This window comes from Schistocerca cancellata, chromosome 10 (genome assembly GCF_023864275.1).
Source record: "Schistocerca cancellata isolate TAMUIC-IGC-003103 chromosome 10, iqSchCanc2.1, whole genome shotgun sequence".
In the NCBI taxonomy this organism is placed as follows: domain Eukaryota; kingdom Metazoa; phylum Arthropoda; class Insecta; order Orthoptera; family Acrididae; genus Schistocerca; species Schistocerca cancellata.
In genome coordinates this window covers 46,394,302-46,466,390 of record NC_064635.1, presented here as the reverse complement: position 1 = coordinate 46,466,390, position 72,089 = coordinate 46,394,302, and the positions used below count along the sequence as shown (strand labels likewise).

General features: G+C 44.7%; 1 protein-coding gene and 2 pseudogenes across 1 annotated transcript; 1 reads left to right on the top strand and 2 right to left on the bottom strand.

Annotated features, from left to right (window-relative positions):
* Positions 1-19,305: 19,305 nt before the first annotated feature.
* On the bottom strand, positions 19,306-19,423 carry LOC126106953 (5S ribosomal RNA; annotated as a pseudogene).
* Positions 19,424-35,479: 16,056 nt separating this feature from the next.
* Positions 35,480-61,132, top strand: LOC126106865 (cuticle protein 16.5-like). Its single transcript, XM_049913267.1, has 3 exons — positions 35,480-35,585; positions 58,126-58,302; positions 60,454-61,132. Exons 1-3 carry the CDS (start codon positions 35,574-35,576, stop codon positions 60,958-60,960), a joined length of 696 nt encoding a protein of 231 aa, XP_049769224.1. The 5' UTR covers positions 35,480-35,573; the 3' UTR covers positions 60,961-61,132.
* On the bottom strand, positions 47,408-47,525 carry LOC126106973 (5S ribosomal RNA; annotated as a pseudogene).
* Positions 61,133-72,089: the final 10,957 nt, after the last annotated feature.

Genomic DNA, 72,089 nt, shown 5'->3' with positions numbered 1-72,089 from the left:
TCGTTTGCGTACGCATTCAGATGCCCCAACTCTTTATCTACGTCATTTTGTTTACTTCGTCCAAAACAGTGCTCACGCCATGCGAAAAAATCCTCTCTGAATATCAAAGTTTTACAGGTTAGGTTAGTGTTCTTCAACGTCCCGTTGACAACGAGGTCATTAGAGACGGAGCACAAGCTCGGGTTAGGGAAGGATGGGGAAGGAAATCGGCCGTGCCCTTTCAAAGGAACCATCCCGGCATTTGCCTGAAACGGTTTAGGGAAATGACGGAAAACCTAAATCAGGATGGCTGGAGACGGGATTGAACCGTCGTCCTCCCGAATGCGAGTCCAGTGTGCTAACCACTGAGCCACCTCTCTCGGTAAAGTTTTACATCGTGGCTCTTAATTATGTAGTGTTGTATCGTGTGTGCCGGTTATTACCGCCGAAGGCAATAGCCCAGCGTTCATAGGATAGGTTATTCCGTGTTCTTTTGCATTCCCTCTAGTGTTCACACCTGTTCGCAGACACAAAGGAGCAGTAGTGAACCCTGGGCAGCAGTCTTAGAATGCTCGTTCCCCTATTTTAGCTCCAGTGTAAGCCAGGCTTCAACCTGGTGGTCAGCTCTCATCGTATGACGGAGTTGTACAGACACCTGATTAGCCGAACGATTTTACCCAGCTGGTTAACAGCATGTTGTAGAAGGGGGCCAAGGGTGACTGCAGTGAAGAGGTTGAAACGAGAGCAGGCTGCAGTAGCAATTCAGAAATGAGGAGACTTGCAAAGGATTTGTGTGGCAAAGCTGCATAAAAACAGTGTTCGTCCTGACGACCACTTGAGTAATAACCACCCAGTAGGGATAGTTGATTTTCTGTCCTGATACCACGTTTCTCCTCCAGTCGGACTCCTGACTTTTTCTTACCCGCCGTGCGATATTCTCGTCATTTGTTTTTATGCAGTGCCATGGAGTACTGATGCCTCTGTTGTTACGAGATTCCAATATGTTTCGTTCCTCGAAGAAGTGTACCGTGATCTTCTCCGCCGAGCAAATTACTGTAATCCCTGTATACAGCAATTTTGTGGCAGTGGTCACCCCTGGTCTTAATATTTCAACAGTTGCTTCATCTATGCCTCGAGTTTCCTGTTTTTCATTATCTTTACGGAATTCTCCATATTGTAACGTGACCAATAGCAGTGTACAACAAGAAGAGCCTGTTTGATATCTATTAAACTTTTTGTGTCTGAGAATACCGTTGATCAAGCGACCATATTGTTCCATTATAGATCGTAGGATCCATTCATCACTTTTTTCCTTGAATCATCAGTCTTCTGGTCCGTGTTCCTTGATTTCAGTATGGCATTTGACACCGTCCAGCATTGCTGTTTAATGAAAAAAATACAAGCTTACGGAGTATATGAGCAGACGAGCGATTGGATTCAAAACTTTCTTGCGGATAGAACTGAAGACTGCGCTCTTAACGGAAGTAAATCGACAGATTTAAAGGGAATATCCGGAGTACCACACGGAAGTGGGATAGGACCGTTGCTGTATATATATATATATATATATATATATATATATATATATATATATATATATATACTGCTGGCCACCGTAAATGCAACACCAAGAAAGACAAGAGGTAGCACAACAAAATTTGTTTTGTAGATAACATGTTGACCAAGTATCAAATGATTACGTTTACAGACGTCTGTGACATGTGGTTCCTGCCAGAATCAGTAGCCAGAGTAGCCGCCATTGTTGGAGATCACCGCTGCCACACGTCTAGGCATTGAGTCAAAGAGACGTTGGATGTGCTCCTGGGGTACAGCAGCCCAAGTAGTTTCCACACGTTTCCAAAGATCATCTGGTGTGGCAGCTGGGGATGTAATCTGGGTCACTCGTTGAGCAACCATGGACCACATATTTTCTATCGGCGAAAGATCCGGAGAGCGAGCCGGCCAGGGAAGCAATTCAATCTGGTTATTGACGGAGAACCTTTGGACAATGCGTGCCACGTGTGGTCGCGCATTATCCTGTTGAAATATGGCTGTGGCCGAGTCCTGAAGGTAAGGAAGGACAACTGGCTCCAGCACCTCGGATATGTAGCGCCGGCTATTTAAAGTACCGGCAATGCGTACTAGAGGCGTGCGAGAGTAATATCCAATACCGCCCTATACCATAATACCCGGTGCAAGACCGGTGTGGCGGTGCATAATGCAGCTGTCCAGCATCCTGTCTCCACGGTGTTTCCACACTCGAATCCGACCATCGTGGTGCTGCAGACAGAAGCGTGCCTCGTCAGTAAAGACAACGTCATTCCATTCTGCCGTCCACATCCGTCTGTCATGACACCATTGGCGACGGAGACGTCTGTGGTTCTGCGTCAATGGTAGACGAAGCAATGGACGTCTTGCGGACAGACCACTCTGCTGTAAACGGCGTCGAATGGTACGCGCAGACACTGGATGATGCGTTACAGACGCAATGTGCTGTGCTATGGTTCGGGATGTCACTGAGCGATCCGTCACTGCCATGCGCACAATTTGCCTATCAGCACGTGCAGTGGTGCACCGAGGTGAATGCGATCGACCACGTCGGCCCGTCGTACCCTCCTGCATCCAACGGTCACATATCCGCATTACGGTTGTTTGGTTTCGTCCAACACGACTAGCGATTTCTCTGTATGATAACTCACAATCTCGGTAAGCCACTATCCTTCCTCTGTCGAACTCGGATACTTGATCAAAAGATGTTCGCTGTTTTCTACGAGGCATAACTGATCGTCTTGTGAAACAACCACAAGGTAAACACGCGTGCCGAACGTACACTCGTCCAAATCGCCAAGCCTTAAATGGCGCTATGAGGTGGCGCCACAGGCGCGCGTGATGTGCGTCTGCGCTGAAATTCTAATCAGTTGCATATCTCATCGCTGCAAACTCATGGTGTAAATTTCACTTGATTCGGATGCTTCCTTCAGGGTGTTGTATTTACGGTGGCCAGCATATATATATGATTTAGTAGAAAGCGTCTGATGCTCTTTAAGGCTATTCGCAGATGATGCAGTTGTTTATACCAAAGTAGCACCTCCAGAATGTAGTAAGAATTTTCAGAACGACCTGCAGAGAATTGATGAATGGTGCAGGCTCTGGCAGTTGACCTTGAACGTAAAAAAAATGTAACATATTGCGCATACATAGGAAAAAAAACTACTACTGTACAGTTACACTATAGATGACAAACAGCTGGAGACACTGTTTGCAGTAAAAATCTAGACGTAACCATCCAGAGCGACCTTAAGTGGAATGACCACATAAAAAAGACAGTAGGAAAAGCAGACACCAGACTCAGATTCATCCGAAGAACCTTAAGGAAATGTAACTTGTTATATCCTAGCCAGTAATGCCAACCGAACCCGCTGCCAAAAGGTTGGCAGCATCAAAGTCCGTACGCCGTCCGCATAAGCAGCGCCAGCGATACAGGAAATCGCCGCAAGTCTGCGCGCGCCACCGCTGGCTTCTGGCTTCTTAAGCGCCGGAGTCGCGAGCGCTAGGACAGTTCTGTATTCGCCGCTCAGTTGTATACTCGCCAGCGATTTGTGTACTTGCTAGTCAGTTGTGTGTTCATCGCAGCAGAGTTGTTGTTTGTCGTCAGCCGACGCTGACCCAGCCGCTCCGACTCGAACTAGACAGATTTCTGTAGACACGGAGTTCACTACTGTGTTTCTGTATCTTCGTTAATAAAGATAAGTACCGACTTTTATTTAATCAGAGTGTTTGGGTTTTCATCTTTCTGTTCACTGTTCCAGCGGACCGGTCGGCCCGCTATTAAAAGTGTGGCGGTGACTTCGTAAGCCGTTTCTACAGCGAAGTGTTTGTCGCTACGAACGCCGCCACAAAATAACTCATACACGAAAGAAGTGGCCTATAAGGCACTCGTTCGTCCGATTCTTGAGTACTGTTCATCTATCTGGGATCCCTATCAGGTAGGACTGATAGAGCAGATCCAAGGAAGAGCGGCGCGTTTCGTCACGGGATCGTTTAGCTGGCGAGAGAGCGTTACGCAGATGTTAAACAAACTCCGCTGGTAGACGTTGCAAGAGAGGCGTTGTGCATTCACGGAGAGACTTGCTATTGACATTTCGGGACAGCACTTTCCAGGAGGAGTCAGACAATATGTTACTTCTCCCACTCCACATACGTCTCGCGTAATGACCACGATGCGAAAGTTCGAGAAATTAGACCCAATACATAAGCTTACCCAAGCAATATTCGCGAGTGGAACAGGGTTGGAGGAATCAGATAGTGGTACGCAAAGTACCCTCCACCAAACACCATTAGGTGGCTTGCGGAGTATGATGTAGATGCAGATGTAGATGGTTTGATGATGCCCACCACACGAATTCCTCTCCTGTGGCAATCATTTCGTTTCAGAGTAACGCTTGCAATTAACGTCTTCAAAAATGGTTCAAATGGGTCTAAGCACTATGGGACTTAACATCTGAGGTCACCTGTCCCTTAGAACTTAGAACTACTTAAACCTAACCAACCTAAGGACATCCCACACATTCATGCCCGAGGCAGGATTCGAACCTGCGACCGTAGCACCTACGTCTTCAATTGTTTGCTGGATGTATTCCAATCTGTGTTTTCCTCTACAGTTTTTATCCTCTGCCGCTCCCTCCAGTAGGATGGAAGTCATTCATTGATGTTTCAACATGTGTCCAATCATCCTGTCCCTTCTTCACACTGTTTCCCGTATGTTCCTTCTTTCGTCGATTTTGCGGGGAACTCCCTCATCCCTTATCTTATAAGTCCATTTTCAACATTTTTCTGTAGTATGACATATCAAATTCTTCGATTCTCTTTGTTCTGGTTTTCCCATTCATTACCTTAAATTGATGTGCTCCAGACGTAAATTCTCATAAATTTGTTCCTCTAATTAAGCCTATGTTTGAGACCTGTGGACTTACTTTGGCCAGAAAGGCCTTCTTTTGCCTGTGCTACTCTGCTCCATTCGTGCTCTTTGCTTCGCCTGTCACGGATTATTTTGCTTCGAAGGTAGTAAAATTCCTTAACTACGACTGTTTCGTGATTCCCGGTTTGGATGTTAAGCTTATCGCTGTTCTCATTTCTCCTTCATCTTATTCCCTTTGTCTTTTTTCCGGTTTACTTGCAATCCATATTATGTATTACGTCCAGCCTCGTAGTCAAATAGGTGGTGTATACGAAGCCTGCATACTCGGTTCGCTAGGCAAAGATCCAAACAAACGGTATTAATGAGTTCTATTACAAACAGAACATTACAACACTTAACTTTTGCAGTATAGGCAGTTCGCAGTCTGCGCTGCGTAGAGAGTACAAGCGAAGTGACAAACGTTGACGCTGCTATACAAGTGCCTAATCTAGAAGCTGCTATTGAACTGGCCGTCACCATTCGGTCGCGGCTCTTACGCCCTTTTCACACAGGGCTCTCGCTGCTGTCGCGTTGTCGTCCTGGAGAGAGGTCCGGTCAGCGTGCGATTGCCTGACTTGTTCTCACAGCCATCTCTTATCTATCATTCCCGACTGGCGTGTCAGCGCTTGACTTGACGCCGTAACATTCTGTACTCCTTAGACTGCTAATTCCATCCAATAAATCACGTAATTTTTCTTCACATTCATTTAGGATAACAAAGTTATTGGCAAATCATATCACTGACATACCTTCACCCCGAGTTTGAACGCCACTGTTGAACTACACTCCTGGAAATTGAAATAAGAACACCATGAATTAATTGTCCCAGGAAGAGGAAACTTTATTGACACATTCCTGGGGTCAGATACATCACATGATCACACTGACAGAACCACAGGCACATAGACACAGGCAACAGAGCATGCACAATGTCGGCACTAGTACAGTGTATATCCACCTTTCGCAGCAATGCAGGCTGCTATTCTCCCATGGAGACGATCGTAGAGATGCTGGATGTAGTCCTGTGGAACGGCTTGCCATGCCATTTCCACCTGGCGCCTCAGTTGGACTAGCGTTCGTGCTGGACGTGCAGACCGCGTGAGACGACGCTTCATGCAGTCCCAAACATGCTCAATGGGGGACAGATCCGGAGATCTCGCTGGCCAGGGTAGTTGACTTACACCTTCTAGAGCACGTTGGGTGGCACGGGATACATGCGGACGTGCATTGTCCTGTTGGAACAGCAAGTTCCCTTGCCGGTCTAGGAATGGTAGAACGATGGGTTCGATGACGGTTTGGATGTACCGTGCACTATTCAGTGTCCCCTCGACGATCACCAGTGGTGTACGGCCAGTGTAGGAGATCGCTCCCCACACCATGATGCCGGGTGTTGGCCCTGTGTGCCTCGGTCGTATGCAGTCCTGATTGTGGCGCTCACCTGCACGGCGCCAAACACGCATACGACCATCATTGGCACCAAGGCAGAAGCGACTCTCATCGCTGAAGACGACACGTCTCCATTCGTCCCTCCATTCACGCCTGTCGCGACACCACTGGAGGCGGGCTGCACGATGTTGGGGCGTGAGCGGAAGACGGCCTAACGGTGTGCGGAACCGTAGCCCAGCTTCATGGAGACGGTTACGAATGGTCCTCGCCGATACCCCAGGAGCAACAGTGTCCCTAATTTGCTGGGAAGTGGCGGTGCGGTCCCCTACGGCATTGCGTAGGATCCTACGGTCTTGGCGTGCATCCGTGCGTCGCTGTGGTCCGGTCCCAGGTCGACGGGCACGTGCACCTTCCGCCGACCACTGGCGACAACATCGATGTACTGTGGAGACCTCACGTCCCACGTGTTGAGCAATTCGGCGGTACGTCCACCCGGCCTCCCGCATGCCCACTATACGCCCTCGCTCAAAGTCCGTCAACTGCACATACGGTTCACGTCCACGCTGTCGCGGCATGCTACCAGTGTTAAAGACTGCGATGGAGCTCCGTATGCCACGGCAAACTGGCTGACACTGACGGCGGCGGTGCACAAATGCTGCGCAGCTAGCGCCATTCGACGGCCAACACCGCGGTTCCTGGTGTGTCTGCTGTGCCGTGCGTGTGATCATTGCTTGTACAGCCCTCTCGCAGTGTCCGGAGCAAGTATGGTGGGTCTGACACACCGGTGTCAATGTGTTCTTTTTTCCATTTCCAGGAGTGTATTATTTCCATCAATGCTTCTTCGATTTAGAGCTTCAACAGTAGGGCGAGCATTTCGTTCTTGGTATTCCAATCTTATTGTTCCATCTTGGTTCTTGTACATTTCGTGTATTACAAGTCTTCCAATATTCCGAGAAAAATTGGCATAAACTGTAGGGAAAGGTATAGAGATTCATCACACAACGGATATTAAATTATTAAACTTTCACTCCAATCTAATGTATGTCCATCATCAACAATAGTATCAGGTGTGGAGCCCAAAGGCAGGAATAAACATTGGCATTCCTTGTGACGTGGGAGCAAACAATATCCGGATGTCATCTTGAGGAATGTTATGCTGCACCTGAAACACATGCTGCGTCAATTTGTTGAAAATTAGCGGCTGTGGGCTGGTACGAAAGTGTACGTTTTCCCGTCGTATCCCATGCATGCTCTAAAGGTGATGATTGAGTTGACTGCGTTACGGCAGTTCAAAAAATGTTCAAATGTGTGTGAATTCCTAAGGGACCAAACTGCTGAGGTCATCAGTCCCTAGACTTACACACAACTTAAACTAACTTATGCTAAGAGCAATACACACACCCGTGCCCGAGGGAGAACTCGAACCTCCGGAGGGAGGGGTCGCGCATTCCGCGACATGACTCCTCAAACCGCGCGGCCACTCCGCTCGGCGTTAGGCCAGTTAAGGTTCTTTGGTATGGCGTCTTGCTTTATCCTAATGGTATATGCCATGTGGCACGCTAGTCATGAAGCATACGGTAACAGCGTTTACCATTCTTGATACATACTATTGAGTATACATCCTCCCTTCAGTAATTACCAAATCAGTCCTGTTGCCACTTCGAATAGTTCAATGCACCATGATTACAGGAGCTGGGAGGTGTGGGTTTCGAGAACAGATGTAAGCCTATACTGGGTCGTGTACGTAAACCTGAAGGCCAGAAACAGAAGCGAGACTCATCGGTGAACACCGCAGAATGCCACACAGAGTCCCTGTAGACTCTGGCTCCACGCTCTACAAGTGACTGTTGTCTGTACCGTGGTGTCAGCGGTAAATGACGCTAGGCAACTCGAGGCCTCAACCCGGCTTCTAGTAATCCGTTCTCGACCGTCAGCGGCGGCAATATCTGTCGCATCTACCGGGATTTCGGATGTTGTAATTTGTCTATTCGTCAAGGCCAGTGGAACAGTCCTACGATCCCCTCGTGGTGTGGTCCTTCTACAGGGTGTTTCAAAAATGACCGGTATATTTGAAACGGCAATAAAAACTAAACGAGCAGCGATAGACATACACCGTTTGTTGCAATATGCTTGGGACAACAGTACATTTTCAGGTGGACAAACTTTCGAAATTACAGTAGTTACAATTTTCAACAACAGATGGCGCTGCAAGTGATGTGAAAGATATAGAAGACAACGCAGTCTGTGGGTGTGCCATTCTGTACGTCGTCTTTCTGCTGTAAGCGTGTGCTGTTCACAACTTGCAAGTGTGCTGTAGACAACATGGTTTATTCCTTAGAACAGAGGATTTTTCTGGTGTTGGAATTCCAACGCCTAGAACACAGTGTTGTTGCAACAAGACGAAGTATTCAACGGAGGTTTAATGTAACCAAAGGACCGAAAAGCGATACAATAAAGGAGCTGTTTGAAAAATTTCAACGGACTGGAAACGTGACGGATGAATGTGCTGGAAACGTAGGGCGACCGCGTACGGCAACCACAGAGGGCAACGCGCAGCTAGTGCAGCAGGTGATCCGACAGCGGCCTCGGGCTTCCGTTCGCCGTGTTGCAGCTGCGGACCAAATGACGCCAACGTCCACGTATCGTCCCGTGTGCCAGAGTTTACACCTCTATCCCTACAAAATTCAAACGCGGCAACCCCTCAGCGCCGCTACCATTGCTGCACGAGAGACATTCGCTAACGATATAGTGCACAGGATTGATGACGGCGATATGCATGTGGGCAGCATTTGGTTTACTGACGAAGCTTATTTTTACCTGGACGGCTTCGTCAATAAACAGAACAGGCGCATATGGGGAACCGAAAAGCCCCATGTTGCAGTCCCATCGTCCCTGCATCCTCAAAAAGTACTGGTCTGGGCCGCCATTTCTTCCAAAGGAATCATTGGCCCATTTTTCAGACCCGAAACGATTACTGCATCTCGCTATCCGGACATTCTTCGTGAATTTGTGGCGGTACAAACTGCCTTAGACGACACTGCGAACACCTCGTGGTTTATGCAAGATGGTGCCCGGCCACATCGCACGGCCGACGTCTTTAATTTCCTGAATGAATATATCAATGATTGTGTGATTTCTTTGGGCTATCCGAAACATACAGGAGGCGGCGTGGATTGGCCTCCTATTCGCCAGACCTGAACCCCTGTGACTTCTTTCTGTGGGGACACTTGAAAGACCAGGTGTACCGCCAGAATCCAGAAACAATTGAACAGCTGAAGCAGTACATCTCATCTGCATGTGAAGCCATTCCGCCAGACACGTTGTCAAAGGTTTCGGGTAATTTCATTCAGAGACTACGCCATATTATTGCTACGCATGGTGGATATGTGGAAAATATCGTACTATAGAGTTTCCCAGACCGCAGCTCCATCTGTTGTTGAAAATTGTAACTACTGTAATTTCGAAAGTTTGTCTGCCTGAAAATGTACTGTTGTCCCAAGCATATTGCAACAAACGGTGTATTTCTATCGCTGCTCGTTTAGTTTTTATTGCCGTTTCAAATATACCGGTCATTTTTGAAACACCCTGTAGAAGAATCCATGGCTATACTTCTTTCCACACTGTTATCCTAAGTCCATCTCGTGATCTAGTGTCGTTATAATATCGCCAACTGTCTCTGCGATCCACCGGTATTCGTCTTGTCAATGATTCGATCTTCCTCAAAGTGTAAGAGATAGCGGTGCGCTGCAAGTGGACGTCTTCTGGGCAAATAAATTTCAATGCCCTGGAAATTATACGAGGAGTTAAATATCTTCAACATTTCGCGGCCTTGTCAGCAACTGCATAAATATTAGTTTTAATTTTAATAATGAACATCCTCAGTTGCACCGTTTACCTAGATTTACCTAGGTTTCAGTCGGGATAACCCAGCCTCCTTCAGAATAAAAGTAGCTACCGTTCGTCCACAGTGGACATCGTCAAGCTAAAACTACGAATCCATAAATTATCGTCAGACTGTAAAACTTATCTGGAACTGCCTCGGCCCCACTTCGCGACCGCGGTGCGGCAGCCACGAGTGCTGTGCTGGAACTGACCGTAGCGACATGAGGCCCGCTTAGGCGGACACAATACCTTGGCGCCTGCGCATAAACTGTATGATAGTTACTTGTTGGGAAAGACGCGAACCTAACTCCTGACCTTGAATTTACTAGTGAAGTGAAATAAAAGGTACAGCTCAGGAAAAGGGAGCATATGTTAACCTGTGCGGAACGTACTTAGATCGACTGTCTTAACATTTATGAAGTATTCATTGGTCATAATATGAAGAATGGCCTATCTAGGAAAATCTTTGTGACTAAGCATGACGTTTAATCACCTAAAATGAACTTAGGAGTGGGAAGGATAATATAAAGCCAACATCGTCATTATTACGACTAGGTCTAGACGTAAGACGTAATTGTTAAGCACTTGCTTAGCTATGGTTACACCACATGAACATCCTATTGACTTAGCACACAAATGGTGATGATGGAACTTATGAACAAGTCTATGGTGATGCAGACTTGTTCATAAGTTCAATAATGACCATTTGTGTCCTAAGTCAATAGGATGTTCATGCGGTGTAACCATAGCTAAGCAAGTGCTCAACAATTACAGTATAGACAACAAGTCCAAGTGCAGCCGAGGCAGGTTCAGATAAGTTTTTACAGTCTGACGATAATTTATGGATTTGTAGTTTTAGCTGGACGATGTCCACTATGGAAAAACGGTAGTTACTGTTTATCTGGTTGGGTTATCCCGACGGAAACCTAGGTAAATTCTAGGTAAACGGTGCAAGTGAGGCTGTTGATTATTAAAATTAATATACGAGGAGTGTTTAGTAAGTAATGGATCATTCATCTTTCTCGGCCAGTTTCGGTCGAAAAAAATGTTGAACTTGTTGGGATATTTCCGCTTGAGACCCTATAGTTTTTTGAAGTTCCGACACGTGGCGGCGCTATACGTAGACTCAAAATGGCGTCTTTTACGGAGTTTCTACGGGGATCGGGGATCTGGCAGTGAATAATAGGATGGTGAGTCGTTGGGTGAAGCGTCTGTCGTCATGGCAACAAGGTCGCGCACATCTGTTCGACCTCCCGCGCTCTGGCCGGCCTCAGACAGCTGTGCCTTCTGCATTGTTGGAACGTGTAGACACTCTCATTCGAGGTGATCGATGATGATGATGATGATGTTTTGGTTTGTGGGGCGCTCAACTGCGCGGTTATCAGCGTCCATACAAATTCCCAACCTTTGCTCAGCCGAATCTCGCCACTTTCATGAACGATGATGAAGTGAAGAGGACAACACCCAGTCATCTCGAGGCAGGTGGAAATTGCTGTCACGGCGGGAATCGAACCCCTGGAACCCGCTCGGTGTTGCACGTATTGAGATTGGATCTTTCATTATTCCTATTTTGCTTCTTTTTTCATAGTTCGGTACACTTTCTTCCTGTTTTCGTGCTTGATCTGTGTTCAGTTTTTTACGGGCTATCTACAGGGCCATTTTACCATAAATCTGGAGGGCCTGCGATGGGGAGTTCCCTTTGTTAGTTTTAAGGTGATACTACTAATAATTGCAATTTTTTATTAAAAATGAAACTCCTCCAGCTGTCATTAAGATTTTATATTTATTTGGCTACTAGTTTCGACGTAGCCAACGTAGCCAAATAAATATAAAATCTTAATGACAGCTGGAGGAGTTTCATTTTTAATAAAAAAAAATTATACCAGCTGTGTCCCACCTTCATCCAATGTAAATATGAAGGTACGAAGGTTAATAATTTCAATGTATATGCAATAATTTCACAAAAAAATGCCTTATCCCATTCTGCCCGGTGGGTGCGGCAGAACGAGAAACATGCAAGCATTTCGTTTAAAAAATGTAAAAAATTACATAGCCGTAGTAAAATAGTCACGCAGGAGGAAAGCGACCATGGTAAACCATTTCTTTTGCTCTGAACATAGTAGTATCTTTCTATTATAAATCTGAAATATTGTACTGAATTGCTATTATTCTTAATAAAGTCTTCGCCAAGCTTGATGACGCTGTAACATCCCACAGCCATTCGCGTAACAACATCTAGTGTTTAAATTAATTAATTTTTTACACAGCTAATTAACCCTGTTCAGTCTGTTCATGATGGCAACGTTAATATCATGAAACCATTAGGTTTATTGGTTATTATCAGTGCCACGGTGTGTGTGTCTTATGTTTACACGCTAAGAAGAATTGTGCATATTTTTTTTTATTTCACGTATATGTGCCGTTGTTATTTTGACAGATTATGATTTTGGAACAATAAAATGATTCGTTATTCAGTTAATGACTCATTACCTTGCGACCTAGTCAGCTTTCTACACATATAAATGTAAAAGATATATAACATACAGTTTTGAGTGATTTTTCAAGTTATACAACAAGGTGATTTTTACACCTTTCCTACGTGTTTTCCTGTTTTCCTTTATTTTACAAAAATGTTGAACATTAAGTACCCCTTTGCGCCACGACGTCCACTACAACTAAGTCCCGAGACATATCAGATCGTGTGCTACAAATATGGCAGGCTGATGTTAATCGGATACTCGAGGCGAGGCAGCGAACAGATCAGTGACTACGAAACCGGTGTAGAAATAGCGTGGGAACGTAGAGCCACAAGCATACTGGTGCCCATTATACCTCATCACGACCGATAGTGGCGTCAGCAAACTGCCGTCGCAGCCATATTCTGGGATTCATGCTACATGTTCCCCTGTGACTTCATAAGCAGTAGCAATAAAACATTAATCAACCTGATATGATCCTGACGGACAGCACACGTCCAACTCATAAAGAGGCCAGTTACGGAAAGGAGGGGTATGTTTTCTGTCATATTTTCCGCTTACGAAAATCATGGCTAGAGATGAAAGCAAGAGGGTTGGTACGTGGGTCCCTTATTCGTACCATACTTACCCTCCATATCTCAGATACCATAAAAGAGGAAGCGGGATGGAATCATGGCTGGTATCACAATTTATAATTAAGACATTTTATTGACAGTACGCCTTTTAAGAAATCTGACTATTACAAATTGCGGACGAGCCACTAGATAAACTCAACGTACTCAGAACTCAAATAAACAGTCCCTTAAGTTATAAGAAACTTAATGTGCCAGGCATTTATAGAAACCTGAAGCATAGTAATTATCAATTACTTCACATAGCCACTTCATCAAACTCATTAAAACCAGTTATTACATTAAGATGGTCACACTTAAAACATTCTTCACTAAAATACCCTTATAAACTTACAATTTCAATTCGTTAAACGAGCATATGTTAAAAGGTCAATTACAAACTTAACGTTGCCGGGCACTAATACCCCTCGCTTTGTTTTCCCTTATTAAGAAAGCAGAATTATTGACAAACTTTAGAAATTCAAACTCCCATATAGAATTTCCCTCAAAATACGTATAATGAAAACAGTTACCAATAAAGGGTGACTTAATGACACTTCAACACCAGTGCGAAGCTAAGATCCAATTACATAACATGATAGAACCACTCACACAAAGAACTACAACAGAAACACTGATCTTTAAAAAATGATTGTTCGCATGCTCAGACGTGTTAATAAAAGTCTACAAGAAAGAGCTGCGCAAGGAACTCAGCACATGCTATGCAATTTAAAGATTAGCCAGTTGTCAGTCGCTAATATTGTTGGGTTGTTTGGGGAAGGAGACCAGACAACGAGGTCATCGGTCTCATCGGATTACAGAAGGACGGGGAAGGAAGTCGGCCGTGCCATTTCAAAGGAACCGTCCCGGCATTTGCCTGGAGCGATTTAGGGAAATCAGGGAAAACCTAAATCAGGATGGCCGGACGCGGGATTGAGCCGTCGTCCTCCCGAATGCGAGTCCAGTGTCTAACCACTGCGCCACCTCGCTCGATTAATACGCTCCTGGAAATGGAAAAAAGAACACATTGACACCGGTGTGTCAGACCCACCATACTTGCTCCGGACACTGCGAGAGGGCTGTACAAGCAATGATCACACGCACGGCACAGCGGACACACCAGGAACCGCGGTGTTGGCCGTCGAATGGCGCTAGCTGCGCAGCATTTGTGCACCGCCGCCGTCAGTGTCAGCCAGTTTGCCGTGGCATACGGAGCTCCATCGCAGTCTTTAACACTGGTAGCATGCCGCAAGAGCGTGGACGTGAACCGTATGTGCAGTTGACGGACTTTGAGCGAGGGCGTATAGTGGGCATGCGGGAGGCCGGGTGGACGTACCGCCGAATTGCTCAACACGTGGGGCGTGAGGTCTCCACAGTACATCGATGTTGTCGCCAGTGGTCGGCGGAAGGTGCACGTGCCCGTCGACCTGGGACCGGACCGCAGCGACGCACGGATGCACGCCAAGACCGTAGGATCCTACGCAATGCCGTAGGGGACCGCACCGCCACTCCCCAGCAAATTAGGGACACTGTTGCTCCTGGGGTATCGGCGAGGACCATTCGCAACCGTCTCCACGAAGCTGGGCTACGGTCCCGCACACCGTTAGGCCGTCTTCCGCTCACGCCCCAACATCGTGCAGCCCGCCTCCAGTGGTGTCGCGACAGGCGTGAATGGAGGGACGAATGGAGACGTGTCGTCTTCAGCGATGAGAGTCGCTTCTGCCTTGGTGCCAATGATGGTCGTATGCGTGTTTGGCGCCGTGCAGGTGAGCGCCACAATCAGGACTGCATACGACCGAGGCACACAGGGCCAACACCCGGCATCATGGTGTGGGGAGCGATCTCCTACACTGGCCGTACACCACTGGTGATCGTCGAGGGACACTCAATAGTGCACGGTACATCCAAACCGTCATCGAACGCATCGTTCTACCATTCCTAGACCGGCAAGGGAACTTGCTGTTCCAACAGGACAATGCACGTCCGCATGTATCCCGTGCCACCCAACGTGCTCTAGAAGGTGTAAGTCAACTACCCTGGCCAGCAAGATCTCCGGATCTGTCCCCCATTGAGCATATTTGGGACTGGATGAAGCGTCGTCTCACGCGGTCTGCACGTCCAGCACGAACGCTGGTCCAACTGAGGCGCCAGGTGGAAATGGCATGGCAAGCCGTTCCACAGGACTACATCCAGCATCTCTACGATCGTCTCCATGGGAGAATAGCAGCCTGCATTGCTGCGAAAGGTGGATATACACTGTACTAGTGCCGACATTGTGCATGCTCTGTTGCCTGTGTCTATGTGCCTGTGGTTCTGTCAGTGTGATCATGTGATGTATCTGACCCCAGGAATGTGTCAATAAAGTTTCCCCTTCCTGGGTCAATGAATTCACGGTGTTCTTATTTCAATTTCCAGGAGTGTATTTAAGGAAACAGATTCGTATAAGAACAAGTTACATAAAATATTTATTTATTTATCTACCAGCTTAACCCACCTTGGCGGAATTAAGATAAATACTAAAGCCGGTAGTGGCCAGGTTCTTAAACACTGCCACTCCTAGACCTCGGATGACATTTCACTCCCCGCCAAGGCGCTGGCACAGTCAAAGGTTTGTCTTTGCGCGAATCACAGAGACATTCCAATAACTCTGGAACGTAGACACACTTGGCAGAGCCTTTGATTCGATATATGGGTAAGCGCGTAAAGGAACACGTTACACTACTGACAAATTCGCAACTTTGACCTTAAGCATTTTACACGTGGACAACTGTATTAATTGAGTGCAGGCTTTGAAAACGCCAACATAAAATCATTTGATAACAAGAAACACAGAGCACTAGTAAAACTTCTGAGAAAGCTTTCAGATAACGGCCACCATTTAACTAGGCCATCTGAACTCTTTCACACCATCTTAAACTTCGACTATGAAAGTCTCACCGTAATAATAAAATTTAAATGCCTCTGAGTGCGTCGGTGAACAAAATACAATTACGACCACTTATTCCATAGCAGGTACACAATACGAAGGAGGGGGCTCCACAGCTTCACCGCTTCACTTCAAATTTTGTTCCCAGCGAAGTCACAGAACTTGTACGAGGTGTGGCTAGAAAAAAACCGGACTAGTACTGGTGAAACAATAAAACGAATGCAATGAGGCTGAAAGTTGCGTGGCCTGTCACGTGACTCTCGCTCCGCCTACTGCTCGAGTTTCATCTGCCTCCTGCACTCAGTCTGCCCGTGGCGTCTGTTTTAAGTAGTTGACGTTTTGTCTGTGCGTCGTAAAATGTTGAGTGTACAGAAAGAACAGCGTGTTAACATCAAATTTTGTTTCAAACTAGGAAAATCTGCAAGTGAAACGTTTGTAATGTTACGACAAGTGTACGGCGATGATTGTTTATCGCGAACACAAGTATTTGAGTGGTTTAAACGATTTAAAGATGGCCGCGAAGACACCAGTGATGACACTCGCACTGGCAGACCATTGTCAGCAAAAACTGATGCAAACATTGAAAAAATCGGTAAACTTGTTCAACAAGATCGCCGTTTAACAATCAGAGCAGTGTCTGAGTTAACAGGAGTTGACAAGGAAAGTGTTAGGCAGATTCTTCATGAAAGTTTCAACATGAACAAAGTGTGTTCAAAAGTGGTTCCAAAGTGTCTCACAATTGAACAGAAGGAACGCCGAAGAATGATTTGTTCTGACATCCTGGAAAACATTAAAAGTGATCCCACCTTCTTACAAAATGTTATTACTTGCGATAAATCGTGGTTTTTTACTTACGATCCCGAAACTAAACGCCAATCGATGCATTGGAAAACTCCTGGTTCTCCACGACAAAAAAAAAGCACGAATGTCAAAATCGAAATTCAAGGCAATGATGATTTTTTTTTTGACATCAAAGGGATTGTGCACATTGATTGGGTACCAGAGGGACAAACAGTGAATCAGCATTACTACATTAGCGTCCTGGCTACCCTACGTGAGCAAGTACGGAGAAAACGGAACGATTTGTGGAGAAAAAAGTCATGGATTCTTCACCAAGACAATGCCCCAGCTCACAGTGCGTTGTCAGTGAAGACGTTCTTGGCAAAACACAACATTCCCATCTTAGATCATCCACCCTACTCACCTGATTTGGCCCCCTGTGACTTTTTTCTTTTCCCTAAAGTCAAGTCAGCTTTGAAAGGAACTAGATTTGAGACTGTTGAAGCAGTAAAAGAAAAAACGACGGAAGTAATGTATGGACTTACCGAAAATGATCTGCAGCATTGCTATGAACGCTGGAAAATTCGTATGGAGCGGTGTAGAGACCGAGGAGGAGAGTACATTGAAGGAGATAACATGAAATTGTAAATAATTGTAAATAAATGTTTTTTCCAGCATCAGTCCGGTTTTTTTCTAGCCGCACCTCGTATCTCCAAGCTGCCCATGTCGCCAAAACGCCCGACCAACTTCACACCACAGCATATAGGGGTCATCACGCTCGTTCGGCAGACGTTGACGCTCGTCTCCCAGCGAATGTCACGTGATCTCGACGGTTACCCGTCTAAGGCTAACAACCAGCTCGCTTTGGCCGCCAACCCGGAAGATAAGACACGCGAAAAGCAAAGATAGCTTAGCTCAACCACAATCGATCTCAACGATACATGAACGAAATAACACTGGCGCCAGCTCGCCACGGCTCACGGGTATCCATGAAAGAATGATCAACTTATAAATTTTAACTGTATAAACTGCAATTTTGACTGTATCAACTGCAAGCGAAGTAGAGTCTTGGTTGAAAGTGATTCAAAAAGTTTTAGATAAGCGCGTCTTCGAGTACTGTTTTGCTGTTTTCCATCTTGCAGCGTCACATACGCCGCTACCCAAAATGGTAACTCTAAGCGTTCAAAAAATGTTCAAATGTGTGTGAAATCTTACGGGACTTAACTGCTAAGGTCATCAGTCCCTAAGCTTACACACTACTTAGCCTAAAGTATCCTAAGGACAAACACACACACCCATGCCCGAGGGAGGACTCGAACCTCCGCCGAGACCAGCCGCACAGTCCATCACTGCAGCGCTTAACTCTAAGCGTGAAGCGGTTTGTGTTCTGTTGTTTGTAAGAGTCAATGTGTGATTTTATTTCAATCTTTGTTTCGTTTAAAGTTTAAACGTGATCCACATCTGACAAAAACATCCGGCAAGTGTATAGGCAGTTCGAAACAACTGGATGAGTGTATAAAGATAAAAGCTCGGGACGACCAAAAGTGTCTAAAGGGGATGTGATAGTGTCAGGATATCTTACCTTTGTACTGCTAAGAAGCTTGTTGGGAAAGCAAGTATTTAACTTGACGTGTGGAAGTTTTTAAGAAAAATTTTACATTCGCATCCATACTCGCTGGTATGTAAATGTGTGTGAAATCTTATGGGACTTATCTGCTAAGGTCATCAGTCCCTAAGATTACACACTACTTAGCCTAAAGTATTCTAAGGACTAACACACACACACCCATGCCCGAGGGAGGACTCGAACCTCCCCCGGGACCAGCCGCACAGTCCATGACTGCAGCGCCTGAGACCGCTCGGCTAATCCCGCACGGCTTGCTGGTATGTACTTCAATCCTTTCAGATCTGAATTTATCTGGAGAAGAAAAATTTTTCACTCAGTGGTAATGCTCTTAGGCGATTTTTTAAATGATTTTAGATGCCAGATTTATACAAAAATATGTACCCGTTTTCAAAACGTACTTTGTACACTTGGGTTCACTTTATCGACTAAAATAATTAACTGCAAAATATTCTCTATTGAGATAAAAAAAAAAAACCTCTAGAACAGTCCATGAAGGCCCAACGGTACCGACCGGCCGCCGTGTCATCCTCGACACATAGGCGTCACTGTATGCGGATATGGAGGGTCATGTGGTCAGCACACCGTTCTCCAGGGCGTATGTCAGTTTCCGAGACCGGAGCCGCTACTTCTCAACCAAGTAGCTCCTCAGTTTGCCTCACAAGGGCTGAGTGCAGCCCGCTTGCCAACAGCGCTCGGCAGACCGGATGGTCACCCATCCAAGTGCTAGCCCAGCCCACCGACGCTTAACTTCGGTGATCTGACGGGAACCCGTGTTACCACCGTGGCAAGGCCGTTAGCTCTGTATTGAAATGAATAGTAAAATAATCATTCGATAATTACGATTTAAAATAACAATAACAATATTCAGTTGTTGTTGTGGTCTTCAGTCCTGAGACTGGTTTGATGCAGCTCTCCATGCTACTCTATCCTGTGCAAGCTTCTTCATCTCCCAGTACCTACTGCAACCTACATCCTTCTGAATCTGCTTAGTGTATTCATCTCTTGGTCTCCCCCTACGATTTTTACCCTCCACGCTGCCCTCCAATGTTAAATTTGTGATCCCTCGATGCCTCAGAACATGTCCTACCAACCGATCCCTTCTTCTAGTCAAGTTGTGCCACAAACTTCTCTTCTCCCCAATCCTATTCAATACCTCCTCATTAGTTACGTGATCTACCCACCTTATCTTCAGCATTCTTCTGTAGCACCACATTTCGAAAGCTTCTATTCTCTTCTTGTCCAAACTAGTTATCGTCCATGTTTCACTTCCGTACATGGCTACACTCCTCAAGTACATCGCCCTTGTATAAACCCTCTATATACTCCTTCCACCTTTCTGCGTTCCCTTCTTTGCTTAGAACTGGGTTGCCATCTGAGCTCTTGATATTCATACAAGTGGTTCTCTTCTCTCCAAAGGTCTCTTTAATTTTCCTGTAGGCAGTATCTATCTTACCCCTAGTGAGACAAGCCTCTACATCCTTACATTTGTCCTCTAGCCATCCCTGCTTAGCCATTTTGCACTTCTTGTCGATCTCATTTTTGAGACGTTTGTATTCCTTTTTACCTGCTTCATTTACTGCATTTTTACATTTTCTCCTTTCATCAATTAAATTCAATATTTCTTCTGTTACCCAAGGATTTCTATTAGCCCTCGTCTTTTTACCTACTTGATCCTCTGCTGCCTTCACTACTTCATCCCTCAGAGCTACCCATTCTTCTTCTACTGTATTTCTTTCCCCCATTCCTGTCAATTGTTCCCTTATGCTCTCCCTGAAACTCTCTACAACCTCTGGTTCTTTCAGTTTATCCAAGTCCCATCTCCTTAAATTCCCACCTTTTTGCAGTTTCTTTAGTTTCAATCTGCAGTTCATAACCAATAGATTGTGGTCAGAATCCACATCTGCCCCAGGAAATGTCTTACAATTTAAAACCTGGTTCCTAAATCTCTGTCTTACCATTATATAATCTATCTGATACCTTTTAGTATCTCCAGGATTCTTCCAGGAATACAACCTTCTTTTATGATTCTTGAACCAAGTGTTGGCTATGATTAAGTTATGCTTTGTGCAAAATTCTACAAGGCGGCTTCCTCTTTCATTCCTTCCCCCCAATCCATATTCACCTACTATGTTTCCTTCTCTCCCTTTTCCTACTGACGAATTCCAGTCACCCATGACTATTAAATTTTCGTCTCCCTTCACTACCTGAATAATTTCTTTTATCTCGTCATACATTTCATCTATTTCTTCATCATCTGCAGAGGTAGTTGGCATATAAACTTGTACTACTGTAGTAGGCATGGGCTTTGTGTCTATCTTGGCCACAATAATGCGTTGACTATGCTGTTTGTAGTAGCTAACCCGCACTCCTATTTTTTTTATTCATTATTAAACCTACTCCTGCATTACCCCTATTTGATTTTGTATTTATAACCCTGTAATCACCTGACCAAAAGTCTTGTTCCTCCTGCCACCGAACTTCACTAATTCCCACTGTATCTAACTTTAACCTATCCATTTCCCTTTTTAAATTTTCTAACCTACCTGCCCGATTAAGGGATCTGACATTCCACGCTCCGATCCGTAGAACGCCAGTTTTCTTTCTCCTGATAACGACGTCCTCCTGAGTAGTCCCCGCCCGGAGATCCGAATGGGGGACTATTTTACCTCCGGAATATTTTACCCAAGAGGACGCCATCATCATTTAATCATACAGTAGAGCTGCATGTCCTCGGGAAAAATTACGGCTGTAGTTTCCCCTTGCTTTCAGCCGTTCGCAGTACCAGCACAGCAAGGCCGTTTTGGTTAATGTTACAAGGCCAGATGAGTCAATCATCCAGACTGTTGCCCCTGCAACTACTGAAAGGCTGCTGCCCCTCTTCAGGAACCACACGTTTGTCTGGCCTCTCAACAGATACCCCTCCGTTGTGGTTGCACCTACGGTACGGCCATCTGTATCGCTGAGGCACGCAAGCCTCCCCACCAACGGCAAGGTCCATGGTTCATGGGGGGAAATTATACAATAGAGTATAGCGAACCAACCACATCTGCGTATTCTAATGAACACGAACTGCTGAGTACTGCTACAGTGGCTAGCTGATATTTTCGTACGGATGCCCAACAGTTGCCAGCACTGGCGCATGACGAAGACACTGAACGTTCACATAAGTGTTCCTCAGGTTTCCAGTCGGAAAAAATATTCCTGTTGCAACTAAGACACAGTAAAAGTTAATATACACGATTGTAGCAAGTGGGTTTGGAAGGGTTCTACCCAGTTGGCGCCGGTGCACGTTATGACTTTGTAAGTGAAGTGTTGCAGTGGGAAGATGACTTTCTTCATCATGTTATTTCATATTACTTTGAAGGTAAATACCCATAACGTTCGTATCTGGTGGTCAGAACATCCTCATCAACATGTACAATATAAAAGTGCTTCCTCAAAATTAAACCTCTTTTTTGCGTCATCAAGTGTACAGGCCACTTTTTTCAGTGAAGATACCGTATCACAGGTGGCTTAGCTGGATATTGTACAAGCATGGTGTCGTATCGTACAAAGATCGCGTTGCCACACTGAGGTCAATGAAGTGTCGAGGTAGCAAGAGTTCCGTCCCAGTTCGAGACTTCAGATACAGCAGTCAACGTCACCGTCTTGGGTCAACACGATAGTTAAAGTTTCTGGTGGATTTGTTCATTTCAATGTGGAACATTGTACTACAAGACAACAGTGTTAATCAGTCCGTCGAGTGACGCTTTAATAGTCAGTAACAGTCGTAACTTTCAGGCAATCCTGTGGCAAAGACCTGTGTCAAAGTTAATTAAATCCTTTATTCACTTATGAAATAAAGTGAACCAGTATTTCATGTGTTCTAGATTAATGCATCACCTAACGAGCAATCAAAGAACGCACCGTTGTTGCTGGACGATTGTAGTTTTGTCTGGTCACAACAAATGCCTCTTTACCCGGTTGCAAGGTGAAGCTGATAGCTTTATTTGGCAACAAGAAGGAACAAGTCCCCAGCGACGTCTCTTTGTACGAGACCTTGACCGTTGGACTGCTCGTAATGGTTAGTGCGATAGAACTCTTTTCCGCTGGCCACCACGTTCACCTGACATCACGAGGGGAGTTATTAACCCTTAGGGCTTACTAAAAGATTCTACCTACCACCACTACCTCATGATCTGCCAGAGCTGAGACTACCGCGTCCATGACTCCAGACTCGTGTGCCAAAGTATGGGATGAACTGGATTTTAGGTTGGATGTGTGTCATATAACTTCAGTTTCACTTATTGAATATTGGTAAGTTCAAAATGGTTCAAATGGCTCTGAGCACTATGCGACTTAACTGCTGAGGTCATCAGTCGCCTAGAACTTAGAACTAATTAAACCTAACTAACCTAAGGACATCATACACATCCATGCCCGAGGCAGGATTCGAACCTGAGACCGTAGCAGTCGCGCGGCTCCGGACTGCGCGCCTAGAACCGCGAGACTACCGCGGCCGGCCATATTGGTAAGAAAAGTTATTTTAACTTCAGCTTGATGTATGACTTACTGTAAATAGTCCGAATGAAACTGTGATAATTTACAGGGTGCCACAGAAAAACGGGAACATTTCCACAATCCAATAAAACTAGAAGTGATGAAGGAAATAAATTGCATTCATAGTAAATGAAACCTTACAACTTTGCCATTTACGAAACGTTGACGGCATTTATCGTTTTTTAAAAAATTACATCCTTAGGAAGGCCTCCTCCTGTACGAATACATTCGTGAAATCTGCTGTTGAGATTCCTCACTGAGCGCTGCAACATCTCAGCTGGGATACTGTGAACTGCATCCAGAATTCTCTCCTTTAACTCGGGGTTCTTGGTCGAGTCATGTAGACTTTGCTCTTGACGTAGCCCCACAAGAAAAAAAAAACGGAGAAGAGATTCTTTTGCCTATCCAGCAAGGATGTACGCAGACTTACTTTTCGGCTTGCTCGGGCCAATAATATACCAAACTCCTTCAACAGAGAAAATGAGTTTGCTGGAACAAAAGTAGTTCAAGAAGTTTAAAGAGGAACCCCTCTATATCTTTAAGAACGCCTGAATCAACATCTTTGTCGAGAGTGAGCGGTTTCAACAAAGAAAGTGTGTCTCAGTTCTTTGACATTTCAGAAGGAGAGTTTAAACGATGTTCCCAAAAACGTGACAGAATTTGCAGCTGTGATTAGACAGGACTGATGGTTGTACAGTCAAACAGGTCAAGGTTGTAGCAAAGAATGGGAAGCAGAAAATAGCGTCGCTTTTTTCGGCTGAACGGGGAAGGTTAGTCACCGTCGTTGTTTTCATGAGTGATTTACCGCCGCTCCTGATGTTCCTAAGGCAGACTATGAAGAATGAGCCAGTGGACGGAGCACTCCTTGGATGCACAACCTACTGCCATAAATTTGGGTGGATCCAGATGTACACATTCACCAAATGGTTTAAACATTTTGTAGCAATTACCGAACCTTCTTCATCAAAACCAGTCCTCTTAATACCTGATAGTAATTATTCGCATTCTAGACATTTAGATGTCATTAGTTATGCAAAGGAGCATAACGTTTCAACTATGTTCCTCCCTTCATACAGTTCTCGTAAACTGCAATCATTAGGTGTTGCATTTATACATCCACTAAAGACTATGCACAACGTCAAAATACGGACATTTCTGATATTTCTGGAAATGACGCAGAAATAGAGGAGATGTCTAGTGAAAGTACATCTGTGGAGTATGCCTAGTGTATTTAGTATCGGAAGGTACGGTTAAAACATACTAATGGTGCCTAGGTCCTCTGACAAACACGCAAGTTATAGGCCCATGAACAATATGCTGGAAACCCAAAAAAGCAGTTCAGCTGTGGGAAGTCTGTGAAAAAAATGTGCTGTTGAAGACAAAATGTTAACTGAGACTCCTTAAATGTGATTCAAAAAATGTGTCAATTAACGATAAAATCCAAATAGGATATTGATTTAAAGTGTTTACATGTTATAATATTCACTTACTACAAACATCTGTTAAACTAAATTGCTCGATATTAAATTTCCTCATGTATGGATTGGAGAATTTATTACTGGGATCATTATGTGCCCAGTGTTGAACAACTGCACGTATATGAACTTTGGTTTACTGCAATTAACATTACAGCTTGTTTATTTTCTGTCTTGAATACGATATTTCCAAGTAAGTGAGGAACTGTTCTGTCAACTACCACTATTATATTTCAAGCACAAATGCAATGCATTAAGTAGATATAAAAAACATTCCACATTGTGACACTTTACTCTACGAGTTATGAAATAAATAGACGATATGGGGCAGACATTGATGGGTAATATTAAACACAGCTACAGCTTTGTTACTTCTCTCACCTATAAGCATAGAAGCTAACCAAGTTGTTTCTCTGCCATTGAGTATTGCCCTCAACGGCCTTGCAATTGGTATCAACGGAAAGAGCGTGCGTCACACTTACGTGACCAGTCGAAGATGGGCTAGGAATAAACGATGACGAACAAAGTGAAACGACTTTTATCTTCACCACTGACTACTCTTTCAGTGGTCAGAAGATCTACGTTTCAAAGGTTTGAAGCTGACCCCATGAAATCAAAGTGGACTTCCATGTCGCCTTGAGAACAAATGTAGGTGATATTACACACAGAAATGATATTTGAGACAGCCTGTATGACATCTTCCTGTCTATTGATAACATTCTTCTTGAGAATGGGCCAATGATAATTTTCGGAGCCAGTATTATCAGAAGTATGTATTACTGTTCGACATTCAACCATAATAACTTTGATATTCCGCTGTCGCACCATTCAGTAACTTTATCAAGAACCCTGTGAAGAAGGAAACAACTGCAAAATTTGTTAAATTAAAAAGTCTAATTTAAATTACATGTATTTTTATAGTTATTTGACAACATACTTTAGATAGTCAGTGAAGACATAATCTCAACTACATGGAATGTTATATAATATAAGATACTATCATCCTCGATTGCGGTAATGAAACCAACCTTTACCTAGGTTTCAGCCCAAGTAATTGATCCTTAGTGGTGACTTAGTACCTACGTACCGCATTTTTAAAATGTGACTACGCCTATTCAGGCTGTTTTAGTTTTATTTCTAGACCATGCCCTCGTAGACATATTATTGAATCAGGTTTATCTTCTGAAGAAGGTTCAATTACTTGGACTGAAACCTAGGTAAGGTTGGTTTCATTATCGCAATCGAGGCTGATAGTCTCTTATATATTAGATTATCATGATTTCTGACTGGGCTGCAATGTTGAAACTGACGAAAACCGCATTTTAAATACATGTTTAAACGATATATTTGTAAAGATATTTTAAAAGATTTAGATTTTTGATGTGTTTTCACAGATATTAGATATAGAATTTTATCAAGTGCGAGAATAACACATGCCCATAAAAGCGGAGATCGAAACGTATATTTCTGTTTCTTGTAGCAGTTTAAATTTCGTAACAAAAAGTAGTAATTTACCAAAGTTCGATTAATAATGTAGCAAGTGAAATTCAATCAGTGACTGGTTACAATGGACCTTATGTCGCTCAAGAAAAATACTACATTAACTTTGGATGCACATTACTGTAGAAGTTACAATGTTACTATCTGCTTGGTTACCATGGAGGTATAATAAGGGGAGATGGCGCTACAGACTTAAGTTCTACGTTGCTTTGGGGCCGGCCCCAAAAATTTAGCAGACTCCTGTTTATGATTGCTTCTTGTTCTTAAATTCTGTCGTATGCGCATAACAGTTGTTATAAACAGAAAAGTCAAATGCTTTCATGAATAGCACAGCCTCAGGAAGGTATTTCTGCTGATCGAAAATGCATATTTGACCCAGTAATATGACGAATTTCACGTCACTAATACGTTTCGAATAACCAACAAGACAAGAATGTGATGTAAAAAAACTGCTTTCGTAATACAGCGTTTTCCTTACGATGGACTGACGAAACTGATTTTGGGTCTATATTCTCATCCGGAAAACGATGAGAACACAGTTTCGTCTGTTTTCAGTATTTAATTCTCACAGCTTTCGTCTCCGAGTTGCGCCGATAGGAAAACTTAAGTCAAACAAATAAAATAAAATCACTACAGTAAAACTAAACAGCACCAACAAAATTCATGTGTATAAAAGAAACTATGTGATTCCTTTGCACTTTAGAGTATCATGGGAATGATTAGTACAACAGTAAATGGCACAGACTGGCAATTTTTTTATCACAACAGTTCCACCAGAAGTTAATTTTTGGGGAACCAGCACGATGGGAATCGTCTTCAAATTTTTGTGACGTAATTACACCTCCCCTTAGTATACTTCCATGAATATTACAAACCAACTTATTCTCTGACAACGACAATCCAGTTAAGGGGTTCCGGAAAGGCTCAAAATCATGAAAAGTTCAATTTTTACTTTTTTGCGTTTTCTGAATCTGCAGACTATTACCTATTAATAGATATATAATTTATTCAATTCCGAAGACTACAACTATTTTTAATTTTTTTTTTTGAAATGTCTTCTACATGGGCGTGACCCACTGTGGCGCTGTTAAACTGCTGTCAGCCGGCCGGAGTGGCCGAGCGGTTAAAGGCGCTACAGTCTGGAACCGCACGACCGCTACGGTCGCAGGTTCGAGTCCTGCCTCGGGCATGGATGTGTGTGATGTCCTTAGGTTAGTTAGGTTTAAGTAGTTCTAAGTTCTAGGGGACTTATGACCACAGCAGTTGAGTCCCATAGTGCTCAGAGCCATTTGAACCATTTAAACTGCTGTCAAATGGTGTTATTATTAACGTCCGTGTTCATCAGGTACATTTTAGTGATGTGAGATAAAGTATGTGTTGTAGTGCAGAAATTTGAGTGTATTGGACACGTACAGAAGCGAATGGGAACAAGACTTCGGCGACTGGAAGCTTCGTACAAAAAACAAAAACTCAGTGATGGTAAAGGGTTGGATGGGAAGGGAAGGTTAACTGACAGTGTAATTGACAAAATACAGAACTAATATGGAATGGCTATTAGGGAAAATACACAAAGTGTCGACGAAATGAAGAAGGCTGTTTGGGCTCTTTTTTTTCATGCTTCTTCAAGCGATGAAAATCCCCAACATAGCTTGTGTCCCAAAGAAGAAGACAGTTGGTGTAAATATAACAAAGGATTGCTAACTGGTGAAGTGTACACTCATAAGCATAGTCTGCCTCATGCAATAATGGAGGTGATAAAACCTATTTTCAGAGACTTAGCAGCACCTGAACTGTTGAAAAAGTGTATTCACGGAAAAATTCAAAACCCCAATGAAAGTGTAAATAGTGTTATATGGTCGAGAATTCCCCAGGACTGTATTTGTTGGAATAGAAACACTTCACTTTGGTGTGTATGATGCTGTTGCGACTTTCAATGATGGCAACATTGTAAGGTGCAAGGTATTTAGAAATATGGGAATGAAGATAGGTTCTAACATGGTACGAGCGATGCTTGCTTTAGACAAGAAACGCCTTCGGGCTGCAGACAGGACTGTAAAGAGTCTAGAAATACAAGCAAGAGTAAACAGGAGGAGGAACAAGAGGAAGCTGGAGGAGGAGTTTGCAGAGGATGAAGATAATCCATCCTATGGACCTGGAATGCACTAAAAAGTTAATCCAATCTTTGTCGCTCTATTCCCAAAACTTTTATTTTCTCATACTAATTACATGTTTTCTAAGAATCTTCCAAACATATTTGTTTCAAACTTTCAGTAAATGTTACACAGTACCTTCTGCATAATTTAACACAGCCTTTTTCCAAAAAACTGTATATTTTTGAATATATAAACAAAAAATTGCAAAAAAATGTTGTGAATTTTCATTACAATTGAAAAAAATCATCTTTAATAACTGAACTAAAATTTTGTAAAATCCCTGAGTTAAGTTGTAGCCCATATTCCAATAAATAATCTGTAAAGAGTTCAACTTCCTACCTCAAATACTTTGTGAGGAACGATGTAATTTATAAGCGTTATTTTAACATTGCAAGTATAGGGCGTTCCGGAGCCCCTTAAGCAACTCTAATGTTCTTTAAACGTAAGGCAGCAAACTGTAAAGCTAATATTTCTTTAATGTCACTGTAAGATGCCATATTGTCCCTCTTGTATGTTTCTCAGAGTAAATTCCAGAGTTTCTGATGATGCTCTTCTTACATAAAGAGCGAAATTGGTTAGTAAGGCATGCAAAGTGCGACTTGTGGCTGGCCTGAAAAACGTTATTCCCTGAAGATTACTACCACGAATGTCCCCAGAGCATAAAACTGATTTCTGCAAAAAATATGCTCCAGTTGTCCATTTCGCCTCCTCAGATGTTTAAGAAATTAAGTGTTCTGACTGTGACGCTAAAGACGAGGGTGGTTTGAAAAGTTCTCGGAACGGAACAGGAAAAAAGTACTTACATCACTGAAACTTTTTTTATTTTTCAATGTAGTATCGTTGTTGATTAATGCATTTGGTACAACGATGTTCCTGTACCTTGATCCCATCTCGAAAATGAGTTTCCTGCAGGCCTGCAAAATAGTTGTCAACTCCGGCTATCAGTTCTTCGTTTGAAGTGAATCTTCGTCCACCAAGAAAAATTTTCTGTTTTGGGAAGAGAGGGAAGTCTGGCGGAGTGATATCAAATGGATAAGGCGGGTGTGGAAACAATGCATACCATAGTTCGTGTAATTTTGCCGTGGCAAATATGTTCAGGCGTGCATTGTCTTGATGGAAGATGACTTTCTTAGTTGCTAAACCTGGCCTTTCTTTGCGTATCTTCTGTTGCTATTTGTCCAGCAGGTTAGCGAAGTATTCTCCAGTAATTGATTGCCCAGTGGGGAGATAATCTACAAACAGAATCCCCTTCGCATCCCAGAACACTGATGCCATGATCTTTCCCGCCGAAGGAACTCTCTTTGCTTTCTTTGGTGGCAGAGAATCAGCATGTTTCCACTGCTCTGACTGTTGTTTTGTCTCTGGGGTATAGTAGTGCACCCAAGTTTCATCTTTGGTCACAAACCGGCGCAAAAAATCTTGTTCGTTTCTCCTTAAAAGTGCCAAACATTGCTCCGATATGTCCATTCTCATGCGTTTTTCATCCAGCATCAAGAGCCGCGGCACGCATCTTTTTTTCATTTATAATTCTTCATTTAAATGTGATATACCTTTTGTAAAATGTTTGCATTATTCTGACTAATTGTTCAGTAATCAATAATCCAACGTCAGTGATGATGGGACCAGGCGAGGCGTAAAGATTTGTGTCGTTCAGTCATCAAGGGTACACGAGTGGGCCTTCGGTTCCGAAAGCCCATATCAATGATATTTCGTTTAATGGTTCGCACGCTCACACTTGTTGATGATCCAGCACTGAAATCTGCAACAATTTGCAGAATGGTTGCACATTTGTCACGTTGAACGATTTTCTTCAGCCGTCGTTGGAGCTATTTTTGCAGGATATTTTTCCGGCCGCAGCGATGTCGGAGATTTGATGTTTTTACCGGATACCTGATATTCACGGTACACTCGCGAAATGGTCGTGCCACTTCATCGCTACCTTGGAGATGCTGTGCCCCATCTCTCGTGCGCCAACTATGAAACCACGTGCAAACTCACTTAAATCTGGATAACCTGCCATTGTAGCAGCAGTAACCGATCTAACAACTTGTTGTCTTGCAACCTTTCCGGTGATTTCATCTCGTTGGCGACGTCTAACATCGCTACACTGCGTGGCGTTACGTACGTTCGGCGTCGTCTGAGGCCCATTCAGTCCACGTAGCGACTAAACAGAGTAAGTTACACAAGTCGTCACACACTAAGGCTTATTTAGCGTATGGCTGATACAGGCATATCATAAAATTAAATTACATACACGTATGTACGTATACTGCTGGCCATTAAAATTGCTACACCACGAACATGAAGTGCTACAGACGCGAAATTTAACCGACAGGAAGAAGGTGCTGTGATATGCAGATAATTAGCTTTTCAGAGCATTCACACAAGGGTGGCGCCGGTGGCGACACCTACAAAGTACTGACATGAGGAAAGCTTCCAACCGATTTCTCATACACAATCAGCAGTTGACCGGCGTTGCCTGGTGAAACGTTGTTGTGATGCCTCGTGTAAGCACGAGAAATGCGTACCATAACGTTTCCGACTTTGATAAAGGTCGGATTGTAGCCTATCGCGATTGCGGTTTATCGTATCGCGACATTGCTGCTCGCGTTGGTCGAGATCCAATGACTGTTAGCAGAATATGGAATCGGTGGGTTCAGGAGGGTAATACGGAACGCCGTTCTGGATCCCAACGGCGTCGTAGCAGTTGAGATGACATGCATCTTATCCGCATGGCTGTAACGGATCGAGCAGCCACGTCTCGATCCCTGAGTCAACAGATGGAGACGTTTGCAAGACAACAACCATCTGCACGAACAGTTCGACGACGTTTGTAGCAGCATGAACCATCAGCTCGGAGACCATGGCTGCGGTTACCCTTGACGCTACATCTCAGACATGAGCGCCTGCGATGGTGTACTCAGCGTTGAAGCTGGATGCACGAATGGCGAAACGTCATTTTTTCGGATGAATCCAGGTTCTGTTTACAGCATCATGATGGTCGCATCCGTGTTTGGCGACATCGCGGTGAACGCACATTGGAAGCGTGTATTCGTCATCGCCATACTGGCGTATCACCCGGCGTGATGGTATGGGGTGCCATTGGTTACACGTCTCGGTCACCTCTTGTACGCATTGACGGCACTTTGAACAGTGGACGTTACATTTCAGATGTGTTACGACCCGTGGCTCTACCTTTCATTCAATCCCTGCGAAACCCTACATTTGAGCAGGATAATGCACGACCGCATGTTGCAGGTCCTGTACGGGCCTTTCTGGATACAGAAAATGTTCGACTGCTGCCCTGGCCAGCACATTCTCCAGATCTCTCACCAATTGAAAACATCTGGTCATTGGTCGCCGTGCAACTGGCTCGTCACAATACGCCAGTCAGTACTCCTGATGAACTGTGGTATCGTGTTGAAGCTGCATGGGCAGCTGTACCTGTGCACGGCATCCAATCTCTGCTTGACTCAATGCCCAGGCGTATCAAGGTGGTTATTACGGTCTGGGGTGGTTGTTATTCTGGGTACTGATTTCTCAGGATCTATGCGCCCAAACTGCGTGAAAATGTAATCACATGACAGTTCTAGTATAATATATTTGTCCAATGAATACCCGTTTATCATCTGCATTTCTTCTTCGTGTAGCAATTTTAATGGCCAGTAGTGTAAGTTCTGGGGACTGATGACCTCAGAAGTTAAGTCCCATGGTGCTCAGTACCATTTGAACCATGTTTTAAATTTAGTAAATATTTCACTTATGACTGCTAAAGACTATGACATGGATGTGTATAGCAGAAGGCAACATGTAATCGCTGGCTGCTGTCATAAACTCGTGCTGGTGTAAAAGTGAAACATATTGGACCTCAAGAACATCACTGATTTATGGGCGATATTTTGCAGTACTGAAACCGTGTTTTTGTGGTGTCTAATCCATACACTATGCGCACATAGGCACAGACACTTAACGTCGCGAGGATGCTTCTCTTGCATTGACAGACTAAATTATTTTCATTTGCAGCGGAATAGTTATAAAGACCTAAGCTCCAATTACCTTCAATACATAAAGTACTGAGGACAAAAATGTATAGATATTATTTCTGTGGCCTACGAGTAATGCAATAGTGTACTAAAAAGGACCCTTGCAATTACTTTCATGTTTATAGAAAAAGTATTAAAATTTCTGATCTTAAAGAATGTCCAAATTTTGAACAGTTATAACATACACCACTTTCAAAAACATTTTGTGTCCATACCAATAACAATTTCTCCTTACAAGAAACATGAATAACTAACCAAAAAATAGTAATATTTTCCCATGAGATGCTACAGACAGATAACATAAAAGAGGTAACTTAAAAGGCGTAGGATTTTAATGTAGGTGGCCACATACTGTTTCTAGATTTTAAAAAGGCCTGCGGTAGCGTACAAGGACAGAAACTTGGATATATAATGTTGGAATTTCAAATAATCTTCCATGTTAATTAGATTAGTTACAATGTGTGTAGACGAAACTTTATGTTGAATACACACACCGACAGTAGGAACAGGAAACTTTATGGTGTACACAACACTGAGACAAGGGAACGACGTTTCACCTATTTTATCTGATTTAGCATTAGAGAAGATACACTATGTGATCAAAAGTATCCGGACACCTCGCTGAAAATGACTTACAAGTCCGTGACGCCCTCCATCGGTAATGCTAGAATTCAGTATGGTGTTGGCCGACCCTCAGCCTTGATGACAGCTTCCACTCTCGCAGGCATATGTTCAGACAGGTGCTGGAAGATTTTTTGGGGAATGGCAGCCCATTCTTCACGGAGTGCTGCACTGAGGTATTGATGTCGGTCGGTGAGGCCTGGCACCAAGTCGGCGTTGCAAAACATCCCAAAGGTGTTCTATAGAATTCAGGTGAGGACTCTGTGCAGGCCAATCCATTGCAGGGACGTTATTGTCACGTAACCACTCCGCCACAGGCCGGCCGCGCATTATGAACAGGTGCTCGATCGTGTTGAAAGATGCAATCGCCATCCCCGAATAGCTCTTCAACAGTGGGAAGCAAGAAGGTGTTTAAAACATCAATTTAGGTCTGTGCTGTGATAGTGCCACGCAGAACAACAACGGGTGAAAGCCCCTCCATGAAAAATACGACCACACCATAATACCACCGCATCCGAATTTTACTGTTGACGCTACACAACTGGCAGATGACGTTCACCGGGCATTCACCATACCCACACCCTGCCATCGGATCGCCAGATTGTGTACCGTGATTCGTCACCCCATACAACGTCTTTCCATTGTTCAATCTTTCAATGTTTACGCTCCTTACACCAAGCGAGGCGTCGTTTGGCATTTATCGGCGTGATGTGTCGCTTATAAGCAGCCGCTCCACCATGAACTATAAGTTTTCTCACCTCCTTACTTGCTGTCATAGTAATTGCAGTGGATCCTGATGCTGTTTGAAATTTCTGGCCTGTCACCAATTACGATCCTCTTCAACTGTCGGCGGTCTCTGTCAGTCAACACACGAGGTCGGCCTGTACGCTTTTGTGCTGGACGTGTCCCTTCACGTTTCCACTTCAGTATCATATCGGAAACATTGGACCTAAGGATGTTTACGAGTGTAGAAATCTCGTGTACAGACGTTTTGACGCAAGTGACACCCAAACACCTGGCGACGTTCGAAGTCCGTGAGTTCCGCGGAGCGCCCCGTTCTGCTCTCTCACGATGTCTAATGACTACTGAGGTCGCTGATATGGGGTACCTGACAGTAGGTGGTAGCACAATGTACTTAATATGAAAATTGTAGATTTTTGGGAGTGTGCGGATACTTTTGATCACATAGCGTATGTCGAAAATTTACTAAAACTAATTCACAAGGCATACTACAGAAGGGACTGACCATTAGTAGACATGCCTACGTATATGATGTAGCACTAAGAAGTATTGCCGAAACAGATGATGAGGCATTAAGAAGTAGTTGCGAAACAGAAGTTAATGCTAGAATTTTACAAAGTCACTGAGAAACGAGGACTGAATGAAGAGAAGATCATTAATAAGAAAGTGACTCACCTTTTGCTAGACTTGGATTCGCTTTCAAGTACTTAGGGAGTCTTTTTAGTAACAATAACAGAACGGTCACAGAAGCAGTTGCCTGTCTAGCAACAGCGAACGAAAAACGTTTTAACTGTACTAATACCTTAAGGAAAAGATAAAGTTAGCACTAAGTGCGAAATTCGTTTGTGTCAATAGACTCTTATACTGGTAACATTATATGGATGTAAACCATTGGTATTTACGAGGTGGGAAAACGGTTAATATTCGAAAGGAAAATGCTAATGAAATTTTTGGATTTGCATTTTATGAAAATAACGTGGAATGGTGGATAAGAAAAATCTGAAGAACTACGAGAGACGTAGAAACATCGTAATATCGTCGAACGGCTGAAGCAGGGAAGATTGATCAGGGCCGTTGACACAGCAAGACTGACGGAGAGTACGATGAACAAACTTTTGCAGGCCAGTAGATTGAAGTAGAGGAAGAATAAGGCCCAGAAGTAGATGGCGACATAACATCGGGGAGGATACAGCCAGGATGAATATAAAATCCAAATGGACAAACAGTGACGCGGCAGAAACAAATGGAAGAGCATCGTAGAGCAGGCGTGTAGACCATGAAGCTCTTGCCACATCTAATGTATAGAAAAGCGAGGGGATTTCAGCGTCTTTCAAGACTGCAGATATGTACCTAGAAATAAGGAAAAATTTAATTACGAACTTTATTTGATCGAGGTAATTATTAAAATATTCTAACTACCTAGCGGATAAATGGCTGTTCCAGTTGTGAAGTTGTCAAGCAGTGTACTTAGGGGTCGCTGTAACGAAGGCGCACACGACAGCGCAGCAGAGATTAGCAGTGCAGTGCTGAGCCGTTTCCCGCTCCTCTGCGGAGCGAAAGTGCTACCATGCTTGCCTCCAGTCAACTGGCCGCAGATGGCTATCCCTGGATACGGCTAGCGAGGGCGGGGTCACGGAGGGCGACGCGGACCGAGTAAATCAGGTACAACTGGAGGCTGGAGCCGGCGTCTCCAGGCCGCTGGAGGAGGCGTGGCCGCATCATTACGGGCAGCTGAGTCCGGTGAAGGGCGGGATGCGAGCGGTGGGGGTCGCCCGCCACTCACTATATATACCGGCCGACGAGCCGGACGCTGGCATCAGTCCCTGCGGCGTCTTCCAACTCACCTCCAGCTCAACCAAGCACCACCGCCTCCACCATGAAGGTCCTGGTAAGTGCGCCTCACTCCGACCAACAACTGGGCTCCAGTAGTAATCCCCCAGGAGCTCGGAGATTCACTTTTCACAGAAGGTTACCACAGGGTTCCATTCAGGGGCCTGCACAACTACACATGCTATGTCCTTTTCAACTACACTCTATCTAGATTCCAATTAACCACAGTGAACATTTTTACACTGTGAGAGATGTCACTATGGGAAACCATAGGGGTTATTTTTGATATTTTCTATCACTGATGTGAGTTATAAACTATTGTTTTGTGAGTCCCAACGTTATGTGCATCAGTGGGAACAACTGCTTGGTAACATCTCTGAACTCCTGAGGACTTATGGCTTCTGAGTCTCAGAAAGGCACCACAGGGAATTCCATCAAATGTTCTTACATGCATTGCAATCTTTTTAACTTCTTCTCTTACAAGGCACCTGCAAGAATCCAGATTCAGCACATGTGAGGCAATAACGGAAAATTACTGGGCAGAACCTCTGGCTCCAGACTCTCACAGCTTCTGAATTCACAGAAGGGCACCACAGACCTTCTTTCCCCTACGTCTGTTCTCTACTTTTATTACACTACTTCTGTGGACATGAAGCTTGTTAGTTCTTAAAAAGCATACTACCAGGCTCTATTTCTGATCTTAGTTAATGTTTTACTGGCACTGTAGCCCTGCTCTCTCTTGTGCCTTGGGTGCATACAAGGGAAAACCACTATGCAACATCTCTGCCATCCATATTTTTATGCTGATACATAGGCTTTCATTTTGTGTTGTATTACTTTTACATTTATCTTAGATAATTGGTAATCCTACTATTGAGCTGTGTAACAAGCCCTCGAATAGCAATATAGCTTCCAGAAACACGTACTGTAGAACTCCATACTATGCGTGCACATCAACGTCGTCTTATATGTGCTACACACCACCGTCATACTTTCCGTGTGCGATTCCTGCATCTTACCATCGTTGCTTGTGTGTATCGCACAGGGAAGTTACTGAGAGCAGTAGAACACTCTATCCACTGCCTCTCACCCCGAAACTCACAGGCTGTGAGTTCCCAAATTAAGCACACGGCTTTCTGTAACTTCCATTTAAATGTGATTTCTACTCAGTACCCCTACGCAACTAACCAAATTATTCTTAACAGTCAATGCTGCCAATGACATCATTGTATCATTTTACAGAATACTTGATGCTGTAGCAGATATCCAAGGGCCTACATAATAATGGGGAAGCTCTTTTGTCGTTCTAAGAGCTAAAGAATGACTACGAAGCGAGATGGGGCAAAGGGCAATGGAAATAAGATCATATGTTTTGGGGCGTATCTGAAATACATGAGGAATTTCTAGGGGATGTTTGGATCATCAAGTAGTCCCAAGTGACACGCTCAGTCTGTAATGTGATGATCCTAACAAGTGGCATCATTAAGCACTTTCGTAGTCAACCCTCGAACAATCTCTGAACGACACTGCGTCTTAGTGGTCTCGCAGCGTGTGAATTCCCCGTTCAGAACCACAGGGCTCTAGTTTTGGCCCTAAGTAATTTGTACATAATGATCTTAACAACCCGGTCTGGGGTTGTCATGACTCTTCCTGCGTCACATGCCATACCATTTTATATTTCCGAGAGCAAGGTGTGTGTACATCATGACAGGGGTATACAGAATCTGGTGCAGTCTTTCTGCAAATGGCCACGTCTTGTACCATTTGTTAGCTATTTCGAGCTCCTGAAAAGAATAATCTTCACTCAGTGACTGTAGGTTACAAAAGAATTGTAACCAAATAATTCTTTACGCGACGCTATGTCGCGTAAAGAATACTTCTGAGAGTTCTTAGGGAACTTAATGACAAGTGTGGTAATTTATTTTTGTTATTACTGCAATTTAAGGACGTATGCAAGCTCCCTTTCGTCTTCATATGATGTGTACTTAAAAAGGGTAAATTACTTGCCACTTGGGATGTTATTCTCACCGTGTACAGTAAAAATTAACAGGGGCGTTGGGACTGTATGTGTTACACAGTTCAAATGGTTCAAATGGCTCTGAGCACTGTGGGACTTAACATCTGAGGTCATCAGTCCCCTAGAACTTTGAACTACTTAAACCTAACTAACCTAAGGACAACACACATCCATGCCCGAGGCAGGTTTCGAACCTGCGACCGTAGCGGTCACGCGGTTCCAGACTGAAGCGCCTAGAACTGCTCGGCCACACCGGCCGGCTGTTACCCAGTCTCAAGAAAGTTCTCCCGTCCACAGAAATGGGGGGGGGGGGGGGGGATAGCTGTTTTCTGAGCGAATATGGCTAAACGGAGCAGCGTGACTCTGCTCGAATCGTTACACGTGCGGAAAGCAGGTCCCCTGCGGCTTAACGAATTTGCGCTGCTACAGGGAGCGGTACGCCGGGAAACCAAAACGCAACTCTTGCCGAAGAAAATTGCTTGCGCCCAACTTTTCAGCGCGGTGACATCCATCGAACGGCGAGTTGTCGGAGCTGCCGCTGAGAGCCCTTGAACTTGGCGTTTCCGCTCCACGTGTGTTTACGCGTCACATAAAACCCGGCAGTGGCGAGTTTTCGGACCAATGGTGCGTGAACGACGGAACCAACGAGGCGCAGCAAATGCACTGCCAGGCACCTCGCGCCGCAGCGCTCCCCCTTCTTGCGGAGGCTCTGTCACGCCTAGTCGGCCATCCGCTGAGCTCCGACGACACCATCTCACCAGGGAACGTTCCTATCTGGAGGCTATTAGGACGCTTCTGGTGACAAATTCTGCGTCCCCACGATAAACGGGGACACTGGAAGAGTAGTGAACAACTACGGACAAAGATGTAACCCCCGTAAAAAGGATATTTTTTGGGTCATCACTCCTTTGAGTGGTTTGATGCGGTCCACCACAAATTCCACTCTTGCGCAAAGTAGTTCAGATCAGCACTGGAATCCAGTGTCCTCAATCACTTGTAGGCAATGTTCTAGTGCTGTTCCCTACAGATGTTATTCTCTGCAGCTCCCTTAACTACCGAGCACGTTAGTACATGTACCATCATCCTGTCCCTTTTTCGTTCCATGTTTTTCCGTGTGTTTCTCTCCTCGCCGATTCTGGGAAGAATTCACTCACTTCTTATCAGGCCACCTAATTTCCAGAATGCTCCAATAGGACCAAACCAAACGTTTCCGTTTACTTTTTCTACAGTTTGCCAAAAGTGCATGAGTTACTAAAATATAAGAATCAGCCAAATGAAAACTGTTTATTACTTCAAAAGTAGCTGTCACAAATGTTAACACATTTGTCGGTCATGCAAAAATGATTGCAGTTGCCTCCAGAACCACTATTGTACCCAGGCGTGTGGAGCAATTCGACGGCCACCGAATATCTTTCTTCAGGTCTCCAAACATATGGAAGTCGCATGGGGGAGAGAACGGAACTGTATGGAGGAAGTGTAAGGGCCTACCAGTGAAACTCCTGTAGCGCACTCGAACCAACCTTGGCAACTTCTGGACCCGTGCACGCTTTTTCGACTATGTTTCAGAAGTTTCCCTGCGAACACCTTACACGTCCTTATAATCCCAGTCTTTCCCCATGGGATTCAAACTACAGGGTGATTAAAAAAGAATACCACAACTTCAAAAATGTGTATTTAATGAAAGAAACATAATATAACCTTCTGTTATACATCATTACAAAGAGTATTTAAAAAGGTTTTTTTTCACTCAAAAACAAGTTCAGAGATGTTCAATATGGCCCCCTCCAGACACTCGAGCAATATCAACCCGATACTCCAACTCGTTCCACACTCTCTGTAGCATATCAGGCGTAACAGTTTGGATAGCTGCTGTTATTTCTCGTTTCAAATCATCAATGGTGGCTGGGAGAGGTGGCCGAAACACCATATCCTTAACATACCCCCATAAGAACAAATCGCAGGAGGTAAGATCAGGGCTTCTTGGAGGCCAGTGATGAAGTGCTCTGTCACGGGCTGCCTGGCGGCCGATCCATCGCCTCGGGTAGTTGACGTTCAGGTAGTTACGGACAGATAAGTGCCAATGTGGTGGCGCTCCATCCTGCTGAAATATGAATTGTTGTGCTTCTTGTTCGAGCTGAGGGAACAGCCAATTCTCTAACATCTCCAGATACTGTAGTCCAGTTACAGTAGTACCTTCGAAGAAAAAGGGACCAAAAACTTTATTGGCTGAAATGGCACAGAAAACGTTCACCTTAGGCGAGTCACGTTCATACTGAGTTGTTTCCCGCGGATTCTCAGTGTACGCTGAACAACCGTCGTCGATTCACTTCTGCCGTACTCAATAACACAAAAAGCTTTCTTTTGAGCGGTCGCCATCTTAGCATCAACTGACGCTGACGCCTAGTCAACAGCGCCTCAAGCGAACAAATGTACAACTAAATGAAACTTTATAGCTCCCTTAATTCGCCGACAGATAGTGCTTAGCTCTGCCTTTTGTCGTTGCAGAGTGTTAAATTCCTAAAGTTGTGGTATTCTTTTTGAATCACCCTGTATAATTATAATTAATTTTACTTATTTCATGCCCTTAACTTTGGTATGTTACCATACCCATAGATACTATAAGTCGAATCCTACTGTGCAGTATCTTAAGAAGATTTACTTTTTACCCGAAGGAGCAATGACTAATGGAAAGAGGTATTTTAGAGTGGACGGCGAATGTTCGACATAAACGCAACTATTGAATGGTGTGCATCTAAGATGGGTGTTAATTCCTCTAGTGTTCCCAGAATACAGAAACGATTAATCACGTGGGGGCGACAGCACTGTAGCGTTGTTCGACGGTGTTGTATAGAAGAAGAAACGACTGTGTATTTGCCTCAGTACGAGCCATCTTATCGTATTATCCGGGCGCCAAGGACCTTGCCACATTGGTTCCCGTCAGATCACCGAAGTGCTCTCTTGCTTGGTTAGCACTTGGGTGGATGACCGTCCACTGTTGGCAGGCAATATGCACTGAGCCCTTGTCAGGCAAACTGCGGAGCTACGTGATTGAGAAGTAGCGGCTCCGATTGCGGAAACTGACAACGGCCGGGAGAGCGGTGAGCTGATCTCACGCCCCTCCATATCCGCATCCAGTGGCGCCTATGGGATGAGGATGACACGGCGGTCGGTCGGTACCGCTGGGTCTTCCGAGACCTGTTCGAGCAGAATTTACAGTTTCCACAGTCTCCGCGGTTCTTACGCGAAATGAACGGTGGCGGCAGTGGAATCGCTGCAGTCAACTTCCAATGCCGGTTCTCGAAATTTTCTTTGTAGTATTCTTCGAAAAGAATGTAGCCTTTCTGCCAGAGATTCCCATCTGAGTTTCCAAAGAATCTCCTTAATAGTTGCGTGTTGTTCGAACCTACTGGTAAGAAATCAAGCAGCCTGCCCCTGAATTACTTAGACGTCTTCCTTCAATCCGACCTGATGTGGATCCCAAACACTCCAGCAGTAGTGAAGGATGGGTCGGAATTTTCCAAAATTCTTCCAGTTAACTGTATTAAAAGATACCACAATAGTTCGATATAGGCCATACGGGAGTGTAATGGAGATGGTCGTTGAAATTAAATGGGAATATTTGGAAGAAATACTAAGCTGTTGTCACGGACAACCTGTACTTGAGGTAGAATTTACGACAGTTTTTTGTGCTACTGTATGTCGGTCGCCGGCTGCTGAAGTGTACATGGTCCGTTTAGCTCTGCACAGTAGAAGAAATACGTTGCTGACGCCCCATATTCAGACCGACCGTGGCTGATGCAGAACAGACCATCGATCACCCTGTGTAGCTTCGTATGGCAGAGGCTGGGGCCCACGATACATACGGGCCCCGCAACTAGCTTGTGACGTCACACTAGTCGCCTTTCCTGCAATACACAGCTGTGTGGGATCCGTACCCGATAGGGTTGATAGAAGAGATAGAGAAGATCCAACGGAGAGCAGCGCGCTTCATTACAGGATCATTTAGTAATCGCGAAAGCATTACGGAGATGATGGATAAACTCCAGTGGAAGACTCTGCAGGAGAGACGCTCAGTAGCTCGATACAGGCTTTTGTTGAAGTTCCGAGAACAGCAGGACAGGGTCATTCAAAAAGAATACCACAACTTTAGGAATTTAAAACTCTGCAACGACAAAAGGCAGAGCTAAGCACTATCTGTTGGCGAATTAAGGGAGCTATAAAGTTTCATTTAGTTGTACATTTGTTCGCTTGAGGCGCTGTTGACTAGGCGTCAGCGTCAGTTGATGCTAAGATGCTACTGTAACTGGACTACAGTATCTGGAGATGTTAGAGAATTGGCTGCTCCCTCAGCTCAAACAAGAAGCACAACAATTCATATTTCAGCAGGATGGAGCGCCACCACATTGGCACTTATCTGTCCGTAACTACCTGAACGTCAACTACCCGAGGCGATGGATCGGCCGCCAGGCAGCCCGTGACAGAGCACTTCATCACTGGCCTCGAAGAAGCCCTGATCTTACCCCCTGCGATTTTTTCTTATGGCGGTATGTTAAGGATATGGTGTTTCGGCCACCTCTCCCAGCCACCATTGATGATTTGAAACGAGAAATAACAGCAGCTATCCAAACTGTTACGCCTGATATGCTACAGAGAGTGTGGAACGAGTTGGAGTATCGGGTTGATATTGCTCGAGTGCCTGGAGGGGGCCATATTGAACATCTCTGAACTTGTTTTTGAGTGAAAAAAAAACCTTTTTAAATACTCTTTGTAATGATGTATAACAGAAGGTTATATTATGTTTCTTTCATTAAATACACATTTTTAAAGTTGTGGTATTCTTTTTGAACCACCCTGTACATTGCTCTCTCCTACGTATATGTCGCGAAGAGACCATGGGGATGAAATCAGAGAGATTAGAGCCCACACAGAGGCATACCGACTATCTTTCTTTCCACGAACAATACGAGACTGGAATAGAAGGGAGAACCGATAGAGGTACTCAAGGTACCGTCAGGTGGCTTGCCGAATATGGATGTAGATGTAGACGTGGAAAGCCCGGCTCCGTGCAGGGCCCATGAGAAACAAATATGTCAATGAAACGGTATCCACTGAAGATCTTAACTTTGTCGTGTGTTTGCACGTATCATGAAACCGGAAACAGTTACTCACTCCCCACCTGGAGATGGCCGCTGGCGCTCCCGCAGCGTCACGTGCTGTAACTCGCGCCACAGGGACTGAGGGTAACTGACGTCATACGTTCGCGGTCGTGTTGTGTGGCAGTTTACACATACGGAAACACTGTGATTCTGAATATCCAACCTAGACACTGCTGACTCGGAAAAACGAATTATTGTGTAATTTAGAACATCCCGTGGACCCATGAGCCTTATGCCGATAATCGACACACGCCACGTTCACTCTAGACACAGGTGTAACAGACTGCTCAGATACCGCGTGCACACGAGCGCCAGTACATGGCGCATCTGCGGGTAGGGCTCCCCCTGACATTTGGACACTCAGTACTGGGTTTTTAATCAGGCGAAGGAGCTGCCTTTGAACAACGTGCATACCACAATGAGGTGGTCTGAAAGCCGTGAAGCAACGTGTATCAACTACCTTTTCCTAAGAGACTTACAGATTTTTGAGCAAGTCTGACGAAATCAGTATCACTAAACGGCTAAAACTGTCACCCAGTCGCGGTTGCGGGTTACCTGTCTAACGCTTTTCAGGGTCAACAAAAATATGATTCCAGTATTTCAAATAAATATTGACAAAATTTGAAAATTTAAAACGCTCTCATAATCTACTAACTAAGACACGTAAACTTACGTTAAAGGTTTTACACAGTAAGTCAGATATAAAATTAGAAAATGTGTATATATCTTGTTGTTGTTGTTGTGGTCTTCAGTCCTGAGACTGGTTTGATGCAGCTCTCCATGCTACTCTATCCTGTGCAAGCTTCTTCATCTCCCAGTACCTACTGCAACCTACATCTTTCTGAATCTGCTTAGTGTATTCATCTCTTGGTCTCCCCCTACGATTTTTACCCTCCACGCTGCCCTCCAATACTAAATTGGTGATCCCTTGATGCCTCAGAACATGGCCTACCAACCGATCCCTTCTTCTGGTCAAGTTGTGCCACAAACTTCTCTTCTCCCCAATCCTATTCAATACTTCCTCATTAGTTATGTGATCTACCCATCTAATCTTCAGCATTCTTCTGTAGCACCACATTTCGAAAGCTTCTATTCTCTTCTTGTCCAAACTATTTACCGTCCATGTTTCGCTTCTATACATGGCTACACTCCATACAAATACTTTCAGAAATGACTTCCTGACACTTAAATCTATACTCGATGTTAACAAATTTCTCTTCTTCAGAAACGCTTTCCTTGCCATTGCCAGTCTACATTTTATATCCTCTCTACTTCGACCATCATCAGTTATTTTGCTCCCCAAATAGCAAAACTCCTTTACTACTTTAAGTGTCTCATTTCCTAATCTAATACCCTCAACATCACCCGACTTAATTCGATTACATTCCATTATCCTCGTTTTGCTTTTGTTGATGTTCATCTTATATCCTCCCTTCAAGACACTATCCATTCCGTTCAACTGCTCTTCCAAGTCCTTTGCTGTCTCTGACAGAATTACAATGTCATCGGCGAACCTCAACGTTTTTATTTCTTCTCCATGGATTTTAATACATACTCCGAATTTTTCTTTTGTTTCCTTTACTGCTTGCTCAATATACAGATTGAATAGCATCAATATCTTAAGAAATCGCAACTCATGGCGCGAAAATTGCCCAGATGATATTTATCCAGTATCTGATGATGAGAGTACTTCGCGACTTCCAAAAAAATTTTCACGTAGTTTCGAACCTTAAATTTAATATCTTTTCACCATTCACGCAATAACACTTGAGCATCAGCATTACGTTCTATTACTTCTTTACTACTGACTGTGTTTGCAACTCGTTTCCCAGACAGTATCCACCTACACCACAGATTGTAGCTGGAAAATTATATCATTCTGCTACACATAGTTCAAGATACATGCCGTCATATACAAAGAAAATGTATGAAAGACTAGTTTTTCTTAAAATGGCGCGCAAATTACGCACACTATAATCATTCCGTGTTTGGTAATGAGTGCACTTTGCGACTTCCACCAAACTTCAATCATACTTTCAGTGACTTTTATACATGGGAGTTCAGTTCTTGAAGGAATTGGTGCAGGGAGCTTGCTGGTCTGCGCTAACAGCTCTTGAGAAACAGAACACTGAACCAAAGTATGTTGTTATTCGGAAGGGTGATGTGACAGTGCTACAGCGTCCATTAGACTCCATCAAGATAATGACAAACTGACAATTGGAACAAGAGAAAGGTAAGGAGATAGATCCCAAATCACCAAAACTATTCTCAGCAATGCTAGAGTGAGTTCTGATGGACTTAGATTGGGAAATCGAAGCAAGTGCACGCTTTAATGGAACGTGAATCAGCCTGTCTTGCTATTGTAACTGTACTCGTTTGCCCACAGTATATATAAATTTCATAAAATCGATGAGAATAATACACGGAATTTGAGATAGGCCTGAAAATCAGTTATAATAACTCCCCAGTAATGTGCAAAGAACTTGCAGAAAGGTGAAAATTGTACAACTTGAATTTGTACAATTTATGTATAGACAGTGAAAGAAATAAACAGAAGAAAAGAATTGATCTGTAGTGGGTCTGTTAAATCAAAAAAGAATTTTCAGAACTGAGCTTCCAATACACCTGAAAATGAAAAGACTACCATTAGTATGTATTACAAGTTTGGACTAATGGTAGTGAGACGTCGTCAAATGCGAAAATCTGAAGGTTGCCCTGATAGCAATTTTGAAACCAATCATCTTTCGCTGAGAATTAGACACGGTCAGGAAAGAAGCAAATACTTCAGTGAAGGGGTTTTAATGGAAGATATATTTATGACCATAATGAAAATGACAAATGAAGGTGGTGGGGACATGCCATGAGAACTGGATTCCAAAAATAACAAAAACGTAAGATGATGTAACTAATTATGGGCTGGTGGCATTTGAACAATATGTAGGACCATTGCCGGTATGGACGAGTATATCTGAACTATATGCAGGGTGAACGAAAGAGAACTAACCCGAAAAGTAATTTATGCACCTCAAGACAGGTAACCCAACTTACATCACCTGCTCCAGATGGGGGCGATGTGAATTGGATTGCCTGCCTTGAGCTGCATGAAATATTTTTTGGGGCAAATTTTATTTCGAACACCCTGTGCGTGACCCACCTTAATGAGAAATACAATGCTGCTTCAGCACATTATAAGCCACCATTTTATTGTATACTAGCACCAGTTAAAGAGGTTGTGCAGTACTGTTATCCTCGCAATAATTCACTCATCTCTGCAGTGAATTACGAGTTCTTTCGAACACCCCCACCTTATCTCATTGATCCTGGCAAGACTGAAACTTTGCTGTTCCATTCCGGCAACCTACCAATAAAAACGCTGGACAGTTTAATTTAAGAAGGCCACAGAGAGAAAGATACTGAGGATTGAGGTAAGTGATCCTTGAGGCCAAGGCACAAAGTCTCGTCGCCCTCTAAATCTTGGATCAACTTCACCTGTTAAGAGCGAAATGTCCCCTGTTCCATCATGTGCATACTAATTCCCCGACGGTGGTCTATGTATGTTATTAGTGAATTAAATGGAAATTTAATGGATTACATCTGTCCATCTGTAGCAGTATGTTATACATGTAAGGAAATCTTTTCTGAAAGTATTTGTACGAAGTATAGCCAAGCACGGAAGTGAAACATGGATGATAAACACTTTAGACAAAAAAGAAAGCTTTTGAAATGTGCTGCTACAGAAGAATTATAAAGATTAGATGAGTAGATCACGTAACTGATGAGGAGGTACTAAATAGAATTGCGGAGGAAAGAAATTTGTTTTACAATTTGACTAGAAGAAGGGGTTGATTGATAGGATACATTCTGAGCCATTAAGGGATCACCAATTCAGTACTGGAGAGACGTGTGGATGGTAAAAATGGTAGAGGAAGATAAAAAAAAGTAACGAGATTCAAAACGATGTAATTTGCAGCAGTTTTTTGGAGATAAAGAGGTTTTCACAGGATAGAGTACTACGGAGGAGTAGCATGGAGACGTGTATCAAATCAGTCTTCGAAATGAAGGCCACAACAACAACAGAATCTGTACTAACCAGAACAATATTTCACACTGAATTCGGGATATACATCAGGGGCGATTACAAAGTTTCCGGCTGAGGGTATTGTTGCAATCTATATGTATCGCCAAAACCATGAGGGTATGTAAGCACCGGCATGTAGACAAGAGATTAAAGGAGTATTCGTGCTTTTCCGTCATGTGCGTGACAAATGGGGAAATGTGAACTATAGCATCGTTATTAGCAAACGCGTGCAAATAGGACCAACGTACTGTTACTCTTTTCTTGTCTGGACAAGGGCTGCTGCTACTGCTTCGTGACAATGTAGCTCCCAATAACGCAAATGTAGCAACGCAGAAGTTACGCCAACTCACTTAGGAGATCCTCGAGCGCCCGACCTACAGTCCTGACCTTCCCCCAAGGGATTATCGCGCCATCGGTTCCTTAAAAAGCACTCCGTCTTCAGGCCACAAGTGGCCCATCGGGACCATCCGACCGCCGTATCATCCTCAGCTGAGGATGCCGATAGGAGGGACGTGTGGTCAGCACACCGCTCTCCCGGTCGTTACGGTGGTTTTCTTTGATCGGAGCCGCTACTATTCGGTCGAATAGCTCCTCAGTTTACATCACGAGGCTGAGTGCACCCCGAAAAATGGCAACAGCGCATGGCGGCCCGGATGGTCACCCATCCAAGTGCCGGCCACGCCCGACAGCGCTTAACTTCGTTGATCCGACGGGAACCGGTGTATCCACTGCGGCAAGGCCGTTGCCAGTTCCTTAAAAAAAGGGCCTTCAATGCTCACAGCGATTTAGCCTTCTTTGCGTATCAATTCTCGAGTGCACAGCCTTCGAACGGAAACTTTTTGATCTCCCCTTGCATAGCTAAAATTAATTCCCCCATCCCTGTGTAGTATTTCAGTTCGGGGGCTTGCAGTGTTCCGCAGTTGACGAGAAGGTCAATGTCCGTTGTTTTGCTAGGATCTGTGCCATGTTAAGATGTCTAGTGCAAGACAGAGTGCGTCCCTAGTGGGTTGTAACTTAGCGGTAAATACCAGCAAAGCGATTCGCGTGGGTAGTTTTACGTTCTATTCTCGAGTACAGCGTTGCGACGAATGTGCAGTGTCTATTGCTTATTTCTAGCGAGGCGTATCTGTGTCTTAAATCAGGTATGAGGTCGGCCAAGCGTAACCGCAGTAAGAGATTGCATTGCGGAGAGCGGGGGAAAGAGAGAGAGAGAGAGAGAGAGAGACAGAGAGAGGCAGTTACACACACCCTCCCACCTACACACACACACACACACACACTGAGCAGATGGCAGACAGAATGTGCCTTTCTCTCTGCTCTGTCTCACTGCGTATCGGCAACGGACGCACGCGAGATGTGTTGTTGCGTCATACGCTCCCGTTACGTCGGACAGCCTGTGTCCGTATAAAGCAAACCGCGCGACGTACGTGAGCTGTGTTTCGATCGCACACGCTGTCGAGGAATTTCCTCTTCCCCTCGCATTACGACACTGTTTCGCTCTGCTGCGAGACATTCGTAACAGGTCCGTACGTGGCCGAGAAAAACATAGCGCCCAATGCATTCGGTTTTGTCCCTCCACTTGCCGCACCGGATACGTCGGCTTGTTCATCCATCTACAGCTACGTATACATATATATACTCCACAGTCCATTGTACGGTGGGTGGCAGAGGGAACGTTTTTATTCCCAATTATACTTTTAATCGAGGACTGCGCGAGCGAAAATGAAATTCTACACGCCTCACTAAGCACGCTAATTTGTGTGTCTCATTCTGCACTATTGGATCAAAAGTATCCGAACATCTCCATGTAATGTGAAACTAACCACTAGATGTCACGACAAACGGAGCTTCCAGTACGAAGGGAGCATTGTTTTGTCAGTAGAGAAACGGTAACAGCAGAACTGGTCAGCTAGAAGAGTTCAGTTACTTGTAACATAGACTAATACTTAGATACCACCTCAATAACAAATCCATCAGGGACATTTCAATCCTTGTAAAGCTGCCCAAGTCACCTGTTGCTGATGTGACTTTAACAGTGAAATGGAAACGTGAAAGCCGGCCGGAGTGGCCGTGCGGTTCTAGGCGCTACAGTCTGGAGCCGAGCGACCACTACGGTCGCAGGTTCGAATCCTGCCTTGGGCATGGATGTGTGTGATGTCCTTAGGTTAGTTAGGTTTAATTAGTTCTAAGTGCTAGGCGACTGATGACCTCAGAAGTTAAGTCGCATATTGCTCAGAGCCATTTTTTGAAACGTGAGGGAACAACCACAGCTTAAGCAATTCAAGCCGACCTCACGTACTGACCGACGGGGAGCGTTGGGCACTGCGGAGGGTGAATGCCAAAAATCGCTTGATGTCTGTGGAAGGAATCACTCTTAAATTCCAAAATGCTACCAAAGACCGTCTAGTACAATGAATGTGCGTATGGAGCTAAGGACAACAGAGTAAAGTGGCGGACCAACCCCTCGAAAACCCAACATATGAATGCAGCATTGCCAAGCGACGCTTGAGGTGGCATAGGGATCAATAATGACCAAATACGTAAGGATTACAACTACAAGTGACTTGAGCTGGAACGATCTCATAGGTGATATTGTGACGAAAGCGAAGCAAAGACTCTGAATTATTGGCACACTTTGGTAATGCCATAGGTTTAGTAAAGAGACTGCCTTCCTTTTCTGGAGTATTACTGCCGGGCGAGGGGTCCGCGTCAGATAGCAGTGACGGAGGACATCGAAAAGGTTCAAAGAAGGGGAGCTCGTTTTGTACTATCGCAAAGTAGGGGAGAGAGCGCCACAGATATGATACTGGTACTTGGGGACAATAATTAAAATAGAGACTTTTTTATTGCTATAGGATTCATGAAATATCAGTCACCATCTTCCTCCTCCGCATGCGAACATATTTTGTTGAAGTGCACCTTATTATAATAAGAGAAACCAGAACTTTCACGGAAAGATTTAAGTGTTCGCTTTTCCCGTGCCCTTTTGGAAAGTGGAATAGAGGAGAAATCTCCTCGAAGGTGGTTCGATGAAGCCTCTGCCAGGCTATAATTCATAGTTTAGTCTCTATATTCTATGATTCTATATTCTATAATTCATAGTTTAGTCTCCTGTTCCGGACACCATATTCTTCCTCCGGCTCAAGTATTTGTCTCAAGATCTTTATTTTAGATATACCGGGTTGGTTTTCATCGAAAGTCGTTAATGTCTACGTTACAAACACGATGTACTAGCACCGATCTCACTAACACTTTACATGTCATAATTGTAATTCTCCTGAATAGCATCTCATTTCTGCTGTTTTCAGACGCCACGGCTGCACTTTTTGGCTGACAGTATCTGTTTTCCGATTTCAGATCTGACATTGCCGCTACACTTTACTTCTGAAATACCCACAATAGATCAGCTTAATAAGCCATAAAGGAATTAAATTCGAGATATTATGCTATAACAGCCCTTACCATTACAACACTAGCCAAGGTAGACAAGAAGTATCGTAAATTCCTGTTGATCTACAATTTGTCATCCTTGTGTAACGGGAGACGTGTTGAAACATCCCATTGTCGGGTGAGGTGGTGCAAAACATTATAGTACAGTAAATATTCACCAGTTGGCGAAAGTACTGCGGCTACAGCTCTGATGAAACTATTGACGAAAGAGCCAAGTTCCCAGACACAACATTCGGAAGGAAGGAAAATGTTTCACTCTGTTTACATCACACTGGTCAGGTGACACTTGGAAGGTTGCGTGGACAAGTTATTAACCTTTCACGTTGCTCACTTTCAATTAAGACCAAATTACATCGGAGCGTTCTTTCGCGACTCATTCCACTTACAAGGAAGCTTTCTGCTTTTAAAAGGACTGTCATTGTAATTGCTGCGTCTGGATTACTGTTATATCTCCAGTGATGTGCCGTCTGAAAAGCAAGCACAAGTACACAGACGCCGATAAGTTCTCAAACTGGTGCAGGGCAGCTTGTTTTAAAATATTCAGATATGTGAAACCGTGTAAGTCACAAAGCCAATAAACGTGACTACAGTATCACTGAGTCGCAATGGGAATCAGTCGAGGGATAAAAACTCCTGGGTGTAACAATTTGTACGGATGTCCACATCTATAGTCCGCACGCCACCTCCCAGTGTGAGGCAGAGGTGCTTTGTGTGCCACTTGTTCGTAATCCTCCGTGTGTGCTCCAGTTTCTCTAATTTTAACTTTTGGTCTTCTCGTGAGACGTTTGTAGCAGGATGAAACATGCACTAACGAAAAAAAGTCGCAACAAAAAAAATGATTAACATAGATCATCATCATCATCATCATTTAAGACTGATTATGCCTTTCAGCGTTCAGTCTGGAGCATAGCCCCCCTTATACAATTCCTCCATGATCCCCTATTCAGTGCTAACATTGGTGCCTCTTCTGATGTTAAACCTGTTACTTCAAAATCATTCTTAACCGAATCCAGGTACCTTCTCCTCGGTCTGCCCCGACTCCTCCTACCCTCTACTGCTGAATCCATGAGTCTCTTGGGTAACCTTACTTCTCCCATGCGTGTAACATGACCCCACCATCTAAGCCTGTTCGCCCTGACTGCTACATCTATAGAATTCATTCCCAGTTTTTCTTTGATTTCCTCATTGTGGACACCCTCCTGCCGTTGTTCCCATCTACTAGTACCTGCAATCATCCTAGCTACTTTCATATCCGTAACCTCAACCTTGTTGATAAGGTAACCTGAATCCACCCAGCTTTCGCTCCCATACAACAAAGTTGGTCGAAAGAGTGAACGGTGCACAGATAACTTAGTCTTGGTGCTGACTTCCTTCTTGCAGAAGAGAGTAGATCGTAACTCAGCGCTCACTGCATTAGCTTTGCTACACCTCGCTTCCAGTTCTTTCACTATGTTGCCATCCTGTGAGAATATGCATCCTAAGTACTTGAAACCGTCCACCTGTTCTAACTTTGTTCCTCCTATTTGGCACTCAATCCGTTTATATTTCTTTCCCACTGACATCACTTTCGTTTTGGAGATGCTAATCTTCATACCATAGTCCTTACATTTCTGATCTAGCTCTGAAATATTACTTTTCAAACTTTCAATCGAATCTGCCATCACAACTAAGTCATCCGCATATGCAAGACTGCTTATTTTGTGTTCACATATCTTAATCTCACCCAGCCAGTCTATTGTTTTCAACATATGATCCATAAATAATATGAACAACAGTGGAGACAGGTTGCAGCCTTGTCTTACCCCTGAAACTACTCTGAACCATGAACATGATTAACATAGAGTAATCAGATATCAGGAATACAATCATCTAGGTAACATACTTAAGTGATTAACATTGGAAGATTACTGGTTAATGTAAGCGCGACGGAAGGCATTGCAAATGTGAAACTCTGGTACGTTATTAACCGGTTTAACCGCCAGGCTGTTGAGTGCTAGCATGCATACGTGCATGCGTTGTGTTGTACTGGTGCCGGGTGTCAGTCTGTGGGATGGAGTTCCATGCCCGTTGCACTTGGTCGGTCAATACAGGGACGGTTAATGCTGTTTATGGACGATGCTGGAGTTTTCGTCCGATGATGTCCCATACGTGCTAGCTTGGACACAGATACGATGATCGAGCAGGCAAAGGCAACACGTCTACACTTGGTAGAACTTTTTGCGCTACAGCAGCAGTATGTGGCGAGCGTTATCCTGCTGGAAAACGCCTCCTGAAATGGCAGCACGACATGTCGAATCACCAGACTGAGGCACAAAATTGCAGTCAAGGTGCGTTGGATAACCACGAGACTACTCCTGCTATCGTATGAAATCGAACCCAGCACCATAACTCCAGGCGTAGGTCCAGTATGTCTAATATTTAAAGAGGACGATTGCAGGCCCTCAACAGGCCTGCTTCTGACCAACACACGGCCATCACTGGCACCGAGGCAGAAGCAGCTTTCGTCAGAAAACACAATCGATCTCTACTCCGCTCTCCAACGAGTTCTTGCTCGACACCACCGAAGTCGCCAATGGCGGTGGTTTTGGGTCAGTGGGATGCACGCTACAGGTGTAAGTAGGCTGTTTATGTTTTCTTATTGGCAACGTTACGTAGCGCTCTGTATGAAAATCACTGGCTGTGCTGTGTGCAGTCTGTGGCTAGTTTGCATTGTTGTCTGCCATTGTAGTGTTGGGCAGCGGCAGCTGGATGTGAACAGCGCGTAGCGTTGCGCAGTTGGAGGTGAGCCGCCAGCAGTGGTGGATGTGGGGAGAGAGATGGCGGAGTTTTGTAATTTGTCATGAACTGCTATACATATTATGACTATTAAGGTAGATACATTGTTTGTTCTCTATTAAAATCTTTCATTTGCTAACTATGCCTATCAGTAGTTAGTGCCTTCCGTAGTTTGAATCTTTTATTTAGCTGGCAGTAGTGGCGCTCGCTGTATTGCAGTAGTTCGAGTAATGAAGATTTTTGTGAGGTAAGTGATTTCTGAAAGGTACAGTTTAATCCTGGCAGGGTCGCCATATGAAACGTCCCCTTTGAACAATTTATACAAGACTGTGCTTAAACTGACACACAATGTTTTTAGCGCAACGTAATCTGACTATCAAAGATCCCTGCAAAAGAATGGCCCTGAGTAACATTAAACTATACCTTTCAGAAATCACTTACCTCACAAAAATCTTCATTACTCGAACTACTGCAATACAGCGAGCGCCACTACTGCCAGCTAAATAAAAGATTCAAACTACGGAAGGCACTAACTACTGATAGGCATAGTTAGCAAATGAAAGATTTTAATAGAGAACAAACAATGTATTTACCTTAATAGTCATCAAAAGTCATAATATATACAGCAGCTCATGACATCCATTTTTACAAATTTCAAAACTCCGCCATTTCTCTCCCCACATCCACCACTGCTGGCGGCTCACTTCCAACTGCGCAACGCTACGCGCTGTTCACATCCAGCTGCCCAACACTACAATGGCAGACAACAATGCAAACTAGCCAGAGACTGCACACAGCAGAGCCAGTGATTTTCGTACAGAGAGCGCTACGTGGCGGCGGCGTTACCAATATAAGAACCTAAACAGCCTACTTACATCCTCACAGTGACGTTACTAGGGCCACTCTTATGCGGCTTGTGCGAAATTTGAATAGATACCATTTTTCAGAGTAGAAGGACGGCAACCAACTTCCGTTTATGTGGCACAACTCCTTCTTGGTGTTGCAGTTGTTTTTTTCGGTCAGTGTATCTGCAGATACTTCTAGGATCGCTACTTTAACCATGATGCAGAATGTCTCTCTTGCAGTGTTTGCCACTGGAGTTCGCTGAACATCTCCAGGATGCTTTCGCGCTTCCAAGGTGAACCTGTAACGAAACGCGCTGCTTTTTTTGGATACTCTATGTTTCCCTTCATCAGTCCTGTGTGTTACGGATCGCAGGCTGACGAGCAATGTCAAGCTATCGGTCGAACGAGACGTTTGTGAGCTACCTCGTTGGTAGGTGGGGCTACACTTCCTGAGAATCCCCCCAACGAATCCTCAATCTGACATCAACCTTAGATGTTAAAGATTTTTTTGCGGTCGTTCCACTCTGAACCGCTCCTCCATATTTTGTGGCTATGATTGCTTCCAGTGATTGTTCTGGAATCAGGTAATCACAAAAATTACGTGTTTTTCTGTCTATTCACGCGCAATACGTTAAATTTCCATTCTGGAAACATCCTCCAGGCTGTGGCTAAGCCATGTCTCCGCTATATCCTTTCTTCCAGGAGTGCTAGTTCTGCAAGGTTCGCAGAAGAACTTTTGTGAAGTGTGGAAGGTAGGAGACGAGGTACTGGAAGAAGTAAAGCTGTGAGGACGTGTAGTGAGTCGTGCTTGGGTAGCTCGGGAGAGCACTTGCTCGCGAAAGGCAAAAGTCCCGAGTTCCAGTCTCGGTCCGGCACACAGTTTTAATCTGCCAGGAAGTTTCATATCAGCGCACACTGCGCTGCAGAGTGAAAATCTCATTCTGGGAACCTCCCCCAGGCTGTGGCTAAGCCATGTCTCCGCTATATCCTTTCTTCCAGGAGTGCTAGTTCTGCAAGGTTCGCAGGAGAGCTTCTGTCAAGTTTGGAAAGTAGGAGACGAGGCACTGGTAGAAACGAAGCTGTGAGGGCGGGGCGTGAGTCGTGCTTGGGTAGCTCAAATGATAGAGCACTTGCCCGCGAAAGGCAAAGGTCCCGAGTTCGAGTCTCGGTCCGGCACACAGTTTTAATCTACCGGGAAGTTTCACGTTAAATTTCTTTACTCTGGGGTCAACTGCCAATTCATGCACCAAGTTTCGATCCTGCGCAGGTCGTCCTACGTTTCGCTACAATTCTCTAGCGTTGCACTCGCGTGTATAAAATAGCATCATCCACAAAAAGCCTCGTGGAACATCCCATGTTTACCAACTTCGTTACGGAATAACAACAAAGTTACAGCCGCAGGGAAAGCTGGTGGCTGACTTAGATTCATTGGTAGGATACTGGAAAAATGCAGTCAGTCTAGGAACAATTGTGCGACTCTTCCATGAATACTGCTCAAATGTGAGGAAACCATATCAGAATGAACTAACAGGGAATATTGTTCCTATAGAAAGGACAGCACGAATGGTCACAGGCTTGTCTGACCGAAGCGACAGAGTCACGGAGGTGCACAGGTATATGACAGACGCTGGAAACGGTATGAAAGCATTACTGAAACACTATCTTTCCGTAAACCGTGTGAGAGGTGGGTACCAAAACGGTTCGCTGATCAACACAGTCAACAGAAGTGCATCCTCACGAGAGTTTATCGAGCGCTTCGGACTCCCGCGAAAGCCTACTTAAAAAGTTTCAAGAACCAGCATTAAGTGCAGAATCTAGGAATATACTATAGGTCCCTACATGTCACTCACAAAGACAAGATTAACTACGCTACGCACGGAACTATCTAAGGAATCGTTCTTTCCTCACTCCTTACGGTAATGGGACGGTAAGTAAATCTAATACGTGGTGCAGTCCTAACCACCCTCTGCCATGCACTTAACTGTGGTTTGCAGGGTGTATATATATATCAGCAGGTTGCACTCGACTGCTTTCTCGATCCATTTCCTCTAACATACAAACGTGTCAACTATAGTGTTTAAAAGAATAACAGGATTCGATGATATCTGATGAACAATTTAATATGCATAACTCCATCTTGGAGAGATCACGGTTTTCCAAGGTAGCGCCACTAACGTTGGAGCGGCAACCAGTAGCGTGTTATGAGACAGAAGCAGTTTGAATGTCGTGTGTCGCACGTACTGGTCAATCAGAAATTAATATCACGGTTTCCCTATACGCAGTTCCTGGCCATTTACCGTAGGGACACGTTCAGGGCAGTTTGAAGTGTACGTCATATAGCAACAGACCAATAATTACCAAACATTGCGGACATATTCGCCACAGAACGAGTACTAAATGACTGAACTTTCAGTTCATCCGAAACTGATCAGCACCGCCAACACCAGTATGAGACGTGACCCACACGAGCACGAAGAATACAGTCCGAATGTTATCTTGAAGAGTTTCCCGCTACTTATGAAACACGTGCCGTATCAACTGTTGATGACTGCTGGCTGCAATCTGGGACAAAGGTGTACGTATCCTAGGACATGATCTTTGCTCGAAATCTTCATGGTCAGACATCTCCAGTGCAAGAGACGCGTCCTGGATCGCCCTGTGCTTTACTGTCAAAGTTCCGAGAGCGTATGTTCCTAGTAGACTAGACCAGTACATTACTTCCTCTTATGTATATCTCGCTAAAAGGCCGTGAAGGCGAAATCAAACAGATTACAGCACACACAGTGGCTTGCCAGGAATAGTTCTTCCCGCGAGCCATTCCCAACTGCAACAGGGAAGTTGGGAAGTCTCAATGGGACACAAAGTAACCTCCGTCACACGCCGTAAGGCGGATTGTGGAGTATAGATGTTGATATATGAGTGGAAAATCAGCTGACTTGACTGGCTATTCCAGGATCCGTACATTCCTCAAGGCATTTTCGGTGTGAACTGAAGTATTGGGTCTTGCATTATCCTGCTGGAAAGTGTCATTTATTGCTCTGGACAACAGGGTTAACCTTTCTTACTATGTACTGGCACGCACTCTGCCTTCTCGCAACGATTACCATGATAGTCCTGTCGTCGCATGCATTAGCTCTCCCTACAATTGCAGGAGTTCGACAGATACGCGTCTCAAAAATCGCTGCCTCGTGTGACATTTTACCAGGTCGTGTACGGACACGTTGTCATCGTTCTTACCGCCACAGAAGCGAGACTCGGCTAGGTCCAACACAAAATGCCACTCGATAAACCAGTAAACGCTGGCTCTAAAATTCAAATGGCTCTGAGCACTATGGGACTCAACATCTTAGGTCATAAGTCCCCTAGAACTTAGAACTACTTAAACCTGACTAACCTACGGACATCACACACACCCATGCCCGAGGCAGGATTCGAACCTGCGACCGTAGCAGTCCCGCGGTTCCGGACTGCAGTGCCAGAACCGCACGGCCACCGCGGCCGGCTCTGCAACACGGAAATCTCTATTGACTGTAGTATGGTATCATTGGTAAACAACGCCCGACACTTCGAGATCTCAGTGCAGCTGCCAGTAATCTGTTCCGTACATACCATAGTGGCACCATACTTGTGGAAAGCTGCCAAGGCTGGTGCATGTCACGCAGAATTCTTACTGCGCTGCTTTCCAAACCTAGACAAATGCGTTATTAAGGCACTAAGCACTCCGTCTTCAAGCCACAAGTGGCCCATCGGGATCATTCGACCGCCGTCTCATCCTCAGTTGAGGACGCGAATAGGAGGGACGTGAGGCCAGCACACCGCTCTCCTGGTCGTTGTGATGGTTTTCTTTGATCGGAGCCGCTACTATTCGGTCGAGTAGCACCTCAATTGGCATCACGAGGCTGAGTGCACCCCGAAAAATGTCAACAGCGCATGGCGGCTCGGATGGTCACCCATCCAAGTGTCGGCCACGCCCGACAGCGCTTAACATCGGTGATCTGACGGGAACCGGTGTATGCACTGCGGCAAGGACGTTGACCCGTTATTAAGGGGGGGGGGGGGTCTATAATGTTTTGGCTCATCAGAATATAAGTTGGTAAGGTGTGTAAAGTTTGAGACTTCCTGCCTCCCTCTGTATGCCCCATGTAGGTTTCTTTCATCCAGTTTATCTTCAGTGAAAAAAATGTGTGAAATTGGATATTTCTTTTTGTAAGTAACACTGTATTATGGTCCTCTCCCTCTGTACCCACTAAGAAGACTGATCCCTCTTCTGCCCACAGGCCGTTTTCGTCGTCGCCCTCGCGGCCATCGCCTGCGCTGAGGAGGAGAAGAAGCAGGAGAAGCGAGGCCTGCTGGGTCTGGGATACGGAGGCTACGGAGGTTACGGCTACGGAGGATTCGGTCACGGAATCGGGATCGCCGCAGCGGCGCCCGCCATCTCGTACGCGGCACCTGCTGTGAGTACCACCTGACACCCATCTCTCGTGTGTGGCGGCCACGATTACTTGAAACTTCAAAGTAGAAACTGAACAGCAACATTAAGTCATCAGTCTTTCTACCAGTCTACCAGTCTGATAACACCTTCCATGTCTATTCTAATTTGGTACATCCTTTTCTTTCCGTCCAGCTCTAGACCTTCTAGTTGGGTGAATGGAACACCTTTGAAATCTGTACGTACGAATTTCACACGCCTAGCATGGATTCAGGAAGAGAAATATTCAGACAGTATTTTTAGACTTACACAAATAAGTGAAAAGAAGAAGAAAGCTTAATTTATCCATCTCATATCTCCGAAAAAACACCTCGGTTACCAGGCCCTGTCAGTTCGAATAAAACACTCCCACTTTCGATGTCTTCGCCATCGTCATCAGGAGTGAAAACTGCTTTCTGCCGCGGCTGATATGAGGTGCCGCTTACGTAGGCGCGACAGCAGCGCCTGGATCATTCCAAAGAGGGTGCAGTGTCGCACGCAAGAGAAGGCAGTTCATAGCAGGTCCGGATTTTACTCCTGATGACGATGGTGGAGACAGCTGTCGAAAGCTCGAGTACTGTTCGAAGTGACGCAGCTTGAAATCCGTGAAGATTTCATTCATGCACGCAACTGCAAAACACCCTACGAGACATTTAACATGTGTTCATAAACTACAAGAATAAATCTGACCTGGCGAAACAATACTTACTTTCAGAAAAGAAATTAGGAATCTCAGAGCACTGATGAGACGATGATGATGATGATATTGATCATACGTTTGAGTCCATGACTGCAAGGTTTTTAAAGCCCATAGTAAAATTGTATGAGACGAATGTGGATAAAAGTGACGAGAAATAAAACTTAAATTAGAATATAAAAATGCCCTAAACACACACACACACACACACACACACACACACACACACACACGCACACGCACACGCACACACACACGACACAGAACAATACGAAACTCATGCATCTGTTCAGTCCATGTATGTGAATGACAAGATAAAAATTCATTCTCTGAAAGTTGAATCAATCGAAGCGAACACTGTCCAACGAATCACACAAGTGATAGGAAAGAAAGCTAGATTTAAACGGACTGTCAAGAGTCATGTCATTAGGGATAGAGCGTAAAGTCGGATCGTGGAAGGAAGCGGAAAGAAATCGGTACTGTACCGTTTTCAAGGAAACCATCCCAGAATTTGTCTTTAGAAATTTAGGGAAAGGGCGTAAAACTGACATCAGGATGGCCAGACGGGGATTCGAGCAGTCGTCCTCCCGAATGCGAGGCCACTAACTACCAACCATCACTCTCGGCCACACGAGAATGTCCACGCACGAGTGTATCGCACGCTTTTCCATTTTTATACTGACGCGATCACAAAAGTAGGTTCAAAACTGTAAACGACACTGTTACTCAACTATGTAAATTTCACAACCGCACCTTTTGCTGAAGACCAGATCGTAATACGCAATGTCGATAATGTGATAGTGACCGCTGTACATAAACTGAGTACAGGTGGCCGCCGAGTGAAGCATGAGAATTACCACTAACAAAACTTAAGGCGTTTCTAACATTAGAACCAATAATATGATCAACTATAATAATTGAACAAATAAGTGACTTAAAAATGTCCAGGGCATGTTAAGTGTTTAAAATCACGCGATGTATAAATGGAGCTTCAAAATTTTGGGCGTTTCTTTGAAATGTAACGTCGTAAAGAAGCAAATTAATGGAGAAACAGGAACAACTCTTAAAAAAGGACAGTACTTACCGTCTTGTTCGTCAGTGCCAAATCTGAACTTTAGCACAATCGCTGACAATCATTTCCTGAACTGTACGGGAATTTTGTAATAAATATGAAATCTATTCCCGCGATTCAACGAAAACGAAATTGTCTCTTCCTGCTGCCGCTTGCCTGTGGTCCGTTGTGAAACGGCCTTACACAGCAAGCAGTGAAGCGGTCGCGTGGTTCCAGACTGTAGCGCCTAGAACCGCTCGGCCACCCCGGCCGGCACACTGGCATCCTTCCGCTCTCTTGTAAAATGTCCCATGTGGTTGCTGGTACAGTACAACAGCAGTGTTTATTAGAAGCCAGTGTTGCTGACTGATTCGTGGTGACGCCTGCAGGTGAGCTACGCCGCCCCCGCCATCGCCGCCGCCCCCGCTGTCAGCTACGCCGCTCCCGCCATCGCCGCCGCCCCCGCCGTCAGCTACGCCGCCCCCGCCGTGGCAGCCGCCCCCGCCGTCGCCGTCGCCCCCGCCGTGGCTAAGGTGGCCGTCGCCGCCGCCCCCGCAGCCGTCTCCAGCGTGTCCCGCGTGAGCTACTCCACGACGCACTACGCCCCCGCAGTGGCCGCCGCCCCCGCAGTGGCCGTCGCCCCCGCCGTCGCCAAGGTGGCCGCTGTCGCCGCCCCCGCGGTCAGCTACGCCGCCGCCCCCGCGGTGAGCTACGCCGCCGCCCCCGCAGTGAGCTACGCCGCCGCGCCGGCCATCAGCTACGCCGCCCCCGCCATCGCCAAGGTGGCCGCCGCCCCCGCCATCAGCTACGCCGCCCCCAGCCTGAGCCTGGGCCACTACGGCGGCCTGGGAGGCTACAGCCTGGGTAGCTACGGCTACGGCTACGGTCACCACTAAACTCAGCCGCACCACGCCACCGCCCTCCCCCCAGCACTACTGGGCACGCGACATCATCAACTTCGCAACGACACGCTATATGCACCCTCATTGTTCGCAAGGAAATCATAAATGTAAAAAAAAATTGAAAATCACACCATAATTATGAAATAAACAATTATTTGATATTTAAGTCTGTAGTCGTCTTGTTATTTCCATCCATAATGTAATCGAAGCATTTGCTACAGGAAAGAGGACATTCTGTCTGTCCGGCTGAGGATATGTTGCACATCTAAAAACTAAAAAAATAAAAAAAATTGTAGCGAGTGAAAGGCAACAGAATAGCAGCCAGAGCTAACAAGTTTTTTACATTGACTGAGGCGCCAAAGGAACTGGTATGGGTATGCGTGTTCAAATACGTAAATAGGCAGAATACAGTTCATCAGCCCCTAGAACTTAGAACTACTTAAACCTAACTAACCTACGAACAGCACACACATCCATGCCCGAGTCAGGATTCGAACCTGCGACCGTAGCGGTCGCGTGGTTCCAGACTGTAGCGCCTAGAACCGCTCGGCTACCCCGGCCGGCACACTGGCATCCTTCCGCTCCTAAGGGTCCCCATTACGCGCCTGACGTTGGAGCTCCCAACTACTACCAAGCGAGTTCCGATGTCAGTAAGTGGCAGAATGAAAAAAAAACGTGCCGAAAACAAACGTCCAAATTGTGACGTAGGTCTGTGTATGCCTGGGCATGTCACAACATGCCACAACTCAGGAAAATTGTAAGAACGATGTGTAGAAGTTGACGACTCAGTGAAACATTTTGTGGGTCTGCTAAATTTAACATTTTAGTAACATTTTTAAGAAGATATAAAACAGATTAAATTATTTAAAATAAAACGACATACGCATTGATTGCTTTCGCAATTCTGAAGGTACCATTTTCGACAAATGTGTAAATAATAGCAGTCCAGCTATCCCGTACGGAGCGGCTGACGCCAGTCTCAAATGCCACTACGCCACTATGACCACTAATTCGACGAATATCAACGATCAGAGACAATAGTTCCTAGTTGTAGTACGGAAAAAGAAAAACTCCCGTAAACAAAGGTTCGACCAAAGCAAATCAAGACCATGCACTGTCACATAAAAAGCTCGTAATACAAAATAGGGATAAAAATATAGAACAGCAGACGACGTTACTTAGGAAGAAGCTCAATATGTACAATAAATAATGGTTTTTGCGCGAAAATTGTGTGGCACTGCCCATATGATTGCAGTGTTACCTAAATATTTGCTACTGCATCTTCCACGTCTTTCGGAAAGCCATGGAGTCTTAAAAAGTACTTACAGGTGTGTTTCCAACCCTCCAGTGTTCTTTATTCTCTTTACTATAAGACGCATTTAACTTTTCTAACTTTACTATAAATTTTCTACAGGTCTCTCAAGCGTAGTGTTTTATAGAATTTTTGGTTCCTCATTTGTCTCCCATTGCAAAACTTTGATGGTGTTGTATGTAATCGCAAATGTCCCGTCACGAAGAACATCCCCTGCAGCTACGGTATACGAAGATTGGAATGTAAGCAGAAATTTGTTCAAGAGAGTCTAAGATTCAAAACTTAATCATTTTTCACGTAATTGATTAGACGAGTTTGAAATCGGTTCGTACCCCAGGAACTAAATTTGTCTGGAAACACACAAAATGTGTTGCATCTCAAAAGATTAATGGATATCTGCTTAATACTTATACATGCAAAGTACATCTTTTTATGGTTGATTAATTTGGGGGAGGGGACCAAACAGCGAAGTCATCAGTCCCATCGTGTTGGAGAAGCACGGGAAGGAAGTCGGTCGTGTCCTTTCCAAGGAAACAATCCCGACATCCGCCTGAAGCGGTTTACGGAAATCACGGAAAACCTAAATCAGGATGGACGGATGCCGGATTGAACCATCGTCCTCCCGAATGCCCGTCATATGTGCTAACCACCGTGCCACCTCGCACTGTATCTTTTTATGTTATTAATATGAATACTGAAGCTAATTTTCCATTCAACGATGTAAAATTACACTCTCGTACGATTAAATCCAGGGCATCATAGTAGTTGTGAAATAAAGTTAGGAAGTACCCATTAAAGTAATTTATTCATACTCTATTAATTTTACGTTGAAACTCAAAATCAGAAATCTGAAATTGGAGAGAAAAGAATGATCAAGAAAATCCTGCTCTATATCTACGGAAATTCCCCTGGAATTGTAGGAACTGTTAATAAACTTTTGAAAAGGCTCATTCGACTTTGATGTCATCTAAACTATCCAGTCACATTAATGTGACCACCGTTTGTACTCGACTTCAACGTCCAAATCAAATGGCTCTAAGCACTATGGGTCTTAACATCTGAGGTCATCAGTCCCCTAGGATTAGAACTACATGAACCTAACGAAGGACATCACACACATCCGTGCCTCACGCAGGATTCGAACCTGCTACCGTAGTAGCAGCGCGGTTCCGGACTGAAGCGCCTAGAACCGCACGGTCGCAGGGGCCGGCTTCAAAGTCCAGAAACCACTGCTAGACGGACGGTGGCAGCACTAGCAGCGGAGGGTATACACTCCTGGAAATGGAAAAAAGAACACATTGACACCGGTGTGTCAGACCCACCATACTTGCTCCGGACACTGCGAGAGAGCTGTACAAGCAATGATCACACGCACGGCACAGCGGACACACCAGGAACCGCGATGTTGGCCGTCGAATGGCGCTAGCTGCGCAGCATTTGTGCACCGCCGCCGTCAGTGTCAGCCAGTTTGCCGTGGCATACGGAGCTCCATCGCAGTCTTTAACACTGGTAGCATGCCGCGACAGCGTGGACGTGAACCGTATGTGCAGTTGACGGACTTTGAGCGAGGGCGTATAGTGGGCATGCGGGAGGCCGGGCGGACGTACCGCCGAATTGCTCAACACGTGGGGCGTGAGGTCTCCACAGTACATCGATGTTGTCGCCAGTGGTCGGCGGAAGGTGCACGTGCCCGTCGACCTGGGACCGGACCGCAGCGACGCACGGATGCACGCCAAGACCGTAGGATCCTACGCAGTGCCGTAGGGGACCGCACCGCCACTTCCCAGCAAATTAGGGACACTGTTGCTCCTGGGGTATCGGCGAGGACCATTCGCAACCGTCTCCATGAAGCTGGACTACGGTGTCCCGCACACCGTTAGGCCGTCTTCCGCTCACGCCCCAACATCGTGCAGCCCGCCTCCAGTGGTGTCGCGACAGGCGTGAATGGAGGGACGAATGGAGACGTGTCGTCTTCAGCGATGAGAGTCGCTTCTGCCTTGGTGCCAATGATGGTCATATGCGTGTTTGGCGCCGTGCAAGTGAGCGCCACAATCAGGACTGCATACGACCGAGGCACACAGGGCCAACACCCGGCATCATGGTGTGGGGAGCGATCTCCTACACTGGCCGTACACCACTGGTGATCGTTGAGGGGACACTGAATAGTGCACGGTACATCCAAACCGTCATCGAACCCATCGTTCTACCATTCCTAGACCGGCAAGGGAACTTGCTGTTCCAACAGGACAATGCACGTCCGCATGTATCCCGTGCCACCCAACGTGCTCTAGAAGGTGTAAGTCAACTACCCTGGCCAGCAAGATCTCCGGATCTGTTCCCCATTGAGCATGTTTGGGACTGGATGAAGCGTCGTCTCACGCGATCTGCACGTCCAGCACGAACGCTGGTCCAACTGAGGCGCCAGGTGGAAATGGCATGGCAAGACGTTCCACAGGACTACATCCAGCATGTCTACGATCGTCTCCATGGGAGAATAGCAGCCTGCATTGCTGCGAAAGGTGGATATACACTGTACTAGTGCCGACATTGTGCTTGCTCTGTTGCCTGTGTCTATGTGCCTGTGGTTCTGTCAGTGTGATCATGTGATGTATCTGACCCCAGGAATGTGTCAATAAAGTTTCCCCTCCCTGGGACAATGCATTCACGGTGTTCTTATTTCAATTTCCAGGAGTGTATAAAGCGTGTCGGTGGGAGGCGGAAAACAGTGCAGACGTGTCGTAATTTGGAAACGGAGGGGTATCTCTGACGTCGAAAAGGCCATGATCATTCGCTTTCGGAACAGTGGTGGAAGCATTTCCGAAACGCCTAGGTCTGTAAACTGCTCTCATGCTGCCGAGCTTAAAGTACACCGTGCATATCAAAATGGCGCTATCCTACGTGTGGTGCACCACGGGCCGTAGATGACAGGGGTGGACAACGGCTGCGAATAAGACTTGAAACTGTTGAGCAAATGGCCGCCCAGACGAACCAATGGGCTACCAGCAGTGTCTCCTCAACAAGTGTTCATCGATCGTTGTTGCGTAATGGCATCCGCACCAGGCGCCTAGTTCGTGCACTCATGCTGACTGTTTGTCGGTGACGAAAGCTGAAACTTGCACGCCAATGTCGCAACTGGACGTCCATTGGCGACAGGTGGCTGTGTAAGTAGGCTGTTTATGTTTTCTTATTGGTAACGCCACGTAGCGCTCTGTATGAAAATCACTGGCTGTGCTGTGTTCAGTCTGCGGCTGCTTTGTATTGTTGTAATACTCGCCATTGTAGCGTTGGGCAGCTGGATGTGAACAGCGCGTAGCGTTGCGCAGTTGGAGGTGAGCCGCCAGCAGTGGTGGATGTGGGGAGAGAGTTTTGATAATTTGTAATATTGGATATTATGAACTACTATATATATTATGACTATTAAGGTAAATACAGTGTTTGTTCTCTATCAAAATCTTTCATTTGCTAACTATCCCTATCAGTAGTTAGTGACTTCCGTAGTCTGAATCTTTCATTTAGCTGGCAGTAGTGGCGCTCGCTGTATTGCAGTAGTTCGAGTAATGAAGATTTTGGTGAGGTAAGTGATTTGTGAAAGGTACAGGTTAAAGTTAGTCAGGGCCATTCCTTTGTAGGGATTTTTGAAAGTCAGATTGCGTTGCGCTAAAAAAATATTGTGTGTCAGTTTAAGCACAGTCTTGAATAATTGTTGAAAGGGGAAGTTTCATATTCGAGTAATGAAGATTTTGGTGAGGTAAGTGATTTGTGAAAGGTACAGGTTAATGTTAGTCAGGGCCATTCCTTTGTAGGGATTTCTGAATGTCAGACTGCGTTGCGCTAAAAAAATATTGTGTGTCAGTTTAAGCACAGTCTTGAATAATTGTTGAAAGGGGAAGTTTCAGACGAATCACGTTTTATGCTCAATCGGACACTTGGCCGTTGGCATGTATGACGTAATTGTCTGAAAACAAACATCATGCAACAATTTTCGGAGTGATATGGTCTCCGGAATGTTTTCGTAGCACTCCCTGGGTGATATCGTCATTCTCGAAAGCACAATTGATCAATACAAGTATCGTTGAGGACCATATCCACAGTGACATGCAGTTTGTTTTCGTCGGCACGATGGCGTCTTCCAGCAGGACAACGCAACGTGTCACACAGCTCGCAGTGTACATGCACGCTTCGAAGAGCACCAGCATATCGTTCTCCCCTTCCAGAAATGACTCTCCCCCATCACGTCTCGCGGAGATCCGCGCTGTAAAAGATGGTCATTCAGGCTTTTGACACGTTAAGGGGCTCCGGAAAGGCTCAAAATCATGAAAAGTTCTATTATTACTTTTTTGCGTTTTCTGAATCTGCAGACTATTACCTTTTAATAGATATATAATTTATTCAATTCCGAAGACTACAACTATTTTTAAATTTTTTTTTGAAATGTGTTCTACATGGGCGTGACCCACTGTGGCGCTGTTAAACTGCTCTCAAATGGTGTTATTATTAACGTCCGTGTTCATCAGGTACATTTTAGTGATGTGAGATAAAGTATGTGTTGTAGCTAACCTGTGATGGTTCAATATATATCGCTGGTGTGATTGTCGATTGTTTCATGTTTATTTACTCTGTCGTTATCTCGAAAATATTCGTAATTAATTCTGTTTCTTGAGTCTCTGTTTTGTTGAAGTATAATAATGTGTAAAAGTAAAGTTATTAGAAATCCTCTGAAGGCTTTTAAGAAAAGGAGAAATGTTGGAAAGCCAAAGGTATGTGTTATTACTGTAAATAATAACATTCTAACATGGTACGAGCGATGCTTGCTTTAGACAAGGAACGCCTTCGGGTTGCAGACAGGGCTCTAAAGAGTCTAGAAATACAAGCAAGAGTAAACAGGAGGAGGAACAAGAGGAAGCTGGTGGAGGAGTTTGCAGAGGATGAAGATAATCCATCCCTTTGGACCTGGAATGCACTAAAAAGTTAATCCAATCTTTGTCGCTCGATTCCCAAAACTTTTATTTTCTCATACTAATTACATGTTTTCTAAGGAACTTCCAAATATATTTGTTTCAAACTTTCAGTAAATGTTACACAGTACCTTCTGCATAATTTAACACAGCCTTTTTCCAAAAAACTGTATATTTTTGAATATATAAATAAAAAATTGCAAAAAAATGTTGTGAATTTTCATTACAATTGAAAAAATCCGTCTTTAATAACTGAACTAAAATTTTGTAAAATCCCTGTGTTAAGTTGTATCCCATATTCCAATAAATAATCTGTAAAAAGTTCAACTTCCTACCTCAAATACTTTGTGAGGAAAGATGTAATTTATAAGCGTTATTTTAACATTTCAAGTATAGGGCGTTCCGGAGCCCCTTAATGTGATTGCACAGCGTATAGCGCTTTTTTGCTTATAAAACCTGACATCTGTTCTCGTGAATAGATTTACTGGAATACTCTAATGATTAAAATTATTAAATGTAGACTGGAATAGCTCAAACTGAAATAAAAGGGTTTTGGAAGCGGCATTTTTTGGGTTGATCGGATAATGTGTAACCCACGGTCGGTATGCGACTAAATGAAACTCGGGAACCTCACAAAACCACCAAGAAATCTGCCAGTAGAATCAACTTTTGCCAGCCTAGAAGAACGTCTCTCCAGTTTGTCACATTATTGTGCGTGCAAATTGTAACGCAGAATTCAAAGCCCAGTGACTGCTTGTGGCGCTGTAATTGCACCTATACACAGAGTCTGGCTAGTTCCCAATACTGGAGAGTACATTTTTTCGACCTTGAAGTGGAAGTTTTATATCGCGAGAAACGGCAGTTTTGCTTGGAATCTTTGCCATGTTGAGTGCCTGTGGACGACAAACAGAGAGAGAGAGAGAGAGAGAGAGAGAGAGAGAGAGAGTCAGGTGGATGGTGAGTGAGGAGCTTTGATGGCGGACGTGGTAAACGGAGAATGAATTTTGAAACTTCCTGGTAGATTAAAACTGTGTGCCGGACCGAGACTCGAACTCGGGACCTTTGCCCGCGTAAGGCAAAGGTCCCGAGTTCGAGTCTCGTCTCGACACACAGTTTTAATCTACCAGGAAGTTTCATACCAGCGCACACTCTGCTGCAGACTGAAAATCTCATTCTAGAGAATGAATGTTATTTGAGATGGTACCTGGTGTGACTGAGGACAGAGGATGGTTTTGAGGTGGTTTCATATACAGACGTCACGTTTGGTGTAAAAGAGTTGTTATTTGCTGCAAGCGCTACCCGTATGATTACTTTAATGTAAAGATTCCATTTTGTATTTTGTCCGACAGTATCATCGTTTTGGCATTCAAATAAAACTGCTGGTTGTGTGTTCAGAATTCTGATCATTCTTCCGCCTACCCCTTCTCAGTGAAAAGCATGTTACAATAAAAGCAAAGAGTACATTTTGTCACTTTATTACTGTTTGTCTGAGTGTTCATTGTTTGTGACAGTTGAAAAGAACATCATTGTTCCATGTTAGTACAATTCCCTTCTGTGTCATTAAAATGACTTTAATACTATTTCAATTGAAAGCAATCTTTTATTCATAATACAACATTTCACTAAGCTTATCCCACAGTTTGAATGCAAATCATAACACTACTGCTCTGTCACGCCTTGTGCTGCTGCGTGGACATTTACCTGCATTTTTGAAAAGATAACAAAATTCTCATTTGGCAAAAGAGCCTAAAGCAAATGGCAAGGCAAACAGCTGTGCAGTAATTTATTTCAGGATCATTAAGCTCAGAATTTCCTATTCTTGTGATTGAACAAGACAGAGTAGATATGATTTATCCGTGTCAGATAAGAAAGAATTTTAGGGCGAACTTTCAGAGATAAACTTAAAGAAGTATATTAATTTGTTAGATTTTTATGTAATTCCGTAGACGCATTTTCTAAAATGGTATGTTTCTGTTCGCGGCAAGTAGCCAGTGTGTTGCTGATTGATTGATGGCAAACTCATTCTGCATATTCAGTTTACAGTAATTATTTATTTGTATTTTCTGCTACCACTCACTTTTATTTGTCTTATGTTTAACATATTGCAACGCGTTTCGAACACCTGATAGTCTTCAGGCGTTTGTAAGTATAAAAAATTAAAAGTAAATATCTCAAAGTAAATTAACATAAAACTTTTTGTTGATTATTCGATGCTGGTGTAGCTGTTGGGGTATTTGGAGGGAAAATGGCAGTGGTTGGCCCGAAATTGATGTCCAGTGATGTCTTCTGCTGGAGTGGAGCTGTGTGTCATTCTTTGTTATGATTGACACCACAGCCTGTTTGGGATGCAGATAGCGGAAGACATAACTGGACGTCAGTTTCAGGCCAAATTCTGCCTCACTCCCTCCAAACATCTCAACAGCTGCACTATCAGTTAACAGTAAACAAAAAGTTCCATGCTAATTTTGTTTTCGAGATTTAGTTTTAGGTAACGATTTTCTGTGTGTATAAATGCCTGAAGATGAGCAGAAAATGATCAGAACGCGTTGAAATACGTTAAATTAAACATACAACAAACAAAATTGATTATTCCACACAGTCACGGTTCCCAGACGTAGCCAGTATCGACACAGTTTAGCGTAACTGGCACCACACACACTGGACGAAATTTACATAGTTCATGTTCGTATACAAAAGCAGGATAGCTAATAATATTGTAGATCAGATGGGAGCCAATGAAATCGGAATTTAAAAGTCACCCAGCTTACAAGTCTTTAAGATAGCACGTTTTCAAGCCGATTAGTTTCAAAGTTCCACACTTCATTCCCTGTCGTCAAATGCAGAAAATGGTATTTTATGTTTTCGACACCTACAATAGCGTATGGCTGTCTTCTTCCGAGAGTACTGCAATTACTCGGTCGTGTAATACTGAATGTGGAGCCATCGTGGGTTTTCTTTCCCCACAGATAAATGATGAGAGCACTTGCCCGCGGAAGGCAAAGGTCCCGAGTTCGAGTCTCGGTCCGGCACACAGTTTTAATCTGCCAGGAATTTTAAACTGTCAGGAAGTTTCAAATGATGAACTGGTGTTTTGGGAATAGGAGACAGAAACTGTACGTCAGGGTGTTAGACCGACTCCTTTCTGTAAGTCGGTAATGGCTGAATGACGAAGCGAGAGAAAAATATTTACGACACTATTTCGGTATGGCTCTGCAAAGAATCGTATCTACGTTCAACGCCGAAACGGCAGCCGCTCCAAGAGATCGGTGAAATTTCGTGTGAACGGTGTCATTTTTTGTCGCGGTTCGATATGATAAATCGGTGGTTTAGTGGAATCTCAGATACTGATTGCCGGAGATTGGAGAAAATTATGAATAAAAAGTCTGCACCCAGATTCTAAGAGCGGACAAATGGAGGGACCAGAAAGCGAGGTCGTTGGTCTCATCGTAATAGGGAAGGACGGGGAAGGAAGTCGGCTGGGCCCTTTCAGAGGAACCAACCTGGCGTTTGCCTGAAGCGATCTAGGGAAATCACAGAAAACCTAAATCAGGATGGCCGGACGCGGTTTTGAACGGAATGCGAGTCCAGTGTGCTAACCACCCCGTCACCTCGCTCGGTGTGTCCACGGTTCCAGAAATGCTACTGCCCTAGGGTGCGACGCGACTCGACAGCACTCGACAGCTACTCACAAGCCTGCCTGCACTTTTTCTCAGTAATGCAACCTCTGGAAACCAGAGACTGTGTATCGCTCATATGTTCAGCATGCAAAGATATTTAAAGTGGCTAAGTAGCGAATATTCTAGGCGCTAAAGTCTGGAACCGCGCGTACAGCTACGGTCGCAGGTTCGAATCCTGCCTCGGGTATGGTTGTGTGTGACGTCCTTAGGTTAGTTAGGTTTAAGTAGTTCTAAATTCTAGGGGACTGATAACCTCAGAAGTTAAGTCCCATAGTGCTCAGAGCCATTTGAACCATATACCGAATAAACAGATAATTTTCGTTATCAAACTGCCTATTGGCTTCTGTCTCGGGTTCTTCGGCCGACGTTCATCTAATGATTTTTCTGACGTTTCGCCAGCACGAGTGGCTGGCATTGTCAAAGCTCCACCCTCCATTGCCGGTGGTGAACCGGAGCCGAGCTCGCGGCCGCAGACTACATGTACCTGGCGCGCCAACGTCCGAGGGCTTCTCCGCGGTCATTTCCGGTGCGGTTCTCCTCTTGCTACCTGCGACGGTCGTTCGCTGCAGTACGGGAAGCCAGGACCCGTTTACCTTAAGGCTTTCCTCTTTCTTGTTGAAACTGTTCGCGTGTTTTTGTATTTCTACAGCTTCTCTGAACAAGCGCGTGTGATAGTGCTTCTCTACAGCCAGAACTTCCGTGTCGGCGAATTTTATTACGTGGTCGGTCTCATTCAGTGCGTGCTCTGCCACGGCCGATTTCTCCACCTGCCCCAACCTGCAATATCGCTTATGCTCTTTGATCCTGGTGTTAATTGATCGTCCAGTCATTCCGACATAAACTTTTCCGCATGTGCATGGTATACGGTATATTCTCGACATTGCAAGTGGGTCTCTTTTCTCCTTCGCCGATCTAAGACACTCTTTGATCTTCCTTGTCGGTTTGAAAATCGTCTTTACGCCATGTTTGCGCAATATACGGCCGATTCTGTCCGTCACTCTGGGAATGTATGGCAGAAAGGCCGTACCCGACATTTCTTTTTCTGGTTCCTTACTTCGCCGAGTGTTTGGCTCTGTTACACTTCTAATGTAATTTATGGAGTACCCATTGCTCCTCAGAACAGTTTCCAGGTGTTGCATTTCTCGTTTGAGGTGTTGCGGCTCACATATTCGTCCTGCT

Coding starts and splice junctions, on each gene's coding strand:
- LOC126106865 (XM_049913267.1), top strand. Junction 58,303..60,453: donor TCTCGTACGCGGCACCTGCT/GTGAGTACCACC, acceptor TGACGCCTGCAG/GTGAGCTACGCCGCCCCCGC.